A 71078-nucleotide genomic window follows, 5' to 3' on the forward strand; every position below is an offset into this window, starting at 1 on the left:
AAGTTCTTGGCTTCCCTCTTGAAGCCAAGTCCATCCTTAATTGAGGGGTGTCTACCGATCGTATAGGCATCCCTTGCAAATTTTAGTTTATCAAATTCATTCTTGCTAGTCTTAAGTTGGGCATTAAGACTAGCCAAATCCTCAGTTAATTTGGAAATTGAAACTAAATGATCACTACAAGCATCAACATCGAAATCTTTACACCTAGTGCAAATCTCAACATGTTCTACACAAGAATTAGATTTACTAGCTACTTCTAGTTTAGCATTTAAGTCATCATTAACACTCTTTAAAGTAGCAATGGTTTTATGACAAGAAGATAGTTCACTAGAAAGCACTTCATTTCTTTTAACTTCTAAAGCATAAGATTTTTGTGCTTCTACAAATTTGTCATGCTCTTCATACAAAAGGTCCTCTTGTTTTTCTAAGAGTCTATCTTTTTCATTCAAGGCATCAATCAATTCATTAATTTTATCTACTTTAGTTCTATCCAATCCCTTGAACAAACTAGAGTAATCTATTTCATCATCACTAGACTCATCATCACTGGAAGAATCATAAGTGACATTGTTTTGATTGCATACCTTCTTCTCCCTTGCCATAAGGCATGTGTGACGCTCGTTGGGGAAGAGGGATGACTTGTTGAAGGCAGTGGCGGCAAGTCCTTCATTGTCGGAGTCAGAGGAGGAGCAATCCGAATCCCACTCCTTTCCGATATGTGCCTCGCCCTTAGCCTTCTTGTAATGCTTCTTCTTTTCCCTCTTGCTCCCGTGTTCCTGGTCACTATCATTGTCGGGACAGTTAGCAATAAAATGACCAAGCTTACCGCATTTGAAGCATGATCGTTTTCCCTTGGTCTTAGTCTTGCTTGGCTGTCCCTTGCGACCTTTTAGTGCCGTCTTGAATCTTTTGATGATGAGAGCCATCTCTTCATCATTAAGACCGGCCGCCTCAATTTGTGCCACCTTGCTGGGCAGCGCCTCCTTGCTCCTTGTTGCCTTGAGAGCAATGGGTTGAGGCTCATGGATTGGGCCATTCAACGCGTCGTCCACGTACCTCGCCTCCTTGATCATCATCCGCCCGCTTACAAATTTTCCAAGAATTTCCTCGGGCGACATCTTGATGTACCTAGGATTTTCACGAATATTGTTCACCAAGTGAGGATCAAGAACGGTAAATGACCTTAGCATTAGGCGGACGACGTCGTGATCCGTCCATCGCGTGCTTCCGTAGCTCCTTATTTTGTTGATAAGGATCTTGAGCCGGTTGTATGTTTGTGTCGGCTCCTCGCCCCTTATCATCGCGAATCGTCCGAGCTCGCCCTCCACCAACTCCATCTTGGTGAGTAAGGTGACATCATTCCCCTCATGAGAGATCTTGAGGGTGTCCCAAATCTGCTTGGCATTGTCCAAGCCGCTCACCTTGTGATACTCGTCCCTGCACAAAGAGGCTAGCAACACAGTAGTAGCTTGTGCATTTTTATGAATCTGTTCATTAATAAACGAAGGACTATCCGAGCTATCAAACTTCATTCCACTTTCCACAATCTCCCAAATGCTTGGATGGAGAGAAAATAGGTGAGTACGCATTTTGTGACTCCAAAATCCGTAGTCCTCTCCATCAAAGTGAGGAGGCTTGCCAAGTGGAATGGGGAGCAAATGAGCATTTGAACTATGCGGAATGCGCGAATAATCAAAAGAAAAGTTTGAGTTAACCGTCTTTTGTTTGTCATAGTCGTTGTCGTCGTTGTCCTTTTGGGAAGAGGAAGATTCGTCGTTGTCGTCGTAGTAGACGATCTCCTTGATGCACCTTGTCTTCTTCTTCTTCCCTTCCTTCCGTCTATGGCCCGAGCCGGAGTCGGTACGCTTGTCTTCTTTGGGCTCGTTGACGAAGGACTCCTTCTCCTTATCGTTGATCACGATTCCCTTCCCCTTAGGATCCATCTCTTCGGGCGGTTAGTCCCTTTCTTGAAGAGAACGACTCTGATACCAATTGAGAGCACCTAGAGGGGGGGTGAATAGGTGATCCTGTAAATCTTAAAAACTTAAGCCACAAAACTTTGATTAAGTGTTAGCACAGTTAATGCCAAGTGGCTAGAGCGAAGATCTTGCACAATATGATAATCACAAGAAGATCAACACAGAGAGGACACGGTGATTTATCCCGTGGTTCGGCCAAGTACAAAACTTGCCTACTCCACGTTGTGGCGTCCCAACGGACGAGAGTTGCACTCAACTCCTCTCAAGTGATCCAATGATCAACTTGAATACCACAGTGTTATGCTTTTCTTCTCAATATCCCGTTTGCGAGGAATCTCCACAACTTGGAGCCTCTCGCCCTTACACTTGAGATTCACAAAGAAATACGGAGTAAGGAAGGAATTAGCAACACACACAAGACTCAAAATCAGAGCAACAACACGCATACAAGTCGCAGCCAGAGCTCACAACACACCTCAAAGAGTTCACAACTCAACAAGAGCTCTAGATGCTATCACAATGAATCAAATGCGCGAAATCGATGTCTTGGTGCTTAGGAATGTTGTAGGAATGCTTGGTGTACTCCTCCATGCGCCTAGGAGTCCCTTTTATAGCCCCAAGGCAGCTAGGAGCCGTTGAGAACAAATCTGGAAGGCCATCCTTGCCTTCTGTCGTCGGGCGCACCGGACAGTCCGGTGCACACCGGACACTGTCCGGTGCCCGATTTCCTTCCTTAAACAGCGCAGTCGACCGTTGCAGACTGTTGCAGATCTGGCGCACCGGACAGTCCGGTGCACACCGGACAGTCCGGTGCCTTTTTCCGACCGTTGGCCAGACCACGTGTCGCGCGCAGATTCCGCGGCCGACCGTTGGCTCGGCCGACCGTTGGCTCACCGGACAGTCCGGTGAATTTTAGCCGTACGCCGTCGGCAAATTTCCGAGAGCGGCGTCTTCAGGTCGAGGCAGCCTGGCGCACCGGACACTGTCCGGTGCACCACCGGACAGTCCGGTGCCCCAGACCGAAACAGCCTGTTGGCTGTACACAGCCAACATTCTCCTTTTCTTCTTCTCTCTGTTTCTAACACTTAGACAAATATATTAGTACACAAAACCAATGTACTAAGGCTTAGAAACATACCTTTACTTGTGATTTGCACTATGTTCATCCATGGGCATAGATTCACATTTAAGCACTTGTGTTGACACTTAATCACCAAAATACTTAGAAATGGCTCAAAGGCACATTTCCCTTTCACTTATTGCAAAGGAGGTGATTGTCCATGGAGAATCAATGCAAGGCTACAAAATGCCGGATCTCCCACAGTCGTTGTGAGTAATGTTGTATCACACATTGTTTCTACTTTGGATCATGAATGAAACTAGGGAAGGTCACATTGAATTTTATATTGTTTGCAAGTTACAGTTATCGTGGATAAGCACACATGCACTTCTAGTGGTCGTCGAAAAACAACAACACCCACCAGCTCATGGGTTGCTTTCCTTGCAATGCCATTCCTAACGAAGAAACCACATATGGGAGCTAAAGAATTGCAAAATACCTTGCAAGAGCAGCACAATTGCACAATTTCTTATGATACAGTGTGGAAAGGTAAAGAGAAGGCCCTTAGAGAGTTGTATGGAACATGGGAGGACAGCTTCAAATTACTTTTTAGATGGAGAGAAGCTGTTTTGGAGGTTATGCCAGACTCAGTGATTGAGTTTGATCTAGTAGTTGATGATGGAAAATTATATTTCAGCAGATTTTTTTGTGCTTTTGGCCCTTGTCTTCAAGGTTTTCGTGAAGGTTGCAGGCCCTACTTAAGTGTGGATTCCACAGCTCTAAATGGTCGTTGGAATGGTCACCTTCCCTCAGCTACAAGTGTTGATGGTCATAATTGGATGTTTCCAGTAGCTTTTGGTTTCTTCGAGTCAGAGACAAAAGACAGTTGGATTTGGTTCATGCAACAACTTCGTAAGACCATAGGCGACCCTCCTGTTTTAGCCATTTGCTTTGATGCATGCAAAGGACTGACATCAGCAGTGAACGATGTATTTCCAAATGCTGAAAAAAGAGAATGCTTCCGCCACCTCATGCAAAACTACATTAAGCACTTCACTGGATCAGAGCACATGTATCCCGCAGCTAGAGCATATAGGAACACCATTTTCGAGCACCACTTCAGTAATGCCAGGGATATACCCGGTGTGAAGCAATGGATTGATGAGTGGCACCCTCTTTTATGGTACAGATGTGGTTTCAACACGGCTATAAAGTGTGACTACATAACCAACAACATTGCTGAGGTATTTAACAACTGGATTAAAGACTATAAAGACCTTCCAGTTTGTGAACTTGCAGACAAAATCAGATGTTTGGTTATGGATCTCTTTTTTAGAAGGAAAAGGATCGGCGACAAATTGGGTGGTACAATCCTTCCCATAGTCATCAATTTGTTGAAGGCTAGAACCAGGGGGTTGGGTCATTTATCTATACAAAAAGGTGACTACTATCATGCTGAAATCCGTGATAACAACAACATTCACTGCAGACACGTTGTAAAAGCAGAACAGAGATATTGTTCATGTCTCGAATGGCAGCACACAGGGAAACCGTGCCAGCATGGCCTAGTGGTCATTATAGCGCAACAAATGCGAGAAGTTGGAATGGAGCACTTTGTAGATGACTACTTTTCTGTTGACAAATTTAAAAAGGCTTATGCACGAAGGATTGAAAATGTGGGTGACAAGTCCTTTTGGCCAAAAGTGTCCCTAGCCGATGAAGTGAATGCACCTATTGGTAAGAGGACTGTTGGGCGACAAAGGAAAAATCGAATTAAAAGTTGCCTAGAAGGTGGTGCTGCAAAGAAGAAACAATCCATACCTGATGAGGAAAACGAGAAGAAGCTACTCAGAGGAAAAATTAAATGCCCGAACTGTGGCCAACTCGGTCATAGGAAGGTCAGTCCAAAATGCCCACTTAATGGGTCCAAAAAAAGGCTAGCCATATTTTTTAATGCACCTATTGAAGCTTTAAATCCCCTCCTAATGATTACTTTCTTGACTTCTTAATTTTATTTATTGCTGTTTTTCAGGAAAAGGAAACCTCGGAAAAATACCACAAAACAATGGTTTCCAAAAAATATGGCCGAATCAGCTCAACATCAGGATGACAACACACAAGATGTTCCCGGAAGAACTGAAGGTACTAGTGAACCACAACTGATGTTGCTACAGGGAGGTGAGATTGGGCAGCAGGAGTTTGAAGCCGTTCAAATTGGGCAGCAGGAGTTTGAAGCCGTTCAGATTGGGCAGCAGGAGTTTGAAGCTGTCGATGTTGGGCAGCAGGAGTTTGAAGCTGTTGATGTTGGGCACTTAACCCCAACAAGGCACAAAAAAAGAGCAGTAGGAAAGAAGTTGACGCCGAAGAAGAAAAATGTTTGAGTAGCTGTGTAGTTGTCTGTGATTGGGCAGCAGGAGTTTGAAGCTGTAGCTGTGTGTTTGTGTGAAACTGTTTTCTGTTTTCAGTGAAACCAGCTGTGTGTATGTGTGTATGTGTGTTTTCTGGACAATTGAAACTGTATTCTGTTTTCAGTGTGAAAACAGCAGTGTGTTTGTTGTTCTGTTTTCAGTGTGAAAACAACAGCTTCTAATCTGTTTTCAGTGTACCATCATAATCTTCTGTTTTAGGCTTCAAATGTGTTTTCAGCTCATGTGTTTTAGGCTTCAAATCTGGCACGGCAGTGTGAAAACAGCAGCTTCAAATTGTGGTGTCCATTTGCAAGCTGAAATCAGCATACCAAATGTCTTCTGTTACAGCAGTCCATTTGCAGGTGAAATCGTGGTGTCCATTTGCAAGCTGAAACCAAGCTGTTTCCATTTGAAGCTGAAATCTTCTGGACAACTGAAGTGCCCAGCTTCTGTCCGAATGTAGTACAAATGGACAGTAAACAGCTTGGTGTCCAAATTCTGTTACAGCTGTCCAAATGCTGTCCACATGCTGAAATGCTCTCTTCTATTTTCTAGAATGCCCAGCTACTGTCCAAATGGACTGAAAACATGAAACTGAATGGACATACACAAATAAATTCAGAATTTTGAATGGACTGAATGGACTGAAAACATACTGAATGGAAATATTAAGATAACCATACAAAAGCTATCGAGTCCCATTCTACACTCGACAGAATGGACAACCCAGATTCACAGATACCTTACACAAGTTCAGTTACCTTACACAAGGTAACTACTACACAGATACCTTACAGAAGCTAACTCTTACACAAATAACACATCCAGTGCCATTCAACACCACCCATATTACTCTACTTCATCTGACGATCCGAAAGCTCTTCAGAACTGACATCATCCAGTGCCCATTCCCCACCACCCATATCTTCATCTTCACCAAATTGGTTGTTGAACCACTCAGATAATGGTGGCAACGGACCAGCTTCGAGATCTTCTAAACGCTGTGCTTCGTCCTCAAGTGATTGAGCAAGCTCATACACGCGCCACATTGCGAAGTTCACTGACACATCTTTGGCCGTATCTGGCGAATCCATAATCTCGTCTCCGGCCAAATCTTTCAACTCCTTCCCAACTACATGCATCTTTGCAATGGCTTGGGCGAGGTCACTACGAACTGTTTCAAATCGTGTTATCTGCGAAACCACAAAAAATTCTGTTGGAATTGAACAAACTACTGCATATTATTGAACTTAGTACAACCCTTACCGACACAGAACGAGGTGCCGAGCAATGATTGTCGACGGCTGTGAGTTCTGTCGGACAGAAAATATTTTACACTTAAAACAGACGCAGCTATATGATTTCAGTGATTGCAGAGCATTTCAGCGGACGCAGCAGTCTTCTGTTTTCAGTGGTATGCTGTTGGGGGAGTGCTCTTGACGAATGAAATAGGTACCTGATGTGGTCGCGCGGGTGTGCTCCTTGCCGGTGGGGTGCTCGTTGCCGGCGGTGTGCTCGTTGCCGGCGGTGTGCTCCAAGCCGCAACTGTCGCCTCTACGCTTGGCAACGATTGAAACAGACAGCCGGCTGAAGGCGGAAGCCACTTCGACCTCACTGTTGATAGTCGCCTAGAGGGGGTGAATAGGGCGAAACTGAAATTCACAAATATAAACACAACTACAAGCCGAGTTAGCGTTAGAAATAAAATCGAGTCCACGAGAGAGGGCGCAAAACAAATCGCAAGCAAATGAAGAGTGTGACACGTGGATTTGTTTTACCGAGGTTCGGTTCTCGCAAACCTACTCCCCGTTGAGGAGGCCACAAAGGCCGGGTCTCTTTCAACCCTTCCCTCTCTCAAACGGTCCCTCGGACCGAATGAGCTTTTCTTCTTCTCAATCAAACGGGAACAAAACTTCCCCGCAAGGGCCACCACACAATTGGTGCCTCTTGCCTTGGTTACAATTGAGTTTTGATCACAAGAACAAGTGAGAAAGAAAGAAAGCGATCCAAGCGCAAGAGATCAAAAGAACACGGCAAATCTCTCTCGCTAGTCACTAAAGGCTTGAGTGGAATTGGAGAGGATTTGATCTCTTTGGTGTGTCTAGAATTGAATGCCTAGCTCTTGTAAGTGGTTGAGAAGTGGAAAACTTGGATGCGATGAATGTGGGGGTGGTTGGGGTATTTATAGCCCCAACCACCAAACTTGACCGTTGGTGGAGGCTGTCTGTTCGATGGGGCACCGGACAGTCCGGTGCACACCGGACATGTCCGGTGCCCCAGCCACGTCACCAATGCCGTTGGATTCTGACCGTTGGAGTTCTGACTTGTGGGCCCGCCTTGATGTCCGGTGGCGCACCGGACAAGGACTGTTCACTGTCCGGTGCGCCAGTATGGGCACGCCTGACTTCTGCGCGCGCTGCGCGCGCATTTAATGCGTCGCAGGTAGCCGTTGGCGCGATGTAGCCGTTGCTCCGGAGTTGCACCGGACAGTCCGGTGCACACCGGACATGTCCGGTGAATTATAGCGGACTAGCCGTTGGAGATTCACGAAGCTGGCGAGTTCCTGGGGCCGCTCTTCCTTGGAGCACCGGACACTGTCCGGTGTACACCGGACAGTCCGATGAATTATAGCGGAGTCGCCTCTGGAAATTCCCGAAGGTGGCGAGTTTGAGTTGGAGTCCTCTGGTGCACCGGACATGTCCGGTGGTGCACCGGACACTGTCCGGTGGCACACCGGACAGTCCGGTGCGCCAGACCAGAGGTGCCTTCGGTTGACCCTTTGCTCTTTTGTTGAACCCAACTCTTGGTCTTTTTATTGGCTAAGTGTGAACCTTTAGCACCTGTATAACTTATACACTAGAGCAAACTAGTTAGTCCAATTATTTGTGTTGGGCAATTCAACCACCAAAATTATTTAGGGACTAGGTGTAAGCCTAATTCCCTTTCAATCTCCCCCTTTTTGGTGATTGATGCCAACACAAACCAAAGCAAATATAGAAGTGCATAATGGAACTAGTTTGCATAATGTAAGTGTAAAGGTTGCTTGGAATTGAGCCAATATAAATACTTACAAGATATGCATGGATTGTTTCTTTCTTATATAACATTTTGGACCACGCTTGCACCACATGTTTTGTTTTTGCAAACTATTTTGTAAATCCTTTTCAAAGTTCTTTTGCAAATAGTCAAAGGTAAATGAATAAGATTTTGCCAAGCATTTTCAAGATTTGAAATTTTCTCCCCCTGTTTCAAATGCTTCTCCTTTTGACTAAACAAAACTCCCCCTAAATGAGATCCTCCTCTTAGTGTTCAAGAGGGTTTTGATATATCATTTTTGAAATACTACTTTCTCCCCCTTTTGAACACAATAGGATACCAATTGATAAAATTCTTTGAAAACACGAAGTTTTTGAAATTGGTGGTGGTGCGGTCCTTTTGCTTTGGGCTCTTACTCTCTCCCCCTTTGGCATGAATCGCCAAAAACGGAATTATTAGAGCCCTCGAAGTAATTTCTTCCCCTTTGGTCATAAACAAATGAGTTAAGATTATACCAAAGACGAAGTCCTTTTGCTTTTAACTCTCCCGCAAAAGATGGAGAGAAGCGCGGAGTGGCGGCGAAGGACGAGTTACGGAGTGGAAGCCTTTGTCTTCGCCGAAGACTCCAATTTCCTTTCGATATACCTATGACTTGGTTTGAGATAGACTTGAAAACACATTAGTCATAGTATATAAGAGAGATATGATCAAAGGTACATAAATGAGCTATGTGTGCAATCTAGCAAAAGAAATTGCGTGAATCAAGAATATTGAGCTCATGCCTAAGTTTGGTAAAAGTTTGTTCATCAAGAGGCTTGGTAAAGATATCGGCTAATTGATCTTTAGTGTTAATGTAAGAAATCTCGATATCTCCCTTTTGTTGGTGATCCCTAAGAAAATGATACCGAATGGCTATGTGTTTAGTGCGGCTATGCTCGACAGGATTGTCGGCCATTTTGATTGCACTCTCATTATCACATAGCAAAGGAACTTTGGTTAATTTGTAACCGTAGTCCCGCAGGGTTTGCCTCATCCAAAGCAATTGCGCGCAACAATGGCCTGCGGCAATGTACTCGGCTTCAGCGGTGGAAAGAGCGACCGAATTTTGCTTCTTTGAAGCCCAAGACACCAAGGATCTTCCCAAGAACTGGCAAGTCCCTGATGTGCTCTTTCTATTTATTTTACACCCCGCCCAATCGGCATCCGAATAACCAATCAAATCAAATGTGGATCCCCGAGGGTACCAAAGCCCAAACTTAGGAGTATAAGCCAAATATCTCAAGATTCGTTTTACGGCCGTAAGGTGGGATTCCTTAGGGTCGGATTGGAATCTTGCACACATGCAAACGGAAAGCATAATGTCCGGTCGAGATGCACATAAATAGAGTAAAGAACCTATCATCGACCGGTATACCTTTTGATCCACGGACTTACCTCACGTGTCGAGGTCGAGATGCCCATTGGTTCCCATGGGTGTCTTGATAGGCTTGGCATCCTTCATCCCAAACTTGTTTAGAATGTCTTGAGTGTACTTTGTTTGGCTAATGAAAGTGCCCTCTTGGAGTTGCTTGACTTGGAATCCTAGAAAATACTTCAACTCCCCCATCATAGACATCTCGAATTTCTGTGTCATGATCCTACTAAACTCTTCACATGTAGATTCGTTAGTAGACCCAAATATAATATCATCAACATAAATTTGGCATACAAACAAATCATTCTTAAGTGTTTTGGTAAAGAGTGTAGGATCGGCCTTTCCGACTTTGAAGCCATTAGCAATAAGGAAATCTCTAAGGCATTCATACCATGCTCTTGGGGCTTGCTTGAGCCCATAAAGCGCCTTAGAGAGCTTATAGACATGGTTAGGGTACTCACTATCTTCAAAGCCGGGAGGTTGCTCAACATAGACCTCTTCCTTGATCGGTCCATTGAGGAAGGCACTTTTCACGTCCATTTGATAAAGCTTAAAGCCATGGTAAGTAGCATAGGCCAATAATATGCGAATTGACTCAAGCCTAGCTACGGGTGCATAGGTTTCACCGAAATCCAAACCTTCGACTTGAGAGTATCCCTTGGCCACAAGTCGAGCTTTGTTCCTTGTCACCACACCATGCTCATCTTGCTTGTTGCGGAAGACCCATTTGGTTCCTACAACATTTTGATTAGGACGTGGAACTAAATGCCATACCTCATTCCTAGTGAAGTTGTTGAGCTCCTCTTGCATCGCCACCACCCAATCCGAATCTTGAAGAGCTTCATCTACCCTGTGAGGCTCAATAGAGGAAACAAAAGAATAATGCTCACAAAAGTGTGCAACACGAGATCTAGTAGTTACCCCCTTATGAATGTCGCCGAGGATGGTGTCGACGGGGTGATCTCGTTGGATTGCTTGGTGGACTCTTGGGTGTGGTGGCCTTGGTTCTTCATCCTCCTTGTCTTGATCATTTGCATCTCCCCCTTGATCATTGCCGTCATCTTGGGGTGGCTCATCTCTTTGATCTTCTTCTTCATCATTTTGAGCCTCATCCTCATTTTGAGTCGGTGGAGATGCTTGCGTGGAGGAGGACGGTTGATCTTGTGCATTTGGAGGCTCTTCGGATTCCTTAGGACACACATCCCCAATGGACATGTTCCTTAGCGCGATGCACGGAGCCTCTTCAATACCTATCTCATCAAGATTAACTTGCTCTACTTGAGAGCCGTTAGTCTCATCAAACACAACGTCACAAGAAACTTCAACTAGTCCCGAGGACTTGTTAAAGACTCTATATGCCCTTGTGTTTAAATCATATCCTAGTAAGAAGCCTTCTACGGTCTTAGGAGCAAATTTAGATTTTCTACCTCTTTTAACAAGTATAAAGCATTTGCTACCAAAGACTCTAAAATATGAAATATTGGGCTTTTTACCGGTTAGGAGTTTGTATGATGTCTTCTTGAGGATTCGGTGTAGATATAACCGGTTGATGGCGTAGCAAGCGGTGTTGACCGCCTCGGCCCAAAACCGATCCGAAGTCTTGTACTCATCAAGCATGGTCCTTGCCATGTCCAATAGAGTTATATTCTTCCTTTCCACTACACCATTTTGTTGTGGCGTGTAGGGAGAAGAGAACTCATGCTTGATGCCCTCCTCCTCAAGGAAGCTTTCAATTTGAGAGTTCTTGAACTCCGTCCCGTTATCGCTTCTTATTTTCTTGATCCTTAAGCCGAACTCATTTTGAGCCGGTCTCAAGAATCCCTTTAAGGTCTCTTGGGTTTGAGATTTTTCCTGCAAAAAGAATACCCAAGTGAAGCGAGAATAATCATCCACAATAACTAGACAGTACTTACTCCCGCCGATGCTTATGTAAGCGATCGGGCCGAATAGATCCATGTGTAGGAGCTCCAGTGGCCTGTCGGTCGTCATTATGTTCTTATGCGGATGATGGGCACCAACTTGCTTTCCTGCTTGGCATGCGCTACAGATCCTGTCTTTCTCAAAATGAACATTGGTTAGTCCTAAAATGTGCTCTCCCTTTAGAAGCTTGTGAAGATTCTTCATCCCAACATGGGCTAGTCGACGGTGCCAGAGCCAACCCATGTTAGTCTTGGCAATTAAGCATGTGTCGAGTTCAGCTCTATCAAAATCTACTAAGTATAGCTGACCCTCTAACACACCCTTAAATGCTATTGAATCATCACTTCTTCTAAAGACAGTGACACCTATATCAGTGAAAAGACAGTTGTAGCCCATTTTGCATAATTGAGATACAGAAAGCAAATTGTAATCTAATGAATCTACAAGAAAAACATTGGAAATAGAATGGTCAGGAGATATAGCTATTTTACCAAGACCTTTGACCAAACCTTGATTTCCATCCCCGAATGTGATAGCTCGTTGGGGATCTTGGTTTTTTTCATATGAGGAGAACATCTTCTTCTCCCCTGTCATGTGGTTTGTGCATCCGCTGTCGAGTATCCAACTTGAGCCCCCGGATGCATAAACCTACAAAACAATTTTAGTTCTTGACTTTAGGTACCCAAATGGTTTTGGGTCCTTTGGCATTAGACACAAGAACTTTGGGTACCCAAACACAAGTCTTGGAGCCCTTGTGCTTGCCCCCAACATATTTGGCAACTATCTTGCCGGATTTGTTAGTCAACACATAAGATGCATCAAAAGTTTTAAATGAAATGTCATGATCATTTGATGCACTAGGAGTTTTCTTCTTAGGCAACTTAGCTCGGGTTGGTTGCCTAGAGCTAGATGTCTCACCCTTATACATAAAAGCATGATTTGGGCCAGAGTGAGACTTCCTAGAGTGAATTCTCCTAATTTTGTCCTCAGGATAACCGGCAGGGTATAAAATGTAACCCTCGTTATCTTGAGGCATGGGAGCCTTGCCCTTTACAAAATTAGACAATCTTTTAGGAGGGGCATTAAGTTTGACATTGTCTCCCCTTTGGAAGCCAATGTCATCCTTGATGCTAGGGCGTCTCCCATTATAGAGCATGCTACGAGCAAATTTAAATTTTTTATTTTCTAAGTTATGCTCGGCAATTTTAGCATCTAGTTTTGCTATATGATCATTTTGTTGTTTAATTAAAGCCATGTGATCATGAATAGCATTAATATCAACATCTCTACATATAGTACAAATAGATACATGCTCAACAATAGATGTAGAGGGTTTGCAAGATTTTAATTCTACAACCTTAGCTTGTAACATGTCATTCTTAGTTCTAAGGTCGGAAATAGTAGCATTGCAAACATCAAAAATTTTAGCCTTAGCAAGCAATTTTTCATTTTCAATCCTAAGGATAGCAAGAGAAATGTTCAATTCTTCAATTCTAGCAAGTAAATCATCATCATTATTTCTAGAATTGGTAATATTACAAACATGTGAATCAACCTTAGTATTTAAACTAGCATTTTCATTCCTAAGGTTGTCAATCATCTCACGGCAAGTGCTTAGCTCACTAGATAGTTTTTGACATTTTTCTACTTCTAGAGCATAAGCATTTTTAACCTTAACATGCTTCTTATTTTCTTTAATAAGGAAGTCCTCTTGAGAATCCAAAAGGTCATCCTTTTCATGAATAGCACTAATCAATTCATTTAATTTTTCTTTTTGTTCCATGTTAAGGTTGACAAAAAGAGTACGCAAATTATCTTCCTCATTACTAGTATCATCATCACTAGAGGATTCATATCTAGCGGAGGATTTAGATTTAACCTTCTTTTTGCCGTCCTTAGCCATGAGGCACTTGTGGCCGACGTTGGGGAAGAGGAGTCCTTTGGTGACGGCGATGTTGGCGGCGTCCTCGTCGTCGGAGGAGTCGCTTGAGCTTTCGTCGGAGTCCCACTCCCGACAAACATGGGCATCGCCGCCCTTCTTCTTGTAGTATCTTTTCTTCTCCTTTCTTCTTCCCTTCTTGTCGTCGCCCCTGTCACTATCACTTGATAATGGACATTAAGCTATAAAGTGACCGGGCTTACCACATTTGTAGCAAACCTTCTTGGAACGGAATTTGTAGTCCTTCCCCTTCCGTTGCTTGAGGATTTGGCGAAAGCTTTTGATGATTAAAGCCATCTCCTCGTTGTCGAGCTTTGAAGCGTCGATTGGTTGTCTACTTGGTGTAGACTCCTCCTTTTTCTCCTCCGTTGCCTTGAAAGCCACCGGTTGTGCTTCGGACGTGGAGGGATCATCAAGCTCGTTGATCTTCTTTGAGCCCTTGATCATGCATTCAAAGCTCACAAAATTCCCGATAACTTCCTCGGGGGTCATTGATGTATATCTAGGATTACCACGAATTAATTGAACTTGAGTGGGGTTAAGGAAGATGAGTGATCTAAGAATAACCTTAACCACCTCGTGGTCATCCCATTTCTTGCTCCCGAGGTTGCGCACTTGGTTCACCAAGGTTTTGAGCCGGTTGTACATATCTTGTGGCTCCTCCCCTTGGCGAAGACGGAAGCGACCGAGCTCCCCCTCGATCGTCTCCCGCTTGGTAATCTTGGTGAGTTCATCACCCTCGTGCGCGGTCTTAAGTAAGTCCCAAATCTCCTTTGCATTCTTCAACCCTTGCACTTTGTTGTATTCCTCCTTGCTTAGAGAGGCAAGGAGTATAGTTGTAGCTTGAGAATTGAAGTGCTCGATTTGGGCCACTTCGTCCTCATCATAGTCTTCATCCCCTACGGACGGTACCTGTGCACCAAACTCAACAACATCCCATATGCTTTTGTGGAGTGAGGTTAGATGAAATCGCATTAAATCACTCCACCTAGCGTAATCTTCACCATCAAAAGTTGGTGGTTTGCCTAATGGGACGGAAAGTAAAAGTGTATGTTTAGAAATGCGAGGGTAGCGTAGGAGGATCTTACTATACTTCTTGCGCTCTTGGCGCTTAGAAGTGACGGATGCCGCGTCGGAGCCGGAGGTGGATGGCGATGAAGAATCGGTCTCGTAGTAGACCACTTTCCTCATCCTCTTTTTCTTGTCACCACTCCGACGCGTCTTGTGAGAAGAGGATTTCTCCTTCTTATCCTTTTGGTGTGAAGAAGACTTCTTCTCCTTCCCTTTGGAGGAGTTCTTCTTCTCCTTCCTCTTGGTGCGGGACTCTTCCGATGAAGTGCTCCCATGGCTTGTAGTGGGCTTTTCGCCGGTCTCCATCTCCTTCTTGGCGTGATCTCCTAACATCACTTCGAGCGGTTAGGCTCTAATGAAGCACCGGGCCCCGATACCAATTGATAGTCGCCTAGAGGGGGGTGAATAGGGCGAAACTGAAATTCACAAATATAAACACAACTACAAGCCGGGTTAGCGTTAGAAATAAAATTGAGTCCGCGAGAGAGGGCGCAAAACAAATCGCAAGCAAATGAAGAGTGTGACACGTGGATTTGTTTTACCGAGGTTCGGTTCTCGCAAACCTACTCCCCGTTGAGGAGGCCACAAAGGCCGGGTCTCTTTCAACCCTTCCCTCTCTCAAACGGTCCCTCAGACCGAATGAGCTTTTCTTCTTCTCAATCAAACGGGAACAAAACTTCCCCGCAAGGGCCACCACACAATTGGTGCCACTTGCCTTGGTTACAATTGAGTTTTGATCACAAGAACAAGTGAGAAAGAAAGAAAGCGATCCAAGCGCAAGAGCTCAAAAGAACACGACAAATCTCTCTCGCTAGTCACTAAAGGCTTGAGTGGAATTGGAGAGGATTTGATCTCTTTGGTGTGTCTAGAATTGAATGCCTAGCTCTTGTAAGTGGTTGAGAAGTGGAAAACTTGGATGCGATGAATGTGGGGGTGGTTGGGGTATTTATAGCCCCAACCACCAAACTTGACCGTTGATGGAGGCTGTCTGTTCGATGGCACACCGGACAGTCCGGTGCACACCGGACATGTCCGGTGCCCCAGCCACGTCACCAATGCCGTTGGATTCTGACCGTTGGAGTTCTGACTTGTGGGCCCGCCTTGATGTCCGGTGGCGCACCGGACAAGGACTGTTCACTGTCCGGTGCGCCAGTATGGGCACGCCTGACTTCTACGTGCGCTGCGCGCGCATTTAATGCGTCGCAGGTAGCCGTTGGCGCGATGTAGCCGTTGCTCCGGAGTTGCACCGGACAGTCCGGTGCACACCGGACATGTCCGGTGAATTATAGCGGACTAGCCGTTGGAGATTCCCGAAGCTGGCGAGTTCCTGGGGCCGCTCTTCCTTGGAGCACCGGACACTGTCCGGTGTACACCGGACAGTCCGGTGAATTATAGCGGAGTCGCCTCTGGAAATTCCCGAAGGTGGCGAGTTTGAGTTGGAGTCCTCTGGTGCACCGGACACTGTCCAGTGGCACACCGGACAGTCCGGTGCGCCAGACCAGAGGTGCCTTCGGTTGACCCTTTGCTCTTTTGTTGAACCCAACTCTTGGTCTTTTTATTGGCTAAGTGTGAACCTTTAGCACCTGTATAACTTATACACTAGAGCAAACTAGTTAGTCCAATTATTTGTGTTGGGCAATTCAACCACCAAAATTATTTAGGGACTAGGTGTAAGCCTAATTCCCTTTCAACTGTCGACCTCGACATCGACGTCGACGACCAACCTTTTCTTCCCTCTCGCCGGAGTAGCCATCGGAGGAGGAGTGCTCTCGAAGGACGGAGCGAGCACAGAGAAGACAGAGCAGTGGCGGCGCCGTGGAAGAGGAGTAACTCGTGGAAGAGAGGAGAGACGAGGAGTTAGGTTTTCACCAGATTAGTGGTTACAGCATGGGCAAAATTGACCTTTACCATACCTAATGGAAGCTAACAGAGCGCTGGACATTAACTGTGCCAATATGGCAAGGCTGTGAGCTACAGAATAACAAAATGGCGAGGTCCAGCTGCGGAGTAATAAAATAGCGAAGCCGCGCGACGAGATTATTACAATCTCAAATAACTCCACGCGCGGAACATCCGACAGATTCCTTGTCGAAACTGTACTTGCATTCCATGAGGCCCGCCTCAGCGGCAGCGCCCTTCCCAGTCTCAGATCCGCGTCGTCGCGGCCCCTCCCCCTCTCCCGTGCGCTGCGTCCCCCAATTCCCGCTCCCCACGCACCCAGACACGCCGAGCGGGAGAGGAAGCGACAGCCAGCAGCCGAGGCGGCCAGCGCCAGCGCTGGCATGACCACTCCCACTCCCAGTGGCGACGGCTCGCCCCCGGGCTCCTCCGACCTCGTGCCCCCTTCCTACCCCGAGGCAAGCCTCCCTCCCTCCGTTCCAACCCTACCTCTTTCGACTCCTCTCCGCTACTCCTTTCCGCCAGATCTGCGCCGATCTGCGGCATCGACTGACCCGTGCGCCTGCCTGGTTGCTACAGATGATCGTCGCCGCGATCACCGCCCTCGCCGAGGAGAACGGCTCCAGCCAGGCCGCCATCGCGCGCCGCATCGAGGCGCAGGCCCGCGGCGACCTGCCGGCCTCGCACCCGGCGCTCGTCGCCGCCCACCTCTCGCGCATGTCCGCCGCAGGGGAGCTCGTCGCCGTCGCGGGGGGGAAGTACGCGCTGCCCCCGCCGCCGGCGCAGCCGGCGCCGGAGTCACCGGCTGACGACGGCGAAGACGATGACTGCGCTGACGAGGTGGACGAGGAAGAGGAGGCGCCGGAGCCTCTGCCCGTGCCTGTGCCGCAGCCGCCCGCCAAGCGCGGGCGTGGGAGGCCCCCGAAGCCGCGGACCGCGGACTTACGATGCATAGCAAATACTCCTCTGGATGAAGAAAGTGCATTATCTCAAATGGTTACCTGCATAGAAGATCTCCAAGAAATTGTCAACTGCAGGAAGCATGAGTCTCTCACAGTGCAGACATTTGGAACACGAATAGAAAAACTACACAGGTGAGATTCTTATTTGGAATCAGCCTTTTGTTTTAATTGATAGTCTGACCACATAATCGAAATTATTCTTGCGGGCCACTTCATTTTATGAAGCTTATCAACACAATAATGTCCTTAACATTTTAACTCATTTAATTATTATTTTTTGAATGAGCAGGAGAGCTGCGCATCATAACTCCTTTAATTAATTCATCCTTCACATTTGTATAATCCTTCAGGGAGAAGTATCTGCAGCTCTGTGACTCGGTTGATATGGACAAGGTTGATTCAACAAGCACCATAATGGATGAGGAAGACGACGTTGTTCGTAGCTTGCGCGCAAGTCCTGTCCATCCAATCAAGGATCGCACTTCAATTGATGACTTTGAAATCATCAAACCTATTAGCCGTGGAGCATTTGGACGTGTTTTCTTGGCCAAGAAAAGAACTACGGGAGACCTTTTTGCTATAAAGGTATTCATTGGGCAAAATCTTCTGTTATTTCATGCAACCATGCATACCTTTTAGTTAGGCACTAGCCTTATGATTTATGGAACGGCTGCGCAAGCAAACACCTTAGGTGTAAGCGTGCAAGTGAGCCTCCTAGACCTTTAGATCGTGATCCAACCGTAGGCCACATTTAACACTTAAACCCTCCATCAGCTCACGTAGCTTTATCACCCTCCTCTCGACAACCTACAACTACATCTATGATTGGATCATAATCTAAAGGTCCAGGAGGCTCGCTTGCACCTAAGGCTTGCTTGCATAATAGTCGTTCGGTTCACACCCTAGCAAATATTGTGCAAGTAGTTCGGCCCCAGAAATTGAAATTTTTCAGTGTTGCTTCATAACATAGGGTTCATCCAAGTGTTTTGTTTCCAAGTCGTGTTCACATTTCTTAGTGTTGTGATTGTTGTCCAATTAGTTTGATGTCCTTGTGTCACCTTCATATCCACAATGTGAGTCTGCCTAGTTCCTGCATCATCGATTCATTAACTGTTCTGACGAAGTTACACTCAACTCCCTAATAGTTGTCATTGAAGCCTATTCAGTAATAAGTTTTTGTTGAACTTGAACAATTCTTTTACGGAGGAAGCTGTTAGACATGTGTGTGTTGCAGCTGTAATGGGCTTAGGCTTAGCCCACATACCATTCCATCTATTAATATAGTAACCCAACTCTAATTAGAGTTTTTGAGTTTCCAATATGGTATCAAGCCTAGCTCCCTCCATCCCTCCCCTACCTCAACCGCCAGGCAACCTTCGGCCGGCCGCTGGCCATGGCAGCCCCTCTCCTCTCCACACGCCACACGATTGAGCCTCCCCTGCATCCCGCGACCGTGCCTCCTCTGTTCCCTGCGAACGAGCCGCTCACGTCGCGCCTCGTTTTGTCTTTCCTCTCCCTGGCTCGGGCCGCATCTGGGTGCCCTCCACGGCCAGCGCAGCCGCACGTCCCCTTCCCGTGTGCGCCTCCTCAATTCTCCCCTACGCCCCTCCCCTACGCGCCTGTCTCCCTCCATAGTACGCACTAGCCGAGCCCCACCGCCACGCCTGCCTACGCTGGTGTCGCGGCGATGGGTGACCTCCTCCCCGCGTTGTACGTGCGCCACATGCACGCCCCCGTGTTGGCGCCGCCGTTCCCCATAGCCTCGCATAGTTCCAGCGGGCTGCGGTACTACTCGCCCCATGAGGCAATGTCGGTGTCGTCAGAAACGGGGATGGGGCGCCACCGACCGCGGGCATCGTACTGCCCCTCCCACGCCGCGTGCGATAGGAACTTCGACGCCCAAATGCCCGTCGTTGTTGTCTTTCCCCGTCCGAATCCGGCCTCGGGCCTCCCCTGCTCTGCTCTGCTCCGCTCAAGGAACCCAGCATGCGCCACCCTCGGCCATGATCGACCTCACCGCACCTACCGGCGGGCCATTCGCCGCCGGTCACCCTTCAATCGCCTCGCAGGTCGTGGCCGGCCCTGCCCTCCTTGGAATGGCTGCTAGCGCGCCCGTGCTGTCTGCACACGGCTTCCCCACACCCACGACCCCCTCGGGATTCTTTCCTACTGCCAGCGACCTCTCCTAGTCCGCGGTTGGCGCTGCCGCCGTGTCTGCTGCGCAGACGAACGAACCAACCTCTTTTTCCCTTCCTGCACTGCCCTTGCGCCTCGCACGGACGCGACGACCTCCCTCTATGCGGTAGTGGTGCCGTCTACGTCCATCCAACCGCCACTCCACCCGCAGGCGAGCCTCTCCTCCACTTCCGAGGACAACTCCCCCTTCCATAGCTGCACTGTGTCAGCACCTCCGCCCCTGCCTGCAGTGCCTGCCACGACCCCTATGTCACTCCCGGCCGCTCCTTTCCTCCGGCACCATGGGGGCACGGGTGGCATGCGGGCGCTGACCTCTCCCCTTCTGCGCCTACTCCCTTGACGCCCGTCCTTCGCCATGCCGCGGTCCACATGCCTCCCTACCATGTGCGGGTCTCCCTTCAAGACGATCAATTTCTCTAGGGCATGTTCGTTGCCTTTGATTGGACCCTGAATCTGGTTCTCCATGAGTGTATCGAGCTCTACCACCCTTCGGCCACCGACCACCCTCAGGAAGGCCGCCAAGCTACTGGGTCGTTTGTCTTTCGCAGTGCCATGATTGTCTCAATCACAATCGAGGTCTTGCCGTCTCCATTGCCCATGCTTGCCGTCAGCATGCTCGCCACTAGCGGCCCTAGCCCTTCCCTATGGCTTAGTGGGGGTGCCTCACTGGCTCTCTCCTCGTACCCCATGTCATTGTAGCCCACTCCTACTCCCACCAACTAGGTTGCTGACTCCGACGCCTCGTACCACACCACTTCTGACCCTAGTACTGTTTTTATCCCATCTCGCAGCCCCACCTTCCCTTCTTCCATTGTTGCCGGTAATGGGGACTTTGCCTGTCACCTCACTAGGCGACACAGGTCTTCCTGGTCCTTTGTACCTCAACATCATCCTTGTTGCCCCAACATCATACAAAACCTTCTCTCAATTCGTCGTTTCACCGCTGCCAACCACCGTTCCATGGAGTTTGATCACTGGGGGCTCACCATACGAGATCTTACCACTCGTGTTGTGGTTGCCCGATGTGACAGCTCTGCCACCATATATCCTATTCGGTTTCTCGCCCCACCTCCCTCATCCCGTGTTGCCACACCATATGCCCTCATCGCTACTGCATCTACCTCCACTTTGCACCATCGCTTTGGCAACCCCGACCACGACGTCCTCTCTAGACTCTCGCCCACGTCGGCCATTACCCTCCCCCGCGGCAACGCTGCCTCGCCTTGCCATGCTTGATAGCTTGGTCGCCACACTCGCTTACCCTTCACCTCTTCCATGTACCGCGCAAGTTGTTCCTTTGATTTCGTCCATTGTGACCTTTGGACATTTTCGATACTGAGCATTTCCGGTTACCAGTACTATTTGGTCATCCTAAATGACTTCTCTCGCTACCTGTTGACTTTTCTCCCCTACCGTAAGTTTGACACCTTCCTCACCCCACGAGAGCCCCACCTCACCGTTGCCAAGCAGATTCTTCGCTGCCTCCTTGGCACCCTCAACTACGACCTTCTTCTTCGGTCCTCTCCGACTTCTGAGCTGGTTGTCTACACCGACGCTGATTGGGTCGACTGTCCCAACACACGCAGTCCATCTCTGGCTACGTTGTGATCCTAGGGGCTAACCTCTTCTCCTGGTCCTTGCAGCGACAACCTGTCGTCTTCTGCTCCAGCGCTGAGGCCGAGTATTGCGTTGTGGCCAACGACTTAGCCGAGACAATCTGGCTCCGTCAGCTGCTTCAGGAGCTCCACAGCCCCCTCGCGCGCGCCACCCTTGTCTACTGCGACAACGTCAACGCGGTCTACCTCTCCACCAACCTCGTCCAGCACCAGCGCACGAAGCACGTGTAGATCGACCTCCACTTCGTCCGAGCGAGTCGCTGTCGGCGATGTCCGTGTCCGGTGTCCCGACCGCTTCGCAGTTCGACGACATCTTCGCCAAGGGGCTCCCATCTACGGTGTTCTCGGAGTTTCGGTCCAGTATCAACCTCTGTAATGACAAGAGTTGCGACTGCAGGGGGTTAGACAGGTGTGTGTGCTGTTTTACAACTATAATGGGTTTAGGCCCAACCCACATACTATTCCATCTATTAATATAGCAGCCCTACACTAATTAGGGTTTTGGGGTTTCCAATAGAAACAATTATTGCAGCTTGGCTGATCACTTTTCACACCCATTAAAAATTAGCATTATTGTGCTGCAAGTTGTAATTGTGTTTTCTGAATCATGGCTTTGTCTTCATATGTAAAAATTTCGGTGTTCGTTTCTCTACTGCATATCATCTGAGCACTCACAACTGCTACCTGCAAGTGTCTATTACAAATTCAGATTGCACCCTTGTCATGTCTGTGCTGTTCTTGGGATAACTTTTGCATGATAGCTTTTATGCTGAAGTACCTTTAATGCAAATAGTAATACTTCTGGTATGGGTTTCTTGTTGAACATGTGACATATTGCTAAGCATTATTCTTGTAAGAAAACACAACAACAAGTTTAAGTTGTCCACCCTGACTTATTAGGCCGTGGGGACTGAGTATATATAGGGCAGAATACTGCCGTCAGGATTACAACATGGCAGAGAGTCCAACTCGGGCACAACTACCTTAACCGACTCCTATTATAACTCTGCTATCTCTAGGACAGATCAAACTTGATTCTATCCTATCTTTAATCAGAGTTGGTTAAGGTCTTTCTCTATTATAGAACAACTATGTGGACCCCTGATCTGATATGGTTGTAGCCTAATATACATTCTATTCTAACAACTAAGATGTCTAGCAAGTAGCAATACAACAATAACAGTTCCAATTTTGGTTTCATCTCTATAAGAGCGGCATTGTTTTTAAGCTGGCCCGCCAAGTCTGTGTCAACTCACAAACCTCCTCTTTCACCTAGGCTTGGTACCAGCACTGTTGAAACAACATAGGAGTGATCTGACTCTGCTGAAACGATGTAGGTGGATTTCTAGCAAGTAGCAATACCGTGGCACCAGTTTCACTACCATTTGTCAGCTTGTTTTTCATGTATAAACATAATAGAAAATTCTCACAAATACTTCAGTGCACCCTGTTTCCTTTGATGCCAGGGCATACATTGCTATCTTGTTGGTTGATTTAACAAGATTTCTACTTTAAACAGGTTCTTAGGAAGGCAGATATGATTCGGAAAAATGCTGTCGAGAGTATATTGGCTGAACGTGATATATTGATTACAGTCAGGAACCCTTTTGTGGTAAGTGAACATACAAATCTGCCCTGTTCTGAAACACAATATTTGGTTCTGAAATCCTCATGCTTTTGGAAGGTACGGTTTTTCTATTCGTTTACCTCACGGGATAATTTGTATCTGGTCATGGAGTACCTGAATGGAGGGGACCTTTACTCATTACTGAGGAATTTAGGGTGCCTGGATGAAGACGTTGTTCGTGTGTATCTTGCAGAAGTTGTAAGTTTGTAGTATCCATTAATTTTCCATCTTTTTCATTCCCTTGGCTCATAATCAGTTTGTTCTGCAGGTACTAGCTTTGGAATATTTGCACTCTATGCACATAGTCCATAGGGATCTAAAGCCTGACAACTTGTTGATAGCCCATGATGGACATATTAAGGTTTGGAGACATGCACAATGCACATATTTATTAAACCTTCTCTCCTTGGTATATTTTGTTTGTTTGTTGTTAGATATAGCAAACTAAAGTTCATTCCACCTCATGCCTTGCAAAGGCAAGCTCTAACTTATGTTGTCTGCTGGTTGAATATTTTTTATGTATCCACAATTTTATAGTATTAGTTTGATGGATGGATCATTTTATGTACATTAGATTTTGGCCGCCGTAAGGTGATTCTCTGTATCTCGGTCTATGTAAGGCGTGTAATTTCTTCTTATTATTAATATAATGATACACAGCTCTCCTACGTGTTTGAGAAAAAAAAACAATTTGATATGTTCTGTTCAATCAAAATGCATAATGATAACAGTTATTGGCAGTTGTCAGAACAGCATGCACTAGATTTGTAATAGGAGAGAACATGTGACTATTGAGGTTAATTGTTTTTACTTTTTAGAGATCATGATGGATGTTCAGAATGGTGCCTCTTTTTTTATTTTGAACTTCACATATGAATATAAGGTTATGCTTGTTCTTGGAGTTTTTTTCCCTTCAAGAAAAGCAGCACTTAGTTGTATTTCATGAAAAAACCAAGTACCGACTGTCTTTACTGTTCAAATTTTCATGTCACTAATTTAATATTGTTTCCTTTTATACTTCAATGGACATGCAAATTCATTTTTGTTCTTAGTTTGACATGGTTACTTGTACTAGTGTGTTTTCTATGTGCTGCTTTTTAATGTTCATTTATCCAGTTGACAGGTTTTGGGTTGTCCAAGGTTGGTTTGATTAACAACACATATGATCTGTCTCGCCCTGTTGTTAGTGGGGCTTCACTGTATGGAGATGATGAGCCTCAGATGAATGAATTCGAGCAAATGGATCACCGAGCACGGAGACAAAATCGTTCTGCTGTTGGAACTCCTGATTATTTAGCACCAGAAATCATTTTGGGGACAGGACATGGTAAATTCTGAGTAAACTCTGTTTTAGGATCACTAGACTTATTCATTTTATTACTATTTGATACTAACTACTTTATTATTATGTATATACTCCTAGGTTGCAGTGCAGATTGGTGGTCCGTTGGTGTCATTCTATTTGAGCTCATTGTTGGCATACCTCCGTTCAATGCAGAACACCCCCAGGTATTGTCAGTGGCAGAAGCAGGACTAAAATTAAGGAGATGCTAACAAAAATATAGCATATATGTAGCACATGAGTAGCAAGAAAACAATATGTAATATACCACTGAATTGCTACTTGCTAACCATGAGTAGTAATGTGAGTAGTAGGCAATATCATTCTATGTTTACTCATGGATTGAGAACGTTCGATTTGTTTCATGGCCATGCTTATTATTAACAGAGATATTTAGTTTACTTTTTCTGGCCATTCAGCTAAAAAAAGAATGAATGGTTATGTGGGGTGCCTAGGACCACGGGCACCTAGGGGGCGCGCTTGCCCCGGCTGCCCCCTTGCTGGGTCCACCACTGGGTATTGTACATTATGTTAAGTGAATAATTGTTTGCAGATGAGGAAAGAAGAAGATGGGAAGTAGCTGTTGCAAAGGGTCTCGCTCATTTGGTTGCACCCTTGGTAGAGCCTTAGGAAGGATCGAGTAGTCTGTTTTGATCTCCTAACGGATCCCTTTTTGTATGCCTGTTCTGGCCTCCCGCCTCCGTCAGGAGGTTCTTTTGTTGTTTTGTTTTGTTTTGTTTTTTGGGTCTTCTATAGACCTTTTCTTTATCTGCTTAATATATAATGGGTGCAGTTCTCCTGCGTGTTCGAGAAAAAAAAGTTTATCAATCTTCTTATAACTTTTACATGGTCATAAATATTGACTTGCATGTATTGACTAGTTAAACCCAACAGCTTAATATGATGGGGAGAGGCGGACAATTTACTTATATTCCAACACTCCCCACCCAAAAGCTTAAGCTCATGGGGAGAGATGGGCAATTCGAACTCGAGACCTCTGGATTTGATACCACATTGAGTCGTAAGCATCGACCAGTTCAATCAAAAAACTTAAGCTGATGAGGGGACATGGACAATTCACTTGTATTCCAACAATAAATCATAACATCAAATTATCAAAACAATTACAGCCAATCAGGGCATATTAGATATTTTCTGGAAAGAAGTGTTCATTATCAATGTGTGTTGGTCATTGGAGCAAATATTCGCCATTATACTATTAGACTTCTCTGTAGACCAATGACCTGAAAACTTGTTTAGCTTTAGCTTAACATCATTATTATTTTCTACTTGTTCCTGTAGACAATTTTTGACAATATTCTGAATTACAAAATACCTTGGCCGCATGTCCCGGAAGAGATGAGTTTTGATGCACAAGATTTAATTGACAAGTAAGAAGTATTTCGAACCTTTTTTTCAGCACTCAATTGTTTGTGATATTGTATTTCATGTTATATCTCCTTGTGTTCAAATGTCTATTTGGTAGATGATTGTGCTCGTTTGCAAGTATCTTAGTGCATACGTTTTAGGGCTAATGTAATATTTTTTTGCATGTTTGATTTGCATTTTTACCTCTTTTTGCAGTTACTCGTTTTTCTTTTTGTTTGTGGCATTCCTTTTAACTTATTATAGCAATGCAGGCTTATAATTCCACGCAATACTGAGAGCACCTAGAGGGGGGTGAATAGGTGATCCTGTAAAGTCAAACACTAAATAGCTACAAACTTGATTATAAAGATGCCACCGGTCCAGATCAGCCGCCGCCAGTCCTCATGTTGGCCACCCGCTCCGTTGCCTCTCTGGCCGCTCACGCCCCTATGCGCTGTCCTCACCAGCGTCGTCCACCTCTTCCCCAACGCCTCCCACTTCGAGCTTCTCCCGTCACCAGCGTCAAACTCCCTTGCCAGGTCCGGCACAAACCCCTGCCTGGACCCGCCCCATCGCCCTCCCCTTCATCACCTTTGTGGGATCCGTCGCTATCGCGTTCTTCCCGGCCGGATTCACCGTTGCTGCGACCTTCCCGGCTAGATCCGTTGCTGTCGTGGCCTTCCCGGCCGGATCCCCCGTTACCCCTTCTATTCTGTCGTGGGTACGACCACCATGACCGGTGCAGACGTGTGCGTTGTCGCCGGCCTCCCTGGCGGGGCTCCTCGTCGTCTGGATGATTGAAGAAGAAAGAAGGTCGGCCTGCTGGTGCTCTTTGTTGTGTCGCCCCGCCGATCGTTGACGCTCGAACGTCGACCCCTACCGAAGAACAGGCTATTGTCGCGTGTCTCCCGACCATGGCCACCTCGACTTCGACTACCTCGGCATCCAGGGGCTATCGTCTTCTCGGAGTCCACACCGGTCTCTACTTCAGCCGCAACATTTGCACCCTCACGACGCTACGACTGCGGGGGATAACAACCCGTCAACTCCTACCTTCGGCTTCTACTCCAATCTCGGTGTCCCCGTTGCGACTGCGGGGGGATGTTAGACTGGGAGGGGGGGACACCACTATTGGGTTGCCGGCCCATTAGGGTTAGGGTTCTGTGTCTATATATGTAACCACCACCTTTATGCAATACAATAAATCAAGCACTTCACAATCCAACACTCATGAATCATGACCACTCTACCATAAGCTGCTGTGATGTTGGCAATAAAGTTTTTTTCTCTTTCAATATCTAGCGTTATCATGAAACAGACTGTTGGCCTCACAAACTTTAAGCCAGCCAATACACGACTTCATTCTGGCCATATTGCGCATAAAGGAAGCCAAGGCAAGACTATGCTTCTTCAACATGTTTTGGATCAATGTTATCGGTTAAATTCTGAGAATGAAAGCATCAAGCTGTTGTAGGATATGCTATCTCCCATTAGTTGTGTTCTGTTGTTTTAAATTACTCTAGGTTTTTCCTTGTAGGTATGGCCTTTCCCTTATATTTGTTCGGATTTTATATGTTAATGCAGGCATATGCTATCAATAATATAAATCTCAATTGCCGTGCTACTTATCTAGTTCATACTCAAGTTATAAAAATTATGGCATGTTAATTTCTGTTATGATTAAATCATGGTTTCAAAGGCGTCGCCTAGGCGACGCCTAGGCGTCCAGGCGGCCAAAAAGTCTAGGCGTCCCCGTCGCCTAGCCAAGAGTCGGCAAGAGGGGAGGGGGAAGAAGCCTAGCAGAGACGACTTTGGGGAGCGGGATCGAGGGAGCGGCGGCGCAGAGAGTGCCGATCTCGGGGGACCGGCGGCGCAGGGAGTGCCGAGCTCGGGGGAGCGGCGGCGCAGGGAGTGCCGAGCTCGGGCGAGCGGCGACGCAGAGCTCGGGGGAGCGGCGGTGCAGAGCTCGGGGAAGCGCCGCCGCTGAGACTCAGGGGAGCGCCGCCGAGCTTGGGGGAGCAGGAGCAGCGATGCATGGTTGTGGACGAGCGGCGACAGTGAGATGGGAGCAACTCAGCAACCCTAACCGGAGGATATATGGGCTGCCTGCCTGCCTGGTGGGCTGGGCCATCTCCTTCTACCCCTTCCTTCTTTTTTTTCTTTCTCCCTTTTTCTTTTTCTTCCTCATATATGTTGTTGTTCTGTCTTTTGTTTAATTGGTAAGGCGTCGCCTTGCTCGCCTTAGTAAGCGCCTAGGCGTCGCCTAGGCGTCCAGGCGGTGGCCCAACGCCTTGTCTCGCCTTACCGCCTTAAGAACTATGGATTAAATAAAACTTACCTGGCTGGAGATCTTACAACAACTTTGTCCAGATTATTGACCGAAGATCCTCATCAACGACTAGGAGCAAATGGCGCCTCAGAGGTATTTTAAAGGCACTGCAAACCATATTTCTTGGTTATTCTATTTTTAAAAAACATTATGATATGGACATGATGGGGATCATGTTTTATTTAGGTTAAACAACATCCATTTTTCAAAGACATTAGCTGGGATACCCTTGCTAGGCAGAAGGTGAGGAAGTGGCAAAAATTACGTAACTCTTCAAACTTATAGTGCATATTGTTTCTGTATGTATGCGAGTGATAACAGAAAACCATTTGCAGGCTGCCTTTGTTCCCTCCTCAGATAATGCATTTGATACTAGCTACTTCACCAGTCGCTATTCCTGGAATCCATCAGATGGAAACATATATGAAGCATACGAGTTTGAGGATTCCAGTGATAATGGAAGCCTTAGTGGAAGCAGTAGTTGTCTGAGCAACCGCCAAGATGACATGGTATGAGTGATTTCCTTATTTATTTGCTGAGCAACAAATAAAAACTAACCTTGGAGAAAACAGTCAAAAGAATTTTGTATTGTGCATAGTTGATGTAGCCTTTTTTAAGTTTCTTTGCTAACTGTTCCATATTATATTCTACCAGACGGAGGACAGCGATGGCCTCAATGAGTTTGAATCTAGTGCAAATGTCAATTATTCTTTCAGCAACTTCTCGTTCAAGGTACATATACTGGGTTATGATTTCATATCATGTATTTGACGGTAATTGAAGCTTGGCAATTTTACAAGATCAAATTATCATAGAGCGGTAGTCCGGTTTTACTTCATTCACTCTCAACTTTAGCCACTTCACTCTTCTCTTTGTTTTGCACAGCGTGCAGCGGTTGGATCACCGTCTAAAAGTTCAGAATGCTTGCTTGCACGCTTGCACCTAAGACCTGCTTGCACAATATTCGTTCCCTATTTGTAAATATCAACATTTGCAATTGCAATGTTATCGCAATAGCAATTGTAGTACTGCTGTACCTGTGAGCCAGATCTTGAATGCTACAAAGGCAGTATCCTTTCTTTTTAGTATGATGATATATGCAGCTCCTGCGTGTTTGAGACAAAAAAAAAATGTTGCCATCCATTGATAACTTCCCTAGAAAATTGTACCACAACATTCCTCTGACATCATCTTCGGTGCAGAATCATGCTTCCATCAATTATGATATGTTCACCAAAGGATTGAAGGATGATCCACCGCCAAGAACTGAAACGTAGCAATCAATCCAAATTTGGACTCTCATCCGAGTAATCAAACAGTCTACAAGGTGCTCGCGCGATGTAGGTCTTGTACATGTAACTAGGCATTTTCACTCTTATATCACCTCTTCTATTGGCACCTGGTTATCTATAACAATGTTATAGTTGTTACTGTCACTTGTGCAGATCAAAGTGTGAGGCATGGTCTGTTCCAATTGAGGCTGTTCCTACATCTCCCGGAGCCGAGTACAGTTTTGCTGTTACCTTGTTTTCATGACCAATTGACATGCCATCATCAGTGAATCACCCTTGACCGAATTGGGCAGAGCGCTGTCTTTTTGTTCCCCTTTGCTTTTTTTTTTAAAAAAATCAGTCCATTATGAGCCTTGGGTTTGCGGAGATTGGCCCAGGTTACTGTATTCAGAATACAACCCCTGAAGATGTAGGTGGGTTTTAGGAAATTGCCATTCTGGCATTTATAGTTGACGATGGTTTGTTAAGCTGGTAGCCCGCTGGATTTCCTGCGGCCAGAAATGTTCACAGCATTTTTTATGGCCATGGGATACATCATTTTGCTAAATGTGTCCAGTGTCCCACAGAATCTGGGACATTATAAGAATAGGAACCGATTGAGGCTGGTGCTGTTTGTTTCAACAGAGAGTACGGGAACGGTAAATGCAACTAGCAAACGGTGATAATTGTTGCAAAGGAATAAAAACGCTCTCTGTTTGGTTCAGCTTTGGGAGCGCAGCGTCCAAATAGTTGCCGCTGAGACTGAAAGTTTGGCTACTGTATTTCAAAATACTCTTTTTAGTCCATTTAGAGTAGGGATTTAGAATAGAATGAGCGTGGATAGCCTGAGTTTCCGGCAGCAACAGTGGTGCAACGGCTGTCGACAGATATTGTGGAGATAGCGTAACGGCTTGTCCAGTGTCACGTCGCCTGGAGACTGCTATCCCCGACGCGGAGCCAAGCTTCGCCTTAGGCTATATTCAACCATTCTATCCTTCCAAATTCTCGTATTCGTACTTTCTATTCATATTTAAATATCTCACTCAACTATTCTCTCTACTTTTTCATCTCCTTTCCAACCATTCCTCTTATTTAGCTCTCTTTTTACTCTTTAGGTGAGTTATTTGATATTTTTTACCTCAGTTTTTGGAGTTTGAAAAAATACTACCATATTTATAGTTTCATAACCCATATTATTATCAGGTAATTAAACTTAAGAACAGTTAATTTTGCAGTTAAATGTACAGATTAGTGGAAGGGAGGATATTAGAGCTGTCCCTTCTACAGGGGGCGCAGCAGGCAGGTGGCCTCACCCCGGCGAGAGGGTTCCCGACGGGGCAGCGTTGGAGCGTGAGGGTTGATTTGGTGACAAGAGGATCCCGAGAGGATTAGAGAAGATTAAAGGGGAAATAAACTAATTTTTTTCTTAATCTCCTCTAATCCTACTGAGTCACCAAATCAGCGCTGAGTGGGTGTGGCCGGCCCTCTGAGAGGGTGTGGCCGGCCCTCCATTCCGTCAGGGGAAGCGACGAGGGGGTGCCATTGGAGGCAGCCTTATGCTGGGTGGCAGGTCCTAGGGAGAGATTTTTTTTATATTTGGCACCTAATTCATATATTTCTTAAGATTTGCCACTTTAATATGAGTCAGAATTTTAGTTTACTTTTATACTAGTGGGCAGCGATTAATTAAGCTCTAACAAAAGCAACTAGTGGTAGGTGGTAGATCAAAGAGTCAAAATAGGAAGAATAACAATGCGTATGGAATAGTACTACTTATTCTGTTCTAAATTATAAGATATTTTATTTTTAAAAAAGAGTACAATATCTTAAATCTAATTAAACTTATATAATAAATAATAACAGTTATTATACTAAATAAATATTATTATGTTTTTATTAATTAGTTTTCTAATATATTTATTGATGTCATATATTTTTATAGTATTGGTCGAACTAGAAATACTTTAACCCTAAAAATTTAAAAATAATTTATAATTAAAACGGAGGGAGCATAAGAACATTCCATTCTTCAGGCACAGTTTTTGTTTACCATTGTTGTGAACTTCGTGTCATTGAAGCAATGATCTCTATTCTCTGGCTATCTAACGCTAGTTTTTCCCCATCTTTATTCGACAACATTTTATGCCTTAAACTGATTGTAATTAAATTTTACCGTCCAGATTTTCGGTCATGGTTCATTAGACCGTCTGCAACATACTATATAAACACACTATCTATCCTATATCTAGATAGTAAATACTAAAAGAATGTTATACCAGACTTTCTAAGTTTATTGGCTCAACAAATTTCTTCTCCCATTATTTACTTCTGTTGGGCCAACAGGTGGCTACCTACTCTCTTCCGTCTATCTATTTTCTCCCCACACCGACTATTCCTTTCCCACGTGTCCCATTGGCCGTCGTTAGGACATGTTTGAAAGCAGGAAAAATAAAATAGATTAGAGAAACTAAAATTATCTTGTTATTTGAAATTAAATGGCAATATGAATTTAGCCCCTTCAATTCCCTGGCTCCCAACAATGGGACGTGTTCATTGATGACAACAAAGGAGGTGAACGACAGGTGGGTCTCATGTGTCATGGACTATGTTAAAGAGAAAATCTTTCGGCCAGGTGGTGGAGTGTACCTACTCTGATCCTAAGATGAGGAGGGGGCTAGGGATTACATGTTTAACTGGAAAAACACGAGAACCCAATGGTTATAGTGGTTCGGACCGTTGGAGCGTAATCTCCAATAGACTCCATATCTCACTCTCTATCTTACTCCCTATTTCAAACCCCACTCTGCAAACAGTGTAATCTACAGTGCAAAATAGTACTTTACACGATCCTATGCACAGCCTGCTGAAGATGGCATAATACCCACATCCAATGGTAGTTGTATTGCTTGGGAGTCTCTGTGTGTTGTTTGAAGCCTGAGTTGGCTCCCTCCGAGACTGGGTTCTATCGTGTGTGTACCCTCCCTTTTATAGTCCAAGTGAAGCACGTACATGGTGGTCGAGCCCCGACAAGTGGGCCCAGTAAATCTAATGCTAGGTATGGGGTGAGTGGAACGTCGGTCCATGGTGAACTGATATCTCCTCCTGGTCTCTGTGTAGATCTCCTGGTTTGTCGTGCCTTTGCTCTGTCTAGTCGGAGTAGAGCACAAGAGTAGGTTGCGGCGTAGACCGTGTGTAGAGGTGCTTAGGCTGCCATCATGACTCCCGCTGTAACACGTGTGGTACCGTGTGTAGAGGCTGACATCGGGCTTTCCACGATGGATTATGTCACGTGTGGTAGAACATGTGGCAGCATCGGGCCTCGCTTTGTTGGGGAGTAGTGACTAACACCGCCCTTTCTCGTAACAACTCTGGACCTCCCTTGGCTGGAGGATCAGACGGTGTTCAGGGGAGGTCCCGTCACCTCTGGTGTTGGCCAGCACGTGGCAGCATTGGACACCCTTAGGCCAGAGGTCCGGGTGGCCTGTTATGAGGGTTGGGAACGTTCCCTGGGGTCTAGCCCCCATGCGTAGGTTCTGAGAGCCCTCGTCTTTTGACAAGTGGCTAGCCCGGATCCCCTCCGCTGGGGTTTCAGAGCGTTGATCACAGGTGCCGATCTCACTCGATCCCAGTGGCCTTACTAGGGCTAGGACGGACCACCATTAACATGGTGGCTAAGGGGTAGTCCCGGGATCCGCCTTAACCCAGTAGTAGTGGTTACCCCAATCTTAAGGTACCAACAGACTATTATATTGTCTTTAACAAGAAATCTTATATTTAAGTCCTAAAAATTTAAATAAAATATGATTTAAATTTTTTAAGGCCATAAAAAGATTTGTAGACCGTCTTTTCACGACTCTTTATATATATTGTCTTTTAATTGTATTTATGGTCTAGGAGATCTTGATTATTATAGTCTCTTAAGTGTCTTTTGTACTTTAAAACCGAACAACGTCTCAGGTTGTACATGCCCTAATGCTCCTCACAATCCCAACCATTTCTCCCTACCATCCGTCAATTCCTGTCCTCTCTATCACACGATCATGCCATAGAGTACCTTGACACAATGAGTGTCTTTCGCCACACTAAATTGTTACTATCTCCATTCCAGATAAAATATTTTGGCTTTTCTAGTTATATTACTCTATTACAGTCATTCTAAATTATAAGGGTGTGTTTGGATTTCCTAGTCTAAATTTGAGTTGGCTAAAATCGAGGACTAAAAGAGTACCGTGATTTAGCTCATCTGTGTCGTTTGAAGGTTTTTTTTAGCTTGGCTAACCTTTAGACAATATTTCAAACCTCCTGTTTGGCGTATCAAAATTCAGAGTAGACCAAAATTTAGTGGCTCAACCTTAGTCTGGGACCTGAAGTAGGTCTAAAACACCTATTTTTTTTGGATACATTGTTTTTATTGTATATTTAGACATAATACATATATGTGCATAATAAAATAACGAGGCATTTGTAATTATACCCCTCTCTAGTTTTGTAATTATGATTTTACCTCTCGTTTTTTAACTTTGTGATTTTACCCCTTCGTTTTGAAAAGGAAGAGATGTCATACCCTTGCCCCGTTTCGTGCAGTTAAACGGTGTGAAATTTGATGTGAAAAGATAAAAAAATGTCCATATAATTTATTGTGATTTTATCCCTCGCTATATAATATAGTTTTGATTTTACCCTAGTTGGGGTTGTGCCGGCCCATACATAATAGGAGTGTAGTTCGGATCTTTCACCTTTTTCTTATCATTATTTTTTAGATTTTTTAATCACTAATTATGATTTTCACTATGTTGAGAGGGAGCGACCAACAGTAACTCCGTTTTCAAAACTAAAGGATAAAATTATAAAGTTGAAAAATGGACCAGCAATGGGTATAATCACAATTGACCCTAAAATCAATGTATCTTAAAAGGTTAAAATATCTTTATAATTTAAAATGAGGATAGTACTTAGTAAAAATAATTTATCTTGAAAAGTAAAAGACAGCTGAATAGATAGAGTAAGGGGGTGTTTGGTTTCTAGGGACTAATATTTAGTCCCTACATTTTATTCCATTTTAGTTCAAAAATTGCTAAATATAGAAACTAAAACTTTATTTTAGTTTATATATTTAGCAATTTTATATACTAAAAGTAATAAAATGAAGCGACTAAATATTAGTCTTTATACATATTGTTTTTTAATTGTATTTATGGTCTAGGAGAGCATGATTATTATAGTCTCTTAAGTGTCTTTTGTACTTTAAAACCGAACAACAACGCCTCAGGTTGTACATGCCCTTGTTGACGCCTTTTCGGAGCGCCAAATACTCAAGAAGAACCGGCGGCGGTGCTCTCTGGACAGGGGCGGACGGTCCGCGCGCGGGGCCGGACGGTCCGCGGCCTGACACGAGGCGCGGTGGTACTCTCTGCGCAGGGGCGGACTGTCCGCGGCCTGGGGCCGGACGGTCCGCGGCCTGGTGCGCGGCTAGGGTTTCTCTGCCTGACGGCCGGACGGTCCGCGCCCTGGGGCCGGACGGTCCGCGCGTACGCAGAGGCGGCGGAAGTCGCCGGCGGCGCCTGGATCTCGCTCCCGGGAGGGACCCCGTCGGGGAGGAGAGATCCTAGGTGGTGTCTAGGCTCGGGCCGGCCGACCTAGACTCCTCTAATCGACGTAGAGCCGAAGAGAGACGAAGAATTTGGGGATTGAGAGGCTAAACCTAAACTAGACTAGAACTACTCCTAGGATAAAAAGCGAATAAAAGTTGTATTGATTCGATTGTTGATGATTACAAATCGGCCGTAGACCTCTCTATTTATAGAGGAGGGGGCTGGACCCTTTACACAACTGATTCCGAGCTAATCCCGCGAATATAGCTAACAACCGTAGCACAAAACTCGGAACCCTACTCTGCTCTGCGCATGCGCGGACAGTCCGGCCTACAGGCGCGGACCGTCCGGACCGCGGACCGTCCGGCCTCCGGGCCGGACAGTCCGCCGGCTCACTTTCGGTTCGAACATATGCCCCCCTGCCTTTTGGTGGAGCTGGGCGAACCAAAAGCAACTAACTCGATGTGATCACATCGGTTTTCTTAGGCATCTTGCCACATACTAGGATGATACTGTTTGAGAAAACGCCCATTCAAAGCCTTAGGTAAATCCTTGCCTTGTAATGTTTGTAGTAAATAAGCGTTACCAGACATCACCTGTTTCACTTTATAAGGACCCTCCCAGCTTGGCGACCATTTCCCGAACTTTCGGTCTTTATTCCTTAGAGGTAGAATGGTCTTCCACACCAAGTCTCCTACTTGGAATGATTTTGCTTTGACCTTCTTGTTGTAGGCCCTGGCTACCATGATCTTGTCCTTTTCTATTGCTCCCAAAGCTATCATCCTCTTGTCGGTCACCTCATCAATATTATCCATCATTGAATTATAATAATCAGTAGCAGTTAGATCATTTTGTCTGGCAAACCTGACAGCATTCAAACTTATTTCCACAGGTAACACTGCTTCCTGCCCATAGACAAGCTCAAAAGGAGATACTTTAGTAGCACTATGTTTAGATATTCTATGAGCCCATAAAGCTTCAGACAAAATCTTATGCCAATGTTTAGGATTATCAGATACCTTCTTCTTTATCAAATTAATCAACGTCCTATTACTAGACTCGGCCTGTCCATTGGCCTGAGCATAATATGGAGACGAATTAAGCAGCTTAATTCTGTATAATTCAGCAAATTCACGAACCTCCTTTGACATAAAAGAAGTACCTTGATCTGTAGTCAAGGTCTGGGGAATGCCGAATCTATGAATAATATGCTCAGTTATGAACTCAATTACCTCCTTGTGCGTCATGTTCTTTAAAGCAACGACTTCAGTCCATTTGGTGAAATAGTCAGTAGCAACTAACACAAACCGATGCCCTTTTGATGATGAAGGATGAATTTCTCCAATAAAGTCTAATCCCCATCCTCTGAATGGCCAAGGCTTGATGATAGGGTGTAATTCGGCTGCAGGGACCAACTGTAGGTCGCCGAATTTTTGACACACTTGGCACCCCTTGTAGTACTTGAAACAATCAGCTGTCATACTAGGCCAATAAAAACCAGACCTTCGCAACAACCACTTCATCTTTGGAGCTGATTGATGGGTACCACAAATTCCTTCATGTACTTCGGCCATAGCTAATATAGCATCATCTGGGCCCAAGCACTTAAGCAGGACATCATTAACCGTTCGGCGGTAAAGTTCATCACTCATCAAAACATACTTGAAAGCTGTTCGCCGAATATTCTTATCTGTCCTGATATTGGGATTTTGCAAATAATTAAGTATATGTGTCCTCCAATCACTTGCATCGGCTTCATTGTCAGCCGAATCGATTAAGAGAACCTTTCTGGTAACCTCGGACGGTCCGGCGTCATCACGCGGACAGTTCGCGACCTGGGAATTTGGCTCTGCACTGGTTATCAGATTTTCAGTTTTGTGAAATTTCCCTCTCTTTATCCGATAACCCGATGCATCTTGTGCCAAGTCGTTAGCTCTATGATTCTCAACTCTAGAGATATGTCGAATACTGAATTCGTCAAAAGAATGGATTATGCTCCAACATTTCTCAAGATAACTATTTAGAGTACCATCAAGACATTGATATTCTTCTAACACTTGTTGGACAACCAACTGAGAATCACCAAATATCTTCACATGTTTTACTCCCATACCATTTAAAAGTTCTAAACCGAATAGGAGGGCCTCATATTCAGCTTGATTATTAGTGCAATACGTTTTCAATCGGCTAGAGAAGTCAAAGGAGACATTACTTGGTGAAACAAGCACAATGCCAATTCCTTGCCCTTCATTGCAAACCGATCCATCAAAATATAAAATCCAAGGAGTAATAGTGAGGTATGATATGTCTAGTTCATGAATATCATTAACCCGATGTTCTACAATAAAATCCGCTACGACTTGGCCTTTCATAGATTTCAATGGTTCATAAGCCAAGTCATATTCTATGAGTGCATAAGCCCACTTACCAATTCTACCACTCATAATTGGGTTATGCAACATGTACTTGATTACATCGGCTTGACCAGAAACAGTGCAATGACTAGACAGTAAATAACATCTACATTTGGTGCATGCATAAAACAAGCATAAGCATAACTTTTCAATAAAAGTGTACCTTGTTTCAGCATCCACCAACCTTCGGCTTAGATATGTCACCACATGCTCCTTCCCCTCAGTTTCTTGTGTCAGAACAGCCCCAATAACCTTGTCTTCAGCTGCAATGTATAATCTGAATGGTGCTCCTGCTTGTGGTGCTTTTAACACGGGAGTCGAAGACAAGTATTTTTTAATGAGATCAAATGCTTCCTGCTGCTCTGCCCCCCAAGTGAATTCAGCATCATTCTTAAGCCGAAGGATAGGGGTGAAGGCATCAATCTTCCTGGCTAAGTTAGAAATAAACCTTCGTAAATAATTCACCTTGCCGAGAAACCTCTGCACTTCGATCTTACACGTCGGAGGCCCCACATTCCGAATAGACTTGATTCGGTCAGGGTCTATTTCTATACCATGTTCATGGATGACAAATCCTAAAAACTTACCAGCCGACACTCCAAAAGCACATTTACGTGGGTTCATTTTTAAACCATACCGACGCATTTTATCAAAGGCTTTGCGCAAATCAGCTATATGAGAACTAAACTCAGCCGATTTGACTACAATATCATCAATGTAAACTTCCACGGTGTTTTCTAACAATTCATGGAAGATCAAATTCATAGCCCTCTGATAAGTAGCACCAGCATTTTTCAGACCAAATGTCATGACAACCCACTCGAATAAACCAATGAAGCCTGGACATATAAAGGCCGTTTTAGACGCATCTTCTTCGGCCATGAAAATCTGATTATATCCGGCATTACCATCAAGGAAGCTAATAATTCTATTTCCCGATGCATTATTGATTAATGTGTCGGCTATGGGCATGGGATATTCGTCTTTAGGAGTTGCTCTATTTAAATTGCGAAAATCAATGCATACTCTAAGTTTACCTGTCTCCTTCTCCACCGGCACAATATTGGAGACCCACTCTGCGTATCTGCAAGGTCTGATAAAATCAGCTTCTAGTAGCCGGTGGATTTCGTCCTTGATGCGTGGGAGAAGATCTAGACGAAATGTTCTGGCTCTTTGCTTGAAAGGTCTGAAACCAGGTTTAATAGGCAGCCGATGCTCTACGATCTCTCGGCTTAATCCAGGCATCTCAGTATAATTCCAAGCAAAACAATCTGAATATTCCTTCAATAGACCGATCATCTCATTTCTAGAATCGGTCTCCAGGGTCTTGTTTACAAAAGTCGGCCGTGGAGTTTTACCATCTCCTATGTCAATCTCCTCCAAAGGATCGGCCGATGTAAACCCCTGTCCTAGTTTATCAAGATCTCTGAATTCCTCTATCATGTCCCCCACAGAGGAATTAGATGATCTTTGTGTGATGGCGGACTTTCCGGTCTCGGGGACCGGATCATCCGTAATACTGTCTTTTTGCTGTGGTAGATGTTCGGTCTTAAAGTCCGAACTCTTTTGTGAAAGACCAGACCATCCGGCCTTGGCGGCCGAACTGTCCGTGACCAAAGACTCATGAACTTTGTGTGTATTCATCATTTAACTTTATTTAGGATTTAGCCGATTCTCCATCGGCTCTAGCATTACAGGGATGAAACCTTTCTTATCTATACTTATGAATTGATAATCAGAAAAGTCTACTCCTGTGAGACATGTAGCAGTCTCATAAGTCCAGAGTACAGGGGCATCGGCCACAGCGATGCAGGCCGATACATCAGCATGTACTTGTTCTATGTCATCGCCTACCCATTGTATCAGCATTTGATGTAATGTAGAAGGTATACATTGATTGGCGTGAATCCAATCTCTGCCTAGGATTAAACTGTAATTTCCTTCTACATCAGCGACGAAGAATGCAGCAGCAAGGGTCTTAGTCCCGATCGTTAATTCAACGGACGTGACTCCCCTGGCTTTGATCGAACTATCAGTTCCAACACCGCTGAGGGTCATGTTGGTCTTGATAAGTTCGTCATCTTGTTTACCTAACTTTCTGTACAATGAATAAGGCATTAGATTTACAGCCGCCCCCCATCTACCAACATCCTAGCAATCGGTATCCCATCAATGTGGCCGCGCACGAAGAGCGGCTTTAAATGGTTTACCGATTCCTTTGGTTTAGTAAAGGCGGCCTCTTTAGGACCAAAATCAAACTGGGCAACAACAGGTTCATCGTCGCCGATAATAGTACAATCGGCAGAAAATGTAATGATATTTACATCCATACCTGGGCGTTCTGGAGAAGCCTCGTAGTCGACCAGGTCTTCTCCCAGCAGGTCATCCTCCTCCATTGATGTTGTCGTGTCGTCGGAGGCCTCCTGGTGAACGGCGGACGGTCCGCGCGCGGAGGCCGGACGGTCCGCGCCTGGTGCAGGTTGTCCAGACGCTTCCTGGTGAGGGACGGACGGTCCACGCGCAGAGGCCGGACGGTCCGCGCTTGGTGCAGGTTGACTTTCTATTTCCGTGGCCGTTTGTTTTTTCTCGACGGCCTTTGGTCTCCATTTCTTTTGCGGCGGCGGGTATAGTGGATGCGTGTCATTGAATATCTTTTCCGTCTCTTTCTCCTGGCTCTCCTTCACTCTTAGGCGCTGTAATTTTCTCTTTTGGGATCGTGTCAATCCCGTCGGGCACCATCGAGGCATGGAGTATTTTGGATCGGATGTTTTGACGATAGCCGTATCCTTTTTGGTTGTGTTGGCCGATCCACCAAAAATCATCGGCCCTTTATTATCTTCTTGTATGACAACATCTGCAGTGCCTATTTTGATGATGTCTTTTTTGTTGTTTTTTGAGTTGTTGCAGGCATATGCCCCCCTGCCGGATTGGTCGGCCTTGAAGGCCGAGTAGTCCGGCAATCCTGTTGGGTTTGTGCCTGGTGACCGGATTGAGCAGTGCTCAATCGGTCTTGTACTGGTGGCGTCAACCTGTTGAAAACAGATGTCTGGGGTGCCCCCTAGGCGGGGTACTGTGGCATCCCGAATGGATATGGTGGCATGCCCACATTTGATTTGGGACATATGGCGGAGGTAAATATGTGTATGGATATGGCATAGGTGGATATGGAGGTGGAGGTGTCCATGCAGGTATGTTAGGTCTCACTTGTATAGTATGACCTTTCATTTCTTCTGATTGGTGGGGTGGTCCAATCGGCCTGACCTGGTGCTGCTCATGAATGGGTGAGTGGGGTCGCTTTGCTGGCCGGTCACTGGAGCCGGCCTTCTTTTTTACGTATTTAGACAATAATTGATCAAAAGTTGGGCCGGCTTTAACCAACCGACCAGCTGCTTTAAATGTATTTGTTTTCCACGTACCTATCTCTGGTCGTCGTGGTTTGAAAGTACGTGGACGCTGTGAATCCTGAGTACGGCCGGACCGTCCGCCGGAGCTCTCCGGACCGTCTGGTGGGGTCCCGGACCGTCCGCGCCTACGTGCCGGACCGTCCGGGATACGCAGCACGGGCTCCTGCATCTGTCTCCCTGTCTGTGCTTGCCCCCCGGTACTGGAGGCTGTGATGGTCACCTTTAGGGTCTCCCCTCCATCGGGAGTCTTCTCGGCCACCACTTTCCTGCAAGAAACTTTACGATCCCCATCGGCCTCTTTAGCATTGCCGATGATTGTCTCTTTGCCTTTATCGGCTGTGTTTGGCCGAACTAGGACTTTTTTGCCCTCGAAGTCAATCATGTTCATCGGAAAGGGCTCTGTATCCACCTGCATTTCCTGAAATTTCAATCGTCCTTCGTTAATGGCCGATTGAATCTGTCGACGGAATACATTACAATCATTAGTGGCATGAGAAAATGAGTTATGCCACTTGCAATATGCACGACGTTTTAGCTCGTCGGCGGATGGAACAGTGTGATTTATTTTAATGTTGCCATTTTTAAGTAATTCATCAAATATTCTATCACACTTACCAACATTAAATGTAAACTTAACCTCCTCCTGCCGTTTCTTTTGAACCGGCTGCAAGGAGGAACAAGCCAAAGATTTGGCCTGTTTTGGCCAAACCATTTCAGCAGCATATACTTCTGTTGATTCGTCATCTGAGCTACTTTGGTCGCATTCTACTATATGTACGTTGTGACGCATTGTTTTAGCAGTTTCTTTACTCCGGCTTTCGCAAGCCAAAGCCCTCTGGTGTAACTGTGCTAGTGTAAAAAATTGGATGCCTTCTAATCTCTCTTTTAAATAATATCGTAAACCATTAAAGGCTAATCCTACTTGCTGTTTCTCTGCTAAATGGATTTGAAAGCATCGGTTTCTCGTATCGCGGAATCTCCGGATGTAATCATTAACCGATTCGTCTTTTGTCTGTCGCAATGACACTAAATCTACCAAATCCAATTCATAATCACCGGAGAAAAAATGATCATGAAATTTTTGTTCTAGATCCCCCCATGATGAAATGGAATTAGGAGGTAAAGTGGCATACCATGCAAACGCGGTCCCTGTTAGCGATAATGAAAATAAACGTACGCGAAATGCCTCTGTGTCGGCCAATTCTCCCAATTGTGCTAAGAACTGGCCTATATGTTCACGTGTGTTTTTCCCTTGATCACCCGAAAATTTTGCGAATTCGGGTATCCTGGTTCCCTGTGGGTATGGGTGGTGATCAAATCGGCTGTCATAAGGTTTCCGATATGATTGCCCCCCAGGGACCATGCTTACTCCGAGCTTATCTCGGAACGCCCCGGCTATTTCTTCCCTTACTATATCAATGGCAGCCGGTGCGAGACCACCGGCTCTCTGGTCAAACATAGGTGGGGTTGGCTGGACATTAGCATGTTGTCTTTCCCCCCATTGGTTTGAGTTACGTGGTGCATTTTCATTTGCCCTATATGGGTCATAGGTTTGATCGTTTCTTTCCGGCCTTCTAGGTGGGGCCAGAAAGCTTTCCTGGGCTTTGGATCCTGAATTAATGGGCTGGTGCATCGCATAGTGTGATGGGAAGTGTTGCTGGGACGGGCGAGGATTCATGTAACAATCCTCCGCAAAAGACTCATGCGCGAACTGTCCGGATACGTACCTGGACCGTCCGTGGTTATATGTGGACCGTCCGTCGTTGTATGCGGACCGTCCGACTGGGTAGTTTGGGTTCTGTGCCGTGTGTGGTGGCTCGGGCACATATCTAGGTAACTCATTAAAAATAGGCCCGACTGTTGCTGGCCCGGACGGTCCGCGCTCATGTACGGACGGTCCGGGCATGTGCAGATCGGCTGGTTTGCTACCGATTTGCGGTTGCTTAGGGTATGTGTCCATCGGCATCCCATAAAGGGGTTGTGACTGGTCGTGACAATCTGTAGCCGATGTGTTACACGCGTTATCCCCTAACTCAACCTCGTGCGAAGGAAAATTTGCGGTACTAGATTTATCAAATGCACGTACTAGTTTCTTAAGATCGCTTTGCATACCCCCTATGATGTTCTGCATTTGTTCACGCTGATCTTCTACATAATTTCTAAGAGATTGTAGATCGTTGGTATTACTTACATTGGGGATATCTGGCGTGGGTTGGAGCGAAGCCGGATCCGTCGCCCGATGTCGGACGACCTTGTTGTTCCTGTCCACTTTGAAGTTGGCCAAGAACTTTGCTTTCGCCTCCTGGATCATTCGCTCCTTGTGCTCCTCAAACTGGAGCTGCTCGTCAGCCGGCAAGGTTTCCCAAGTCGGCTCTATGATGTTGCTTGGAGAAATATCAGAGCTATCCCTTGAACCGGCCATTGAGGGCCGATTTGATAAGCTTAGATATGTCGTCCCCAGCGGAGTCGCCAAAAAGTATGTTGACGCCTTTTCGGAGCGCCAAATACTCAAGAAGAACCGGCGGCGGTGCTCTCTACACAGGGGCGGACGGTCCGCGCGCGGGGCCGGACGGTCCGCGGCCTGGCACGAGGCGCGGTGGTACTCTCTGCGCAGGGGCGGACTGTCCGCGGCCTGGTGCGCGGCTAGGGCTTCTCTGCCTGACGGCCGGACGGTCCGCGCCCTGGGGCCGGACGGTCCGCGCGTACGCAGAGGCGGCGGAAGTCGCTGGCGGCGCCTGGATCTCGCTCCCGGGAGGGACCCCGTCGGGGAGGAGAGATCCTAGGTGGTGTCTAGGCTCGGGCCGGCCGACCTAGACTCCTCTAATCGACGTAGAGCCGAAGAGAGACGAAGAATTTGGGGATTGAGAGGCTAAACCTAAACTAGACTAGAACTACTCCTAGGATAAAATGCGAATAAAAGTTGTATTGATTCGATTGTTGATGATTACAAATCGGCCGTAGACCTCTCTATTTATAGAGGAGGGGGGCTGGACCCTTTACACAACTGATTTCGAGCTAATCCCGCGAATATAGCTAACAACCGTAGCACAAAACTCGGAACCCTACTCTGCTCTGCGCATGCGCGGACAGTCCGGCCTACAGGCGCGAACCGTCCGGACCGCGGACCGTCCGGCCTCCGGGCCGGACAGTCCGCCGGCTCACTTTCGGTTCGAACAGCCCTAATGCTCCTCACAATCCCAACCATTTCTCCCTACCATCCGTCAATTCCTGTCCTCTCTTTCACACGATCATGCCATAGAGTACCTTGACACAATGAGTGTCTTTCGCCACACTAAATTGTTACTATCTCCATTCCAGATAAAATATTTTGGCTTTTCTAGTTATATTACTCTACTACAGTCATTCTAAATTATAAGGGTGTGTTTGGATTTCCTAGTCTAAATTTGAGTTGGCTAAAATCGAGGACTAAAAGAGTACCGTGATTTAGCTCATCTGTGTCGTTTGAAGGTTTTTTTAGGTTGGCTAACCTTTAGACAATATTTCAAACCTCCTGTTTGGCGTATCAAAATTCAGAGTAGACCAAAATTTAGTGGCTCAACCTTAGTCTGGGACCTGAAGTAGGTCTAAAACACCTATTTTTTTTGGATACATTGTTTTTATTGTATATTTAGACATAATACATATATGTGCATAATAAAATAACGAGGCATTTGTAATTATACCCCTCTCTAGTTTTGTAATTATGATTTTACCCCTCGTTTTTTTAACTTTGTGATTTTACCCCTTCGTTTTAAAAAGGAAGCGATGTCATACCCTTGCCCCGTTTCGTGCAGTTAAACGGTGTGAAATTTGATGTGAAAAGATAAAAAAATGTCTATATAATTTATTGTGATTTTATCCCTCGCTATATAATATAGTTTTGATTTTACCCTAGTTGGGGTTGTGCCAGCCCATACATAATAGGAGTGTAGTTCGAATCTTTCACCTTTTTCTTATCATTATATTTTAGATTTTTTAATCACTAATTATGATTTTCACTATGTTGAGAGGGAGCGACCAACAGTAACTTCGTTTTCAAAACTAAAGGATAAAATTATAAAGTTGAAAAATGGACCAACAATGGGTATAATTACAATTGACCGTAAAATCAATGTATCTTAAAAGGTTAAAATATCTTTATAATTTAAAATGAGGATAGTACATAGTAAAAATAATTTATCTTGAAAAGTAAAAGGCAGCTGAATAGATAGAGTAAGGGGGTGTTTGGTTTCTAGGGACTAATGTTTAGTCCTTACATTTTATTCCATTTTAGTTCAAAATTTGCTAAATACTATATTTAGCAATTTTATATACTAAAAAGGAATAAAATGAAGGGACTAAACATTAGTCCGTAGAAACCAAACACTCCTAAAGGAGTCGATTTATTTATCTATATAAAGCAAAACAATGGGTGGCTCTAAAGTGGAGTGACCCACCCTACGGCCTCCTTTGGTAGCCTAGGATCCCTAGAGGATCCCGGCCCATTCCCTGGCTATAGAAACCGCGGGCCGAATTGTCCACAGGGAAAAAAAATATTTGTTTGGTGAGCCACGCTCCCATCCGGATCCGCGGGGGAGGACGGCGATTTCGTCCCCAGCCTCATGAGGTCGGGAAGGGGTTCCCGCACCCACATTTGTGAACCTCGCCGGCGCCCATCCCCTGCCTTCACGAACCCGCCGCCGCCCGTCCCCTACTCTTCCTCGTGCACCCACCGTCGCTCGTCCCCTCGTCTTCCTTGCGCACTCGCCGTCGCCTCCTCCTCACCCTCACGCACTTGAGGCCAGCTGCAGAACGAGGTCGGACGGCGGAGACGAGGTCGAGGTCTACGACCTCCTCAACTTGCGCAAGACTGCCGAGACTGCAGGGACAAGCTCTTTGCTGCCTCGTCAGCTGCTAGCTGACTTCTCGTGAGTACTCCTTTTTTCTTTCATTCTTGCCTTCACATCCACCACCCGCGCCTTGCTGTAGCTTAGTCGTACGTCATAGTTTGCTGTATGAACACCAGAAGAAGAAGGTCGTGAACAGCAACACGTACACCTTCACGGCCACCATCTTCCATATATGCTGGTTTGAGTGGAAAGGATGATTAATTTGCACGGTTGCTATGCTAGCTTGGGATTGAGAGATGAATGTCGAATGCTTGCTGCTGATGGAATTAACTAGTTTGATATTTGTAGCAAGGCCCAGGAGCTAGCAATGTAAGTAGGGTAGAACGTTGAGCTACCTGTGAAGTTCTAGTCTGAATCTCAAGAACTTCTTTTGCCTTTGTTTGCAGGTTTGTAGTATGTGAATATCTTATTTGACAAAGTAATTCTCTGAACTTTTTATGCACTTTTTTACTGCATAAGGCCTGAATTTTTTACTGCCTTTGTTTGCTATTTCAGTTTTTTTTTCTAGTAAAATCTGCTATTTAGTTACCTCTATTATTTAATTGCTTAAATCTGCTATTTCAATTTTGTTTCTAGTAAAATCTGCCGATATTTGAGTTCAGCTATTTATGTTTACATAAGCAAGTGCTTCATAAACATCTAAATCCACACCTTTGTTCCAGTTCAGCAACGTCTTCTCTTTATTACAGATGTGCTGATCCAATTCAGTTTTCAGAGTATGTTGACAATCTGAATTTAGTTCAAGCAATACCTTCTCTTTATTACATATGTTTAAGCAGGTGCTTCATAAACATCTGAATTCAGTTCATCAATGTCTTCTCTTTATTACTGAATATTGAATTGAATATAAAGGCTTTCATGTCCCCAAATACAGAGAGTCTCCAAATTGGATATTGAACTGAATATAGAGGAATTGAATATATATACATTTGTCTAAGTTTTCTCATCAACAGGTGATACACAAGGGTTTTTCATCAACAAGTGGTCGCCAGAAGAACTGAAACATCAAGATGGCGTTTGCTTTTAGGTCATGCCATTCAGGAGATGATGCTAAGCTAAATAATCACATCTATGTGTACACTGAGACTGTTTTATTATGAGACTATGTTTTATTATGATGCACTGAGACTATGTTTGTGTACACTGAGACTGTTTTATTATGATGCACTGAGACTGTTTTATTAAGCAGTGTGGAGTTCTCGGCTGCTGTTCTCATTTTTAATGCAAGTGTGTTCAATGAGCAGTGTTCAATGACAAACAGTGTTCTCAGCTGCTGCTCATTTTTATGCAAACATTTGTGTCATAGTTCTCAGGTTGACAAATATTTTTATGCAAGTATGTTCAATGAGCAGTGTGGTGTTCAATGAGTAGTGTGCTGAAATAACACACCTGCTGAAAGAGCGGTGTGGAGTTTCCTGCTGGCCGCCAAAGAGCAGCAGGGGAAGGAGCCCCGTCCGGGTTGACCTGCCCAGGGAATCTGGATAACAGGGATTATGGCCCCTAGGTGCTCACTCCCCTGGGTTATCCTCCCTAGCTGCCAAAGGAGCCCTACGTGTCCTCTACTGCGAGATAGTCACGTGGGCCACCACCACTTTCTTCACGCCTTCTTCACTCGTTTATAAATTAGAGTCAACGGACATTCCTACGGTTTGCCGTCGAGTGTTTTGCTAGCGTTTATTTCTCCACCGGTTTCCACGAGTGAAGAAATTAGAATCCCCTATCTCCTTTGCATTGCATCCTACTGCGTACCATTTTTCCACGGCGCTCCAGTGTCCTAGTTTGGCCGGCCGGGGCCGGGGGGGACGTGTCAACAACCACGGTCGACAGCAGTCAGCGGGCGCCGCGCCAGCAGCAGCGCCGAACGGTGAGCCGAGCCGATCCGAACCCACCCGTTGGAGCGCGAGCGAGAGCGCCCGCGGGTCACGGTCACCCCCGGACCCGGTACCACGCGCGGAACATCCGACAGATTCCTTGTCGAAACTGTACTTGCATTCCATTGAGGCCCGCCTCAGCGGCAGCGCCCTTCCCAGTCTCAGATCCGCGTCGTCGCGGCCCCTCCCCCCTCTCCCGTGCGCTGCGCCCCCAATTCCCGCTCCCCACGCACCCAGACACGCCGAGCGGGAGAGGAAGCGACAGCCAGCAGCCGAGGCGGCCAGCGCCAGCGCAGGCATGACCACTCCCACTCCCAGTGGCGACGGCTCGCCCCCGGGCTCCTCCGACCTCGTGCCCCCTTCCTACCCCGAGGCAAGCCTCCCTCCCTCCGTTCCAACCCTACCTCTTTCGACTCCTCTCCGCTACTCCTTTCCGCCAGATCTGCGCCGATCTGCGGAATCGACTGACCCGTGCGCCTGCCCTGGCTGCTGCAGATGATCGTCGCCGCGATCGCAGCCCTCGCCGAGGAGAACGGCTCCAGCCAGGCCGCCATCGCGCGCCGCATCGAGGCGCAGGCCCGCGGCGACCTGCCGGCCTCGCACCCGGCGCTCGTCGCCGCCCACCTCTCGCGCATGTCCGCCGCAGGGGAGCTCGTCGCCGTCGCGGGGGGGAAGTACGCGCTGCCCCCGCCGCCGGCGCAGCCGGCGCCGGAGTCACCGGCTGACGACGGCGAAGACGACGACGACGACGACGACTGCGCCGACGAGGTGGACGAGGAAGAGGAGGCGCCGGAGCCTCTGCTCGTGCCCGTGCCTGTGCCGCAGCCGCCCGCCAAGCGCGGGCGTGGGAGGCCCCCGAAGCCGCGGCCCGCTGGCTTCCCCATCGGCGTCCCCGGAGCCGCTGCGTCCCCCGCCGCCGCGCCGCGACGGCGCGGCCGCCCTCCCAAGCCGCGTGACCCGCACGCGCCGCCCAAGATCCCGCGCCCGCGCGGCCGGCCGCGCAAGAACCCGCTCCCGGAGGGGATGGCCCCGCGCCCGCGCCCCGGCGCGCCGGCGTCGGCCAAGGCAGCGCGCCCGCAGTTCGCCGAGGTCGGATTCGTGTGACGCGAGGGGCTCTCACCCGCCGCGGCGAGCTGGCGCAAGCTAACATTCTGCCCCTGTTTCAGCTCTTGTCTGTCTGATGTGGGTCTCGTCTCAGTTCGTGTGTTGCTGTCTAATCCGGGGAGGGTAGGGGGGCAGGAATATGAATGGAGGCAACTTCGTCGGTGTGTTGGTGTCTGTGTAGTCTCTACGTTAGTATTGGTGGGTGGTGGCCGGAGTGGTGTGGCTCCGGCGGTGTATCCCGTGTCTCCTCGCCGCGTTCGCGCAATCCAATGCAGTTGTCTGATCGTTTCATTTGCCTGCCTTGTCTTGTGATTCAGCCAAAATCGCAGTGATCTCGCAGCTCTCTTGGCCGACGGGTAGGTTGTGTTCTACTAAAGCTCGCATGGAATATGCCTGTTTAGGGCTTGTTCGGTTATTCCTATCCCATGTGGATTGGATGGGATTGGAAAAAATTGTGAACGATTTTGACTTGTTTGGGATTGAAACCCATCCAATCCCACCCAATCCACATGGATTGAGAGTTTTTTCGAGATTTGCTATCAGCCTGTTTCGATCTGTCGCTCCGTTAGTGACGATGTTGCTCTGCTGGGTGTGTCACTTCACGCCCGTTTGTGACACACGACACGGCAACTGTCTGATGAAACGCGTGTGATCTGTTGACGTCGAGAAGCGTCCTTCACAGGACAAGCTGATCACCGGTGGTCTGTTATCACAGACCTGGGCTTCTGTTCGATGGCGACACCGACACTGGCTGCTCCTAGGTTTCATGGAGGCCCCAAAACGGCAGCTACAGCAGCAGAAGGCAGTTGAATAGAAGGCTCCATTTGTTAGGTGCCTGAACATGACACGTTCTGATGCTTGCCTTGTCTGATACGCAACTTGCAGCTACTGGCTGTGATGTTTTCTCGGGTAGTCATGTAGCTTAGGATCACGATAATTTCCGCTTAGAATTTATTCGGTTATTCCTATTACACATAAATTGTATATGATTAAAAAAAATAAAAAGTTTGACTTACTTGGAGTTTAAATTCATTCAATCTCACGCAATCCATATGGATTGAGAGCTAACCGAATAAGCTCACGTCCGTTCCAAAACAAATGCACTTTTATGATTGGATAGACCACTAGAGAAATTAGGTAGAGAAAGTGGTGAAAGCAACTAGAATTGTATTATACTCCCTCTTAATATACTAGTCATTTTAGGCTCTTATCTTTTGTCTATATTCAATTGATGTCAATAAACCTAGACACATATATAAAACACATACATCAAATATTGTATGAATCTATTAACACTAAAAAATAAATACTATTTTAGGACGGATGTAGTATTAAAATATATTTTAAACGTTAGATATATGTATTTATTTTGAGACGGACTGGGTGGCTGCTCCAGTGTGGCGGCCTTGAAATTAACGGAGTTTGTTGGGAATTTTCAGCCTGGCTGCAGTACAGGCTGTTCGGCCGTCGCCTTCAATGTTCCTGTCAGTTCACCAATACTCATCAGTTGAGTTTTCAGGAGAATGTGCAGTTCCTTAACGAGAGTTTTCAGGAGAATGTGCGTTTTGAAATCTTTTGTTGTTTTGTGGGAACGAGAGTTTGGTGAGACGAGAAACGAGAGTTTAGAGAGGCAACTTGCACTAATCAATTCCGTGTGTGTGTGTGGTGGGGTGGGGGGGGGGGGGGGGGGGGGGGGGGGGAATGTGCTTTAATGAGAGACTAGCATTAACGCTACTATCTGAAAAGATGAAGCGAGGGGTTAATACCGGCGGTAGCGTGAGTGAGGGGAGAGGCGGGTGCAGCGGCCGGCGGGGTCAAAGAGAAGAGGGAGTGATCTAAATAATATTGTTTATTAGATTTAAGTAAGAGAAAAAATTATTCAGTGATTTAAACCGTAGTTTTTAATGATGGATTGAGTTTGTGTTACATCTGAGTGTTATTTATTTGATGAATTTAGTAGTGGTTGTAAATATGTAGATAATTTGGTTGGGTGTTTTTTAAAAAGTTTAAAGTGATGGATTATATAGTGGTATAGATAACCTCATCGTTTATCATGTTTTATTGTTTACTAATTTCATGCTTTAATCCCACACACCAAACACAAACCATGAATGTAAATCCATCTTCAACTGCCTCTCTTATTTCCCTCTCATGAATCAAACAAGAGATTGAAGACTTATCGATTCACCGTTTATCCATATGGATTGAATGATATTGGGTTAGTTTAAATTCATACAAGTCAAAATACATCCTAATCCATCTCAATCCACCCCGACCCACATGGAATGGAAATAACTGAACAAGTCCTAACACTGAAAGTCAATTTCTCACCTTAACTCTTGTCAACTCTCACCACTAATTCCCATGTCTCTTCGTGTGTACTAAGAGATCTGAGATTGGCACTCTAGCATGTAAACTCTTTCAGGCTTGAGGAATTTTGACGTCACATTAGCCCGCCTAGCGAGCAGAGATCACCTCCAGACTAAAAGCAAAGCTGAGGCATCCCAAAAAAGATTTTTGAAGAACGAAAGAAACATCTCATACATCAATTTCCAGCATATTGGAAGTCGATCAGAAATCTAAACCATACGGCAGGTGATGACAGCAGCCCCTAAGGCAAACAAAAATTATGGTAACAGAACAAAAAAGAAAAGAAAAACTCAACAGCATGTATAATACTTATTCCTTACAATCAGTAAACTCTCTGGTAACATATATATGATGAAATCTTGGAACTTGAGACGCTAGAAAGAATATAGGGGACCTCTAACTACCATCGCTTATCTCGACTGTGTAGGAGAGCAGAGGAGGCCTGATGCATCTGCCCCAACCGCAGCAAGCTCGCATATGGTACAAAGCTGTCCTTCGATGGAAGGAACAAATCGGGATCCACAGTATGGGCACGAAACATCCTTTTGGCCACGATAGATAGGAACATACGTAGCGCCACAAACAACGAATGGATTTCTGAAGTCATAGTTCAGTTGGTGGGAATCGTCCTTGTCATGGCAAGCTTGCAGCACCTGTCGGGCCTTCTTTGCTTGGGCCTCCTGAGGGCTGTTCTCAAGAAGCATCCTAGCAAAGTGTGCCGCAGTTGCATAGTTTTTCTGCTTGAAGCAAAGAGCCATGGCACTAGCGAGCACAAGCCTCATATGAACTCTCTGAAGCTTGCAGTTTGTGAAGTAAGCAGCCAACTCCTGTTGACGGGTCACATCATCCCTCAGTTCCTTTCTCTTGAGTTCCATCCTCAGACCAAGGACATACTCCCTCACTATCTCGATTAACTCCTTCACCTCATCAACTTCTCTCCGTGAGTCCACCACGATAACTGGAATGGTATGTAAGATGCTAAGGAACTGCCTCAGTGCTTCTGGGAACTTGCCCTCAGTTGTGGCTTTGTAGGCAGCCTTGAGTCTGTCTTCCATCCGTGAGAAGCTGAAAACAAGCGCAGGAGGGCCCCTCACATTAGGACTTGCGGACTCATTCCAACCTTTCTCTACTGCAACTGATATAACAGGAGCGGCAGCAAGCCCACGCAAATATGTATGACTGCCCATGTGCAGATCAAGAAACAAGGGCATTAGTGGAACAAAGTTCTTGATACCCAACTGGCGGCTAAGCAACCTCATTGCTGTGTCAAAGTTCCCTGCAGCCGCTTGCTCCCCAGCCAGAGAAGATCTCTGAGTCCAAATTTGGCTGACAGGAATACCTGGTGTAGGAGCAACAAATAAAGCAGAACGAGCATTGCCAACAGCTTTTGGAGTCTCAGTTTCAGGCGGAAGTTCCAGATCTTCCAGGTCCCAGCCACCTTCCTCACCACCCTCCTCATTTGGTTCACCCTCTTCTACATCAAAACCATCACCATTGGCCACAACCTCACTTGCATCAACAATATCCAACTCCTCATCACCCCAATCAGCACCAGCAGCTTCATCATCTTCCTCAAGATCCGCCCTTCCAGTAGCATCCAATCCACCTTCAAAAATACCGCGCATTACCCTCAGCAATGGCCAATCACCACAGGCTGTGAGAGGTGCAGGGGGGATCAGTAGTGATTTGGGTTTTCCTTCAGGTAGAGAAGGAACATTCTCGCCTAATTCAGCAGCAATCCTCTCAGCAAATTCTGTGAGCCCATGAGTGGCAGCGGTAACATAAGCAAGAGGCAGCTGCCCAGCATTCTCCAAGATCTCAACACGCTTCTTGGCATCCCCAAGATACAACGCATTGTGGAACTGTCCCATCAAATTGTTGTTCTGTCCAGCAATTTTGCACATGAAGCCCACCTTGTCCAAGTAACCGGTAATAAGATACAGAAAAGCAAGCCTCTCAAAATTCTTTGTTCGTTGGTAAGCATATTCCACTATACCAACATTTCCCTGCCTCAGGGCCTCAATTCCCAACTTGTACCAGTGATCCTTGTCATCAATCTCCTTCGCAGAAGCAACTGCAATTTGAATGTTTCCACTCTCAAGAGCTAAGTTAAATCTGGTCTTCTCATCCTTCACAAAGTGTAGAGCAACTTCTGGGAAACCTTTCTGTTGTAAATAAGAAATCACAGCTTGCCCACACAACTGGGAGTTCTTAATCATACTCATAACATGGTCATAGCGCTTTCGGAGAAGGGCAAGCTTGAAAATGTACTCCGATGCATCAACTGCAACCAGCTTGTTCTTCCCATCACGATCTAAGCAGAAAATATTGTTCCCAACAACCCTCGTTATGTAAATAGGAACATCAATGGTTTTTATGATCCCACTGTCTCCATTGGGAAGACAGTACTTCATATGGTTCAGTGTAGTGTAAATGAACACACCATTCTCATCCCAGGCACCACTTTTCACACGGATGGTTTCATGTAGTGTGCACCTATGGACAAGCTTCTTGGTAGCTATAACCACTGCATGCTTGCTCAGCAGTGCAACGGATTCCATATCACTGGACCAAACAACGTATTTGATAGCAGGTGTCTGAAGCTCACCAAGAACTAACCTTTGCTGAAGATCAAAGATGGCCACCCGATCTTCAGCTTTGCAAAGCAGGTTACCGGTCCCAGCATAATATATTGCATCAGTCGCAATGGGAAGGGGGCTTTTCTTCACAATTTCATTCTTAAGATTCTTCACCAAAACTTGATTGCTACTCTTCTCAAGGACTGCAAACCTGTTACGCGCTACAAAAACAGCAGAACTACCCGCCCCTTTCTTTGCCTCTTGTAAGTAATCAGACCTGCCAGCAGAATCCTTGGGAACAATGTAGAGTTCATATGAACCCCCGTCAGCATCAGAGCAAATCAAGACAGCATTCTCGGTTGGGCTGTAGGACAGCATCCTGGGTGACTGGTTCAAGCTGACCGATCCAGGTCTTCTTATTGGAGCCACTTGAACTTCCTTCTGGGTGGAGTACTCAAAGAAACGGAGAAATCGATCTTTCACATAGAAAACAGTGTCACCACTAACGCAGAAGGCCGGGCGTTCCCTCTCCAATTTGAACACAATCATGCCACTGTCATGGCCAGCAGCAAGAAGGTTCATTTCAGGGTGAGCAGCAAGAATCCAGAAACGGTCGTGCTCCCGTCTAAATGTCTGGATACCAGTTCTCTTTGTGGCATCCCAAATGCGAATGCTTTTGTCTTCTGAGTTAGACACAATGATGTCTTGCTTCGCATGGAACATCACACAGGACACATTATTCACGTGACCCCTTAAAGTATCAACTTCCCAAGCCTTGGTATCTGTCCATAAAGAGCAGACATAAATTATTGCATTCCAAATATTTCCTTGTAGAATGTATATATTCTTTCACATATGCTAGGTACTAATTGAACAGCTAAATTGTGTGCTGAAATTCACCTCCAAGAACCATTTTACATGCAATATTTTAAATATGAATCAAAAGTAACAAGTTACTAACTGTGGAATATGTCTCTTATATTTAGCAACACCATCTTTAAATGGTACGAAGTTCTCTGAAGGCAAGATTACATAAGGATAGAAATATCCATGATTGAAAACATATTATTAGGTAATTCTATCATGTGGAAACATCAAAGCATACGAAGTTGAATATAGTTATCATTCTACTACAAAAAAATACAAACAAGACATGCAAATTCAAAGTGAAGACCAGGAATTAATAATAATAAGACTATTACCGTTCATTCTCCATAGCTTCACCTGCCGGTCATCTGCCCCAGAAACAATGAGCGGCAAAGTGGGATGAAACGAGGCCCAGTTGACCCCACGGTCATGGCCTTCGAGGACATATTTCACTACAGCATCAACACCTCCAAAAAGATCTGTGTTCATCTGGGTGAGACGGAGGATGTCATCCGCAGGTGACACTGTCTTCTTCCTTAGAGCTCCAATATCCCAAACACGCACAGTCTGATCAAGTGATGCCGATACAACTAGGTCTTCTTTGGGATGGAAAGATGCACACATGACATAATGGTTATGCCCAGTCAGCACAGCCACACAGGTGCGTGACTGCCAGTTCCAGATCCGGATTGTCTGATCGTCACTAGCACTTACAATCCATGGGTACTCATGATGGAATTGCACGGTGCGAATGTAGTCAAGATGCCCATGAAGTGTGAAGAGGCAGCGGTGCGTCTTGTAATTCCAGACCTTAATCTTATAATCATCACCTGCATGGTAAAACAGTACCAGAATCTTAGAAGATTCATAAATCTTAAAAGTAACAATTGTAATGTGCCGAAGGATGTATTAGTTGCATTAGTATGGATTCAATGATTGACAGCACGACTGCAACAGTGGTTTTTGTTTTGGTGCATGCTAATGAGAATGCCTTTGTGATTTGTGACTGAAGGTACTCATGTTTCAAAGATCATTGTAGAATCCACCGCCTAAAGCCACAGGAAAATTCAAGCACTAATGAATTATTTACCATACAGATCATAGTAAGCACAGATGAAGCAAGCACCAGATCCGAGTAAGACCAACCCATCGTACCAAACTATTGTATACGGTAAGTATGTCCTTAACCACCGGGCTTCCCACCAAACGAGATCACATCAACGAACTTGTAAACCAGTCTAGTCCAAGCGCCCACGATTACACAATCAACGACGCAGAACCATCAAACAGCCACGTAACTCGCGGGAATACCTCCTATCCGCGAGATATAAATGAGCTAAACATGCGAAGCGCGCACCAGACGGGCGACACGAGGAAGGATCTAGCAAATTACCTCCGGAGACGAAGAGAGGCTGAGTGGCGTGGAAGTGGACGCCGCGAACCGGCCCGTCGTGCTCGTCGAAGCGGTCGAGGAGGGTGCCCATGCGGTAGTCCCACATCTGGATCACCCCGCTGTGGAGACTCGCCAGGATCCATGGCCGACGCGGGTGGAAACTCAGCCCCTTCACCCGGTTGCTCTTCGTCTCGAACTTGGTCAGCATCCTCCCGTCCCGGCGTGCCCAGCCACGTCGACGGCTAAGCCGAGCTCCACCTGGCTGTAGCTGCGGAGAGGATGGGGTGGTGGATCTGGAGGAGAAGAGGTGGTGGTGGTGGATCTGGAGGGGCGAGTCGGGACTCGGGACCCCCGCGCGAGAGAGAGGGGGAGGAAAATGCAATGGATGACAGGAGAGGGCGTGTTTTAGATCTCGGCGCAAGGGGTCTGATGAACCTCGAAATGGTGGGAGGGGTCATAACCGTTTGATGCTGGGGCGTTATGATCTGAGCCGTTGGAGATTGTGCGCCCTGGTTGTCACTTGTGACTTGTGAGGAGGACGTTCACGAATTATAGGCTTGTTAAGGAGGGTTCACTTCAATAATTTCAGCTTTAGACTGTGTTTGTTTTCTCTTGTTAAAGTTTAGCACTACATTTTTTTACTAAAGTTCAGTTATTGAAGAAACAATCAGAGTGGCTAAAAGTGTTGTGCTAAAATTTAATACCCATTAGCACTTTAGCTCTACCAAAGATGCTAAACTAAACTAAAAGTGACCCCTAAACCCATTTCTCTTCTTTCTCTCTCCCTCTACACATTATATCATTTCTTTGTCATGTTGTTGGTCTCCTCGGTAGCCACGCGCTCCACATGCATTAATTAGGAAAATATGCTAAAGTTTAGCACTTATATCTAAAACATTACTCAAGTGCATTAAGCATGGTCGCAAACCTATCGGAGCCTATCATGAATTTGTTATATCTTTTCGGGATTGTTTGAATATAATCCAGATCACGGTTAAACCGAGCAAAGTCCAAGTCTCATGTATTATGTTCTCGTATGAAATCATGGAGAATTATTGTAGCAGCAACAACCATTTTTTGCTTGTACATAGAGTACGAAGGCATGTTAAATATAATTTTCCACTTAATTTTTAGTACTTTGAATGATCTCTCAACGATATAACTGATTTTTAGTTATGTTATTATGAATATTATAAAGGACAAGAATAAAATGTTGTATATTTTTTGTGTGCATTATTGTCTCTCTACAAAGAAAAAGGTGAAAACATCTGAATCCAAATTTGTATCCATATCCAGATTTTATATCAATTATTTAGAAACATATGGAACCGATGTGAGGTTTAGTTTTTATGAATATTAATAAGCTCAATCCTAAAAACAAAAAATACATGACAATTTTTGCATGTTATTTGTTCATAATAGAATAAAAAAGACTAAAATTTTACATTCGAATAAGTATCTAGATCCATCCCTACTTGTCAGTGAATCATTTGCTTTGTCGTAATGATGGATTAAAATCCTTCGATGATAGTACTACTCTCTACCTCTATATAATCCACCATTTAAAACATCACTAGGTGCACACTGTAAATTAACCTCACCAAATCCCACCATTAAAACCAACGCTCCAGATCATTTCATTTACCTTTTATCTCTTAATTGATCACATCTAATGGTCAGTGTTTTTGGATTATCCTCATCCCTCACTCGCATCCCCATCCCCCGACGATCACCTCCATGAGGTACTCTACACCTCAGAGCGGAGCCCACCACTGGTGGCGATGAACGAGAAGGCATAGTCCATGATATCGTCGTTGCACCCGTTGTTCCCATTAGTGCTGCACTCCATTAGCTCCTGCTCCGACAGTGATGTGAGGTTGCTCATCACGATCTAGTTGATCCCTTCCATCGTCACCACTGTGGAGAAGGCCTAACTGAAAGGGAAATAGGGTTAACCATCGTCACCACCACGAGCGCAAGAAGTATAGTAAGATGCCCCTACGCTATACCTGTATTTCAAAGCGTGCTTCATTACTTTCCGTACCCCTAGGGAAACCACCATATTTTGATGGTGAAGACTTGAAAGTCGCCTAGAGGGGGTGGATAGGCGGAATCTGAAAATTATAAACTTAAGCACACACTACAAGCCGTGGTTAGCGTTAGAAATGAATCCGAGTCCGAAGTAGAGGGGGAAAACAAATCAACCAAGAAATAAAGCGGATGAACACGGTGATTTGTTTTACCGAGGTTCGGTTCTAAAGAACCTAGTCCCCGTTGAGGTGGTCACAAAGACCGGGTCTCTTTCAACCCTTTCCCTCTCTTAAACGGTCACTTAGACCGAGTGAGCTTTCTCCTTAATCAAATGGGTCACTTAGACCCCACAAGGACCACCACATACTTGGTGTCTCTTGCTTTGATTACAAATGTCTTGAGAACAAGAATGAGGAAGGAAGAAAGCGATCCAAGCAACAAGAGCGCAAAGAACACGGACAAAAATCTCTCTCAAGTCACTAGGTGAGTGGAATGAATTTTGGCACTTGGAGAGGCTTTGATTTTTTTGATTTGTGTCTAGGAGTGAATGCACTAGCTCTTGTATTGAATGTGAAGTGATGGAAACTTGGATGCATGGAGTGGAGGTGGTTGGGGGTATTTATAGCCCTCAACCACCAATTGACCGTTGGGGCAGGCTGCTGTCGATGGGTGCACCAGACAGTCCGGTGTGCCACCGGACACTGTCCGGTGCGCCGGCCTGAAAGGGAAATAGGGTCAAACCTTTTCCTAAATCATTTTGGTGGTTAAATTGCCCAACACAAATAATTGGACTAACTAGTTTGCTCTAGATTATATGTTCTACAGGTGCCAAAGGTTCAACACAAACCAATAAAAAGATACAAGTTAGGGTTCAAAAGAAAGGAGCAAAATAAACCGAAGAGAACCCTGGTCTGGCGCACCGGACTGTCCGGTGTGCCACCGAACAGTGTCCGATGCACCAGGGTGGATCGACCTCAAACTCTTCACCTTCGGGTTTCTGAGGCCGCGCTCTGCTATAATTCACCGGACTGTCCGGTGTGCCAGTGGAGCAACGCCTACCAGCGCAACGGTCGACTGACAACTGAACAGTGCGCGGACAGTAGGTTTTTGTGACCACCTCAACGGGGAGTAGGTTTGCAAGAACCGAACCTCGGTAAAACAAATCACCGTGTCATCCGCCTCTTTTGCTTGTGATTTGTCTTCGCCCTCTCTTTCGGACTTGAATTTATTTCTAACGCTAACCTCGGCTTGTAGTTGTGCTTAAAGTTTGTAAATTTCAGTTTCCGCCTATTCACCCCCCCTCTAGGCGACTTTCACAGCCACGTCACCCAACCGTTAGGGTTCGAGAGCTTCTGACCGTTGGAGGCTTTGTCTTCTAGTGGCACCGGACAGTCCGGTGCCGCGCCGGACATGCACTGTTCACTGTCCGGTGCGTCTCTGACGGCTGCTCTGACTCTGCCACGCACTGTTGCGCACTGTAGCGCTGTTATTTAGCTTTTGCAGGCGACCGTTGCACGAAGTAGTCATTGCTCTGCTGGTGCACCGGACAGTCCGGTGGCACATCGGACAGTCCGGTGAATTATAGCGGAGCGCGTTGGTTGAAACCCGAGAGTGGCTGTTTGGACTCTGTACGGTCCTGGTGCACCGGACACTGTCCGGTGGCACACCGGACAGTCCGGTGCGCCAGACCAGGGCACACTCAGTTTCTTGCTCCTTTTTATTTGAACCCTATATTCAATCTTTTTTTGGTTTGTGTTGAACCTTTATGCACCTGTAGAACATATAATCTAGAGCAAACTAGTTAGTCCAATATTTGTGTTGGGCATTCAACCACCAAAATAAATACTGGAAAAGGTTAACCATATTTCCTTTTCAATCTCTCCCTTTTTGGTGATTGATGCCAACACAAACCAAAGCAAACATATAAGTGCAGAATTGAACTAGTTTGCATATGGTAAGTGCATAGGTTACTGAGAAATTAAACCAATTTATAGTCTTTACTAGATACGCATGGATTGTTTTTTTTATTTAACATTTTGGACCACGCTTGCACCATTTGTTTTGTTTTTGCAAATTCTTTTGGAAAATCTTTTCAAAGTCTTTTTGCAAATAGTCAAATGTATACGAATAGATTGTACGAAGCATTTTCAAGGTTTGAAATTTCTCCTCCTGTTTCAAATGTTTTTCCTTTGACTAAACAAAACTCCCCCTTAATGAAATTCTCCTCTTAGTTTTTAAGAGGGTTTTAATAGATACCAATTGGAAGTATATTTAGATGCTAGTTTTGAAAATATACCAATTGAAGAAATTGCTATCACAAGATACCAATTGGAAAACAAACTTTTGTGAAAAATAGATCATTATTTCGATTTTTTTAAGTTGGTGGTGCGGTCCTTTTGCTTTGGGCTAATACTTTCTTCCCCTTTGGCATTAATCGCCAAAAACGGAGACTTTCAGAGCCCTCATTCTTTTCTCCCCCATTAGTACAAGTAAATATGAGTGAAAGATTATATACCAATTTGAGAGTGATGTGGAGTGACGGCGAAGGGTAAATGATACCGGTAGAGTTGAGTGGAAACCTTGTCTTCGTCGAGTACTCCATTTCCCTTTCAATCTACGACTTAGCATAGGAATACACTTGAAAACACATTAGTCGTAGACATAAAAGAGATATGATCAAAGGTATACAAATGAGCTATGTGTGCAATGTTTCAATCAAAATTCCGAGAATCAAGAATATTTAGCTCATTCCTAAGTTTGCTAAAGGTTTTCTCATCTAATGGTTTGGTAAAGATATCGGCTAATTGTTCTTTGGTGCTTACATAAGCAATCTCGATATCCCCCTTTGTTGGTGATCCCTTAAAAAGTGATACCGAATGTCTATGTGCTTAGTGCGGTTGCGTTCAACGGGATTATCCGCCATGCGGATTGCACTCTCATTGTCACATAGGAGAGGGACTTTGCTCAATTTATAGCCATAGTCCCTGACGGTTTGCCTCATCCAAAGTAATTATGCACAGTAATGGCCTGCGATAATGTACTCGGCCTCGGCGATAGAAAGAGCTACTGAGTTTTGTTTCTTTGAAGCCCAAGACACCAGAGATCTCCCCAGAAACTAACAAGTCCCTGATGTGCTCTTTCTATCAATTTTACACCCTGCCAATCAGCATCTGAATATCCTATTAAATCAAAAGTGGATCCCTTAGGGTACCAAAGCCCAAACTTAGGAGTATAAACTAAATATCTCATGGTTCTTTTCATGGTCCTAAGGTGAACTTCCTTAGGATCGGCTTGGAACCTTGCACACATGCATACAGAAAGCATAATGTCCGGTCAAGATGCACATAAATAGAATAAAGATCCTATCATTGACTGGTATACCTTTTGATCTACAGATTTACCTCCCGTGTCGAGGTCGAGATGCCCATTTGTTCCCATGGGTGTCTTGATGGCTTTGGCATCCTTCATTCCAAACATGTTAAGAATGTCTTGAATATACTTTGTTTGGCTGATGAAGGTGCCATCTTGAAGTTGTTTGACTTGAAATCCTAGGAAATACTTTGACATGACTCCCCCATCATAGACATCTTGATTTTTTGTATCATGATCCTACTAAACTCTTCATAAGTAGATTTGTTAGTAGACCCAAATATGATATCATCAACATAAATTTGGCATACAAACAAGTCTTTTGCAATAGTTTTAGTAAAGAGTGTAGGATCGACTTTTCCGACTTTGAAGCCATTAGTGATAAGGAAATCTCGCAGGCATTCATACCATGCTCTTGGGGCTTGCTTGAGCCCATAAAGTGCCTTTGAGAGTTTGTAAACATGGTTAGGGTACTCACTATATTCAAAGCCGGGAATTGCTTGGTTAGAGGACACAAAAGAGTAATGCTCACAAAAATGTGCAACTCGAGATCTAGTAGTTATCCCCTTATGAATGTCACCGAGAATGGAGTTCATGGGGTGATCTCGTTGAATTGCTTGGTGGACTCTTAGGTGAGGCGGCCTTTGACCCTGATTTCTTGCTCATCTTCCTTGTCCTTATTGACTTGATCTCCCCCTTGATCATTTTCATCCTCTTGAGGTGGCTCATCCTCTTGATCTTCATTATCTTGAGCCTGATCTTCATCTTGAGTTGGTGGAGATCCTTGCATGGAAGATGATGGTTGATATTGTGCTTGTGGAGACTCTTCAGATTCCTTAGGACACACATCTCCAATGGACATGTTCCTTAGTGCGATGCATGGAGCCTCTTCATCATCTAATTCATCAAGATCAACTTGCTCCACTTGGGAGCCATTAGTCTCATCAAACACAATGTCACAAGCAACCTCAACTAATCCAGTGGATTTGTTGAAGACTCTATATGCCCTTGAGTTTGAGTCATAACCAAGTAAAAAGCCTTCTACAGACGTAGGAGCAAATTTAGATTTTCTACCTCTTTTAATAAGAATAAAGCATTTGCTACCAAAGACTCTAAAATATGAAACATTGAGCTTTTTAACGATGAGGAGTTCGTATGATGTCTTCTTGAGGATTCGGTGAAGATATAGCTGGTTGATGGAGTAACAGGCGGTGTTAATCGCCTCAACCCAAAATCGGTCCAAAGTCTTGTACTCATCAAGCATGGTTCTTGCCATGTCCAGTAGAGTTCTATTCTTCCTCTCCACTACACCATTTTGTTGAGGTGTGTAGGGAGAAGAGAACTCATGATTGATGCCCTCATCCTCAAGGAAGCCTTCGATTTGAGAGTTCTTGAACTCCGTCCCATTATCGCTTCTTATCTTTTTTATTCTTAATTCGAACTCGTTTTGAGCCCGTCTTAAGAATCCTTTTAAGGTCTCTTGGGTTTGGGATTTTTCCTGCAAAAAGAATATCCAAGTGAAGCGAGAATAATCATCCACAATTACTAGATAGTACTTACTCCCGCTGATGCTTATGTACGCTATCGGGCCGAATAGATCCATGTGGAGTAGTTCCAGTGGCCTGTCCGTTGTCATTATGTTCTTGTGTGGATGGTGGGTGCCAACTTGCTTTCCTGCTTGACATGCGCTACAAATCATGTCTTTCTCAAAATGAACATTTGTTAGTCCCAAAATGTGCTCTCCCTTTAGAAGCTTGTGAAGATTCTTCATCCCAACATGAGCTAGTCGACGATGCCAGAGCCAACCCATATTAGTCTTAGCAATTAAGCAAGTATCGAGTTCAGTTTTGTTAAAATCAACTAAGTATAGCTGACCCTCTAATACTCCCTTAAATGCTACCGAATCATCACTTCTTCTAAAGACAATAACACTTACATCCGTAAAAAGACAGTTGTAGCCCATTTTACATAATTGAGAAACAGAAAGCAAATTGTAATCTAAAGAATCTACAAGAAAAACATTGGAAATGTAACGGTCAGGTGATATAGCAATTTTACCAAGTCCTTTGACCAAACCTTGATTTCCATCCCCGAATATGGTAGCTCTTTGGAGATCTTTGTTTTTCTCATAGGAGGAGAACATCCTTTTCTCCCCTGTCATGTGGTTTATGCATCCGCTATCAATTATCCAACTTGAGCCCCCAGATGCATAAACCTGCAAAACAATTTAGGCCTTGTTCTTAGGCACCCAAATAGTCTTGGGTCCTTTGACGTTAGAAACAAGCACCTTGGGTACCCAAACATAAGTCTTTGACCCCTTGTGTTTGCCCCCAACATATTGGCAACTATTTTGCCTGATTTGTTAGTGAGCACATAAGAAGCATCAAAAGTTTTGAATGAAATATTATGATCATTTAATGCAGTAGGAGTTCTCTTCTTAGGCATTTTAACATGTGTAGAATGACTAGAGCTAGATGCCTTATTCGTATACATAAAAGCATGGTGAGAAACAGAATGAGATTTCTTAGCATGAATTCTCCTAATTTTGTGCTCAGGATAATTAGCAGGATATAAAATGTAACCCTCGTTATCCTGAACCATGGGAGCCTTGCCCTTAACAAAATTAGACAATCTTTTGGGGCATTAAGTTTGACATTGCTTCCCTGTTGGAAACCAATGTCATCCTTAATTCCAGGGCGTCTCCCATTATAGAGCATGCTTCTAGCAAATTTAAATTTTTCATTTTCAATTTCATGCTCATTGATTTTAGCAGTTAATTGAGCTATATGATCATTTTGTTGTTTGATTAAATCAAGGTGATCATTTACAACATCAACATTAACATCTCTACGTCTAGTACAAATAGTAACGTGATCAACAGTAGATGTAGAGGGTTTGCAAACATTTAATTCATCTATCTTAGCATGTAATATGGCATTCTCATTTCCAAGACAGGAAATAGAATCATTGCAAACATTTAATTCTTTAGCCTTGGAGATTAAACTATCATTTTCAGTTCTAAGGCTAGAAATTGATTCATTCAATTTATCAATCTTAGCATTTAACCTAGCATTTTCATTTCTAAGATTGTTAATTGAGTCATGGAAAATTCTAAGCTCCTTAGTCAAGTTTTCACATTTTTCTACTTCCTGAGCATAAGCATTTTTTTATTTTAACATGCCTTTTGTTTTCTTTAATAAGGAATTCCTCTTGGCTATCCAAAAGTTCATCCTTCTCATGAATAGCTCCTATCAATTCATTCATTTTTTCCTTTTGTTGCATGTTAAGGTTGGCAAAAAGGGTAAGCAGATCATCTTCATCATCACTAAAACTACCCTCATCACTAGATGTATACTTGGGGGTGGTTCTAGATTGTACCTTCTTCTTTTTGCCATCCTTTGCCATGAAGCACTTGTGGCCGACGTTTCGGAAGAGGAGTACCTTGTTGACGGCTGTTGGGGACTTGTTCTCAAATGCTATGAGTTAAGAACAAGGCAACACAAAATGTTAATGGTTAAAGTCCTTCGTCCTTCAAAGCATTATTTCCCTTGGGATATAATGATCTTCAGACGAAGGTCATGAAGGACGTATCTTCATCATAGCAGTATGTATTAATGAAAGAAGAAGCATACGAAACATGAGAAATGACATGAATAATCATATGACATCATTAATATATCTTTTCTATATCATCATGAATAAAGACGAACAATATTGAGTTATATTTGTACCTTCGACTTGATAGAAGGCAAAAGTCCAAGCGTGACGCACGAGTGAATACAAGTCAGCGTGTGAGAGCACCTAGAGGGGGGTGAATAGGTGATCCTGCGAAAACTTAAAACTTAAATCCACAAAACATAATTAAGTGTTAGCACAATGAAATCAAGTGGCTAGGGACCAAGCTCTTGTGAAACACAATAGTCACAGTGAGAACAAGCACAAGAGACACGATGGTTTATCCCGTGGTTCGGCCAAGTATAACACTTGCCTATTCCACGTTGTGGCGTCCCAATGGATGAGAGTTGCACTCAACTCCTCTCAAGTGATCCAATGATCAACTTGAATACCACGGTGTTCTTCTTTCTTTACTCTTTCCCGTCTGCGAGGAATCTCTACAACTTGGAGTCTCTCGCCCTTACAATAAGGATCAAAGTGAAAGCACTAGAGTAAGGGAGGGAAGCAACACACACAAATTCGCAACAATACGCGCACACACAGCCAAGACTTGAGCTCAAATGAATAGCACAAAGTTCACCACTAGAACGGAGCTCAAATCACTAAGAAAGTCAATCGAGTGCGCGAAGATGGAGTGTGAATGATTAAGAATGCTCAAAGTATGCTTGGATGACTCCTCCATGCGCCTAGGGGTCCCTTTTATAGCCTCAAGGCAGCTAGGAGCTGTTGGAGGCATTCATGGAAGGCAATTCTTGCCTTCTGTCGGGTGGCGCACCGGACAGTCCGGTGCACCACCGGACATCCCCTGTTCACTGTCCAGTGCAGATCGCCTTCCTAAATTGGCGCAGCCGACCGTTGAAGACTTGGAGCCGTTGGCGCACCGGACACTGTCCGGTGCACACCGGACAGTCCGGTGCCCCCATCAGATCGTTGGCTCGGCCACGCGTCACGCGCAGATTGCGTAGCCGACCGTTGGCTCACCGGACAGTCCGGTGCACCACCGGACAGTCCGGTGAATTTTAGTCGTACGCCGCCGACGAATTCCCGAGAGCGGCTAGTTGACAAGACGCCAGCCTGGCGCACCGGACACTGTCCGGTGCACCCAGACTGCGCAGAGTCTTGGCTGCTCCAGCCAGGTCTTTTTCCTTTTGTATTTTCTCTGATTCTATCACTTAGACAAATATGTTAGTACACAGAAAACAATATACTAAGTCTAGAATCATACCTTGTATCTTGATTTTCACTTCTTGAGTCTTTGGCACAATTTAATACTTGAACCTTTTGTGTTGGGCACTTAATCACCAAAATACTTAGAAATGGCCCAAGGGCACATTTCCCTTTCAATCTCCCCTTTTTGGTGATTTATGCCAATACAACACAAAGCAACACATAGAAGTGCAACATTAATTCAAATAAGAACAAGAATTGTTTTTTGATTCAAATTTGGCATATTTGGATCATTCTTTGCCACCACTTGGTTTGTTTTTGTAAATCAAACTCAATTTCCTATCTCTAAGTCAAACACACTTGTAGAGACATAAAGAGAGGTATTCCAAGAGAAATTGATCAAAGATTCAAAAACTCCCCCTTTTTCCCCCTTTTTCCCATAATCAAACATTCTCCCCACAAGAGACCATCTTTTGACAAAGAGAGACACTTAGAGTATTTTGACAAATCAAAGCTTCTAACTCTACTATTTTCAAAGTTCTCAAGTGGTAGCTGATCCATTTGCTTGTTTTGGCCTTAATTTCTCCCCCTTTGGCATCAAGCACCAAAACAGGGATCATTTTTGGCCCTTTAACCCCATTGCCTCACCAAAATTGTCAATTAAGAGCAACAAGGCAACAAGAGCATGGAGATGAACTTGGAGTTAATTACCCTCTCATCAGAGTGCAGTGGATGTCTTTCATGGTCCAAGTCCACCTTTCCCTTTCAATCCACTTTTGAGACTAAAACAAGTAATCTCAAACACACGGTTAGTCTCAAAGTGTCAAGTTGTAGCCTGCCTCCCCCTAAATAAGTGCATCACTTGCAAATGGACTTGTGAGGTCCGGGGATCATGTGTACAACTTGAGCACCATAAATAAGCAACAATATGCATAAAGGAACATGATCAAAGGCATAAACACATGTATGCTATAGATCAATCCAAGTTACGCAAATCTAGGACATTTAGCTCACTACGCAGCCTACAAAAGGTTGACTCATCTAGAGGCTTGGTAAAGATATCGGCTAGCTGGTTCTCGGTGCTAACATAAAACACTTCGATATCTCCCTTTTGCTGGTGGTCTCTCAAAAAGTGATGTCAGATGTCAATGTGCTTCGTGCGGCTGTGTTCAACAGGATTATCCGCCATGAGGATTGCACTCTCATTATCACATAGGAGTGGGACTTTGCTTAGATTGTAGCCAAAGTCCCTGAGGGTTTGCCTCATCCAAAGTAGTTGCGTGCAACACTGTCCTACGGCAACGTACTCGGCCTCAGCGGTGGATAGGGCAACAGAAGTTTGTTTCTTAGAACTCCAAGTTACCAGGGACCTTCCTAAGAATTGGCACATCCCTGATGTACTCTTTCTATCAACCTTGCATCCAGCATAATCGGAGTCTGAGTATCCAATCAAGTCAAAGGTTGACCCCTTTGGATACCAGATCCCGAAGCAAGGCGTAGCAACTAAATATCTAAGTATTCGCTTAACGACCACAAGGTGACACTCCCTTGGGTCGGATTGAAATCTAGCACACATGCATACGCTTAGCATAATATCCGATCTACTAGCACATAAATAAAGCAAAGAACCTATCATAGACCGATATGCCTTTTAATCAATGGACTTACCTCCTTTGTTGAGGTCAACATGTTCGTCGGTTCCCATTGGAGTCTTTGCGGGCTTGGCGTCCTTCATCCCAAACCGCTTGATCAAATCTTGTGTGTACTTCGTTTGGGAGATGAAGGTGCTATCCTTGAGTTGCTCCACTTGGAACCCAAGGAAGTAGTTCAACTCGCCCATCACCGACATCTCAAATTTTTGAGTCATCACCCCTGCTAAACTCTTCACAAGACTTTTGGTTAGTAGAACCAAATATCATGTCATCGACATAAATTTGGCATACAAATAAGTCACCATCACAAGTCTTAGTGAATAAAGTTGGATCGGCTTTCCCAACCTTGAAAGCATTAGCAATTAGAAAGTTTCTAAGGCATTCATACCATGCTCTTGGGGCTTGCTTAAGTCCATAGAGCGCCTTAGAGAGCTTACACACGTGGTCGGGGTACCGTTCATCCTCAAAGCCAGGGGGTTGCTCTATGTACACCTCCTCCTTGATTGGCCCGTTGAGGAAAGCGCTCTTTACATCCATTTGGAACAACCTGAAAGAATGGTGAGCGGCATAGGCTAACAAAATACGAATAGACTCTAGCCTAGCCACAGGAGCAAAAGTCTCCTCAAAGTCCAAACCTGCGACTTGGGCATAACCTTTTGCCACAAGTCTAGCTTTGTTCCTTGTCACCACCCCGTACTCGTCCTGTTTGTTGCGGAACACCCACTTGGTTCCCACAACGTTTTGCTTTGGACGTGACACAAGGGTCCAAACTTCATTTCGCTTGAAGTTGTTGAGCTCTTCCTGCATGGCCAACACCCAGTCCGGATCTAGCAAGGCCTCTTCTACCCTGAAAGGCTCAATAGAAGAGACAAACGAGTAATGCTCACAAAAATTAGCTAATCTAGAGCGAGTAGTTACCCCCTTGCTTATATCACCCAATATCTGGTCGACGGGATGATTCCTTTGAATCGTCGCTCGGACTTGAGTTGGAGGAGCCTGTGGTGCTTCTTCCTCCATAACATGATCATCTTGTGCCCCCCCTTGATCACACGCCTCTTCTTGATGAACCTATTCATCATCTTGAGTTGGAGGGTGCACCATTGTTGAGGAAGAAGGTTGATCTTTCTCCTTTTGTTCCTGTGGTCGCACATCTCCAATCGCCATGGTGAGTGTTGGGGCGAAGGCAAAGACGCCACCCTTCGCTCGTCGCCTTTCGCTGCAGTCGCTGGTCTGTCAAAGACAAAACGGGCAGGGACACCCTTCGCTTCATTCAGCACCAGACGAAGGCCAGCAGTGACGTCTCCCCGCAGCACGGCCTCGTCCTGCTCTAAGGCCCACGTGTGATCTGGCCCATTGTAACGGGCCCCGCGTGGCCGCCTTTGTGTTACGGGCCTAGTTTGTAAAGGCATTCTTGTAATTACAGCTTGTAACCCTGCTTTATGGGAATATTCTGGGGATAAACTAGGTGTCTGAGGGCACATGCGTCCTTAACACAAGGCGCTGGGCACTCAGCTACCTATAAATACCCCCGCACAGTGCCCGTGAGAGGCTAGATCAACTGAACTATTGCCCCCGTGCACGTAACCCTGTTGTCACCACCGTTCACCCTTGTTGGCTTCCTTGCTGCTGAGAGCAAGTTCCAACATTTGGCGCCCACCGTTCGTGCTACGACAAGACCACCCGCGATGGAACCCAAGAGAGCTAACCCGAAGGCTGACGAGGCTGCGAAGGCAGCACTGCTGGCCGCAAGAAAGGGCAAGGCCCTCGCCCTCACCCAATCCACCCACCAAGAGCCCACTGAAGACAACATTCCCCGCACCTGCGAAGACGACACCTTCCGCACCTACGGGCCCGAAGGACAATCGCAGCCGCCCCCAGGCTTCGCCCCAGTGGAGGGCGCGGATCTCACCGAGGACGGCGAGGTCCTCGGCGTCTCAACAGAAGAACAGTTACAGCTGCGCGCCCTGCGCCTCAAGAACCGCAATCTCCAGAGGCAGAAAGAGATACTGGAAGCCAAGCGCCAACGTGTGTCCGCACTAGCCAAGGTGCGGCAGATGATACGCGACGAGGAGCAGAAGGCCCAAGACCTCGAGCGCGAGATCGCGCTGATGCAGCGCGAAGGCCACCTCGGTCTACAGCAAGAGCCACCCCTCCAGCAGCGCGCGCAACCGGAGGACATGCGCGAAGGCCACCTCGGCCTGCAGCATGGCCCACCCCTGCAACACCGGGCGCAGCCGGAGAACCCGCGTTTCCCCCAACATGACTACGCCTTCCAGCACGGCGCGCCATTCCAAGGGGTCAACTACCTCGACGAGCGAAGTCCCCTGGCGCCACACCTGCAAGTGACGCCTTGGCCAGCTAACTTCCGAGCAGGGGCATATCCCAAGTACAACGGCAGCACCGATCCGGCGCAATACATAATGAGTTATCAAGTCGCCGTTGCATCCGCCGGAGGGGACGACGCCACAATGGCGAAGTCTTTCATCATCGCCCTAGAGGGCCCAGCACTCACCTGGTTCACCAGATTGCCTCCGCTGTCCATTGATTCGTGGAGAAGTCTCAGGGACAAGTTCCTTCTCAACTTCCAAGGGTACCGCCCAGACACCGACGCTTTGGCCGAGCTCTCGCTTTGCAAACAGCTGGAAAAGGAGACTCTGCGGGAGTATTACCGTAAATTCTTAACGCTCAAGTCACAGCTGCCCTCCGTCGATGATCAGATCGCTATCCACTACGCCATCAGTGGCCTTCGGGCCGGCGTCCTCTACAGCCACTGTATCAGAGATCCACCCAAGAACCTTCAGGAGCTATATCAGCTCTTTGAAAAATATGCCAAATCCGAAGAGCTCCACCAGCGCAAAGTTGAGTCACAGCGAAAGCCCAAAGATGCCCCGCAGTCCAGCCGCACATGGACGAGGACTCCGCAACCAGACTCCGGTCGAGATGGCCGCAGTCAACAGCAAGTGCACAACATCGCAAACCAGCAGCCTGCTGCTGACCCCCCTCGTCGCCAGGAATATCCCCCCCAAGGCCGCGGAAACGGAACTCGTGGCAGGGGCCGAGGGCGCGCGCAGCCGCCGCGCCGGTTCTACTGCCTTTTCCACGGCGAAGACTGCGCCCACCAAACCAAAGACTGCCCCGAAACGAAGGCCACCAGAGACAGAATGGCGCGGGCGCAGCCAGCCGACAATCCCAGAATTGTCGCGCATAATTACCAGCCACCCCCCACCATATATCCACGCTCCCGCTCCGCATCCACCGCACCACG

General features: G+C 45.7%; 3 protein-coding genes and 1 pseudogene across 10 annotated transcripts; 3 read left to right on the forward strand and 1 right to left on the reverse strand.

Annotated features, from left to right (window-relative positions):
• The first annotated feature begins 16911 nt into the window (after nucleotides 1-16911).
• On the forward strand, nucleotides 16912-30161 carry LOC100383454 (putative AGC protein kinase family protein). 6 transcript variants are annotated; one of them, XM_008645850.2, is made up of 15 exons: nucleotides 16912-17184; nucleotides 17306-17820; nucleotides 18039-18273; nucleotides 23020-23112; nucleotides 23185-23325; nucleotides 23396-23488; nucleotides 24244-24454; nucleotides 24551-24636; nucleotides 25772-25860; nucleotides 28208-28259; nucleotides 28353-28409; nucleotides 28502-28675; nucleotides 28821-28898; nucleotides 29369-29506; nucleotides 29612-30161. In XM_008645850.2, the coding sequence occupies exons 1-14, from the start codon at nucleotides 17110-17112 to the stop codon at nucleotides 29441-29443; spliced, it is 1974 nt and encodes a 657-aa protein (XP_008644072.1). In that variant the 5' UTR covers nucleotides 16912-17109; the 3' UTR covers nucleotides 29444-29506; nucleotides 29612-30161. The 6 variants fall into 6 exon arrangements, with proteins under 6 accessions (XP_008644072.1, XP_008644071.1, XP_008644075.1 ...); XM_008645849.2 differs by having other exon boundaries at nucleotides 16933-17184; nucleotides 29052-29506; XM_008645853.2 differs by having other exon boundaries at nucleotides 16933-17184; nucleotides 29369-29493; nucleotides 29591-30161.
• Nucleotides 30162-45371: 15210 nt separating this feature from the next.
• LOC113218514 (uncharacterized) lies at nucleotides 45372-46957 on the forward strand (annotated as a pseudogene). Of its 2 annotated transcripts, NR_158684.1 has the most exons (3): nucleotides 45372-45753; nucleotides 46122-46153; nucleotides 46689-46923. The product of NR_158684.1 is annotated as an uncharacterized protein, transcript variant 2 (transcript). The 2 variants fall into 2 exon arrangements; NR_158683.1 differs by lacking the exon at nucleotides 46122-46153 and having other exon boundaries at nucleotides 45382-45753; nucleotides 46689-46957.
• An 816-nt stretch (nucleotides 46958-47773) lies between these two features.
• LOC100275167 (uncharacterized) lies at nucleotides 47774-49001 on the forward strand. The gene is made up of 2 exons (NM_001149321.2): nucleotides 47774-47979; nucleotides 48102-49001. The coding sequence occupies exons 1-2, from the start codon at nucleotides 47905-47907 to the stop codon at nucleotides 48708-48710; spliced, it is 684 nt and encodes a 227-aa protein (NP_001142793.2). The 5' UTR covers nucleotides 47774-47904; the 3' UTR covers nucleotides 48711-49001.
• A 2211-nt stretch (nucleotides 49002-51212) lies between these two features.
• LOC100502115 (coatomer subunit alpha-3) lies at nucleotides 51213-56437 on the reverse strand. Its single transcript, XM_008645994.3, has 3 exons — nucleotides 55920-56437; nucleotides 54862-55356; nucleotides 51213-54441 (listed from the first exon to the last, which is right to left on the reverse strand). Exons 1-3 carry the CDS (start codon nucleotides 56125-56127, stop codon nucleotides 51491-51493), a joined length of 3654 nt encoding a protein of 1217 aa, XP_008644216.1. The 5' UTR covers nucleotides 56128-56437; the 3' UTR covers nucleotides 51213-51490.
• Nucleotides 56438-71078: the final 14641 nt, after the last annotated feature.

This window comes from Zea mays, chromosome 5 (genome assembly GCF_902167145.1).
Source record: "Zea mays cultivar B73 chromosome 5, Zm-B73-REFERENCE-NAM-5.0, whole genome shotgun sequence".
Taxonomy (NCBI): domain Eukaryota; kingdom Viridiplantae; phylum Streptophyta; class Magnoliopsida; order Poales; family Poaceae; genus Zea; species Zea mays.

Coding starts and splice junctions, on each gene's coding strand:
- LOC100502115 (XM_008645994.3), bottom strand. CDS start 56,127: ATGCTGACCAAGTTCGAGACGAAGAGCAACCGGGTGAAGGGGCTGAGT. Junction 55,357..55,919: donor GCCTCTCTTCGTCTCCGGAG/GTAATTTGCTAG, acceptor TTTACCATGCAG/GTGATGATTATAAGATTAAG. Junction 54,442..54,861: donor GAAGCTATGGAGAATGAACG/GTAATAGTCTTA, acceptor CTTTATGGACAG/ATACCAAGGCTTGGGAAGTT.
- LOC100383454 (XM_008645849.2), top strand. CDS start 17,110: ATGACCACTCCCACTCCCAGTGGCGACGGCTCGCCCCCGGGCTCCTCC. Junction 23,113..23,184: donor CAGTCAGGAACCCTTTTGTG/GTAAGTGAACAT, acceptor TGCTTTTGGAAG/GTACGGTTTTTCTATTCGTT. Junction 28,676..28,820: donor GCAACCGCCAAGATGACATG/GTATGAGTGATT, acceptor ATATTCTACCAG/ACGGAGGACAGCGATGGCCT.
- LOC100275167 (NM_001149321.2), top strand. CDS start 47,905: ATGACCACTCCCACTCCCAGTGGCGACGGCTCGCCCCCGGGCTCCTCC. Junction 47,980..48,101: donor TGCCCCCTTCCTACCCCGAG/GCAAGCCTCCCT, acceptor TGGCTGCTGCAG/ATGATCGTCGCCGCGATCGC.